This window comes from Rhea americana, unplaced genomic scaffold (genome assembly GCF_003343005.1).
Source record: "Rhea americana isolate MKP2758 unplaced genomic scaffold, rheAme1 scaffold_34, whole genome shotgun sequence".
Lineage (NCBI taxonomy): Eukaryota > Metazoa > Chordata > Aves > Rheiformes > Rheidae > Rhea > Rhea americana.
The window spans coordinates 1,705,503-1,758,198 of NW_028186468.1; the positions used below are offsets into that span (position 1 = coordinate 1,705,503).

The 52,696-nt window shown below is 42.0% G+C and overlaps 1 protein-coding gene across 2 annotated transcripts; it reads left to right on the forward strand.

The window, feature by feature from the left end:
* The first annotated feature begins 14,913 nt into the window (after positions 1–14,913).
* Positions 14,914–45,229, forward strand: IRF2 (interferon regulatory factor 2). 2 transcript variants are annotated; one of them, XM_085311378.1, is made up of 10 exons: positions 14,914–15,144; positions 18,408–18,533; positions 19,480–19,587; positions 25,356–25,455; positions 26,073–26,249; positions 28,819–28,865; positions 32,983–33,094; positions 37,326–37,490; positions 42,680–42,726; positions 44,538–45,229. In XM_085311378.1, the coding sequence occupies exons 3-10, from the start codon at positions 19,501–19,503 to the stop codon at positions 44,847–44,849; spliced, it is 1,047 nt and encodes a 348-aa protein (XP_085167504.1). In that variant the 5' UTR covers positions 14,914–15,144; positions 18,408–18,533; positions 19,480–19,500; the 3' UTR covers positions 44,850–45,229. The 2 variants fall into 2 exon arrangements, with proteins under 2 accessions (XP_085167504.1, XP_085167503.1); XM_085311377.1 differs by lacking the exon at positions 14,914–15,144 and having other exon boundaries at positions 17,927–18,533.
* Positions 45,230–52,696: the final 7,467 nt, after the last annotated feature.

Genomic DNA, 52,696 nt, shown 5'->3' on the forward strand with positions numbered 1-52,696 from the left:
AAAATATTGTCACATTCTGAGTAATTTTGACTCTTTATGCTTTGCTAATACTGCTCAGCTCGGAGGGAAGGGCGAAATCCTGGACATCTTTCTCAAATGAAATTTATGAACAGGAGGTTTGTTTGTGTGTAGTGTGGTGGGTCAAATTCCAAGCATCTTATTCTGTCTGGGCAAGTGTCTGGGATTAGAGTTGCAAGTACGTCAGGAATTGGAATCTCCGTCCAGATTGCTAGAAATATATGGACCTTTAACTCCCATTTGAGTTAATGGGAGGGAGTTAGGCACCTAAACAGTTGAGTATTTAAGGCTCATTTGTTTATACATAGCATTCAAGATAAAGGAATCATATTGATTTCCATGTCAGAGTCCAGAACTTTGCTCCCAGTTAGTGTATGGTTATAATTTATAGCCCAGCTTACTGTGCCAAGTTGTTTTACAGTGCAGTGTCTGGATGCAGGAGCAGTTGTAAACTAGAACCTCAGTTTGTTGAGATGAAACACTGTGTGTAAATTTATAAAGGTACTTTATAGGAGTCTTAATAGATTTGCCTATAATACTCTTCACAGAATGCCTGTGTTAGTACCATGAAGAGAGGTAAATTTGGCAGCAACATTTAAATTCACCCTAACAGGGAAATGGTGACATAATTAAAGTAGCAGAATTGATCTGCAAGGTGGATGCTTTCTGTCTGAATYGGAGTCTTTCTGTGCCATCAGCCCCTCCTGAGGCTTTGCTGTTCCTCTGTGTCCCCTATCAGTAACGCCCCACTGTCAATTATCTCATGTGGCCCTTGCATGCAGTGGTTCCCATTTGCTACCAGTAAAACATGGTGGAAGGTATGGGAGCACTGAATCCTCTGACATGATATTGTGATCGTCTTCCACATTGCAATTCTTAAGCTGGTTACAGACACAGCAAGGTAAGTCTCCTGATGCTGATGATATCCATTTGAGGCTGGGGATCGCAGGTGATGCGGAAAGATAGCTGGAGTGATTAGCCATTGTATTCAGCTTACATATCTTTGCAGTGCCACACAGTCAGCCAGTTGCTTACTGACTGCAAAAGTGGCCARCTTCAGAAGATGTCCAGCTAGTCTGTTGGGAAAAGCGGTTCATCACAGACCGTGTTACATAGAGAGGGGTATGTAAGAGATTTGGGAAGTAAAATATAGGCTGCTATATATGGAGTTAAAGACCCAAATCTAATTGTATGGAGATCTTCACTATGGTATGTGGGACCAGATGCAGTTAGAGAGGTAGAGTCTTAATGCATGGTTGGAAAAATGCAAGAAAAGGAGCTAAGATTCAAGAGGAACTGGAAACATTTTTTTCAGTAGAAAGAACATACATAAGAAAAACAGGCTTTATCTAAATAAATTTGCAGCCAGGCTGTGGACTTAAGTTAAACTTACACACACACACACACACACACACACACACACACATGTGTATATGTATATATGTGTGTTTAAAATAGTGGGAGAAAGCTGACAGATAAAGAAGACTGTAGAGTTTGTCATTGCACATCCTCTTCTGGAGAGAATCATCATACCCATAATATTAAAAAGACAATAAAACATCCCCATAATATAATACTTGGAGTATCACAAAGTTCATGGAAGGTCAGATACTGTAAGAGCAGATATACTACAGATAGCATAGAAAGGACACAGTCCTTTCTGCATGTATTAGGTAGGATGCTTTTCGTTAAAGAGTAAACAACTGTTTTAGCAAATCATGCAGCATCTCATGAACTGATGTTCAGGCTTAAATAGGAAGAGTATAGACTAGGGCTGTCTGCCCAACCAAGGTTTGAACAGTGACTGTCACATACTAAAGGAGACTAGAAAAGCTATAAAAATAGGAAATACAATGATAGTGAGAGGTTTCAGTTGCCTCCATGTGGATTATGTCATGCTCTGTGTTGAAATTTTCCCAGGAACTAAATTTTCAGATGCTGTGAAGGACTGCTTTCTAGGCAAAATTTGTAAGGGAACCCACAGAGGAAAAAGCAACTCTGGGCTTGGTCTTGGTCAGCAAGAATTTAGTTCAGAATGTTACATTCAAAATGCCAGCAAGCTGCTACGTGACAGTGATCATAATGTACTCAGATTCAACATTGTTTCAGGAGCAATAAAAGCCAAGGGCCATTGCAACAGTGTTTAATTTTCCAAAGAAAATCTTCATAAAAATGAGAGAAAAAAACCTGAATAAAATGGTAAGAGGCAGCCAAAAGTATAAAATAGTTGCAGGTGACATGTAATTCTTTAAAGACACTGTAGTAAAGACTCAGAGCAGTTGCATGGCATCAGTCAGAAATACACAAAAGAACCAAGCAGGCTAAAAAGCAAAGTGAAGAAGTCCAGTAAAGGTAAAAAGACATCTTTCATAAAGTTAAAGCTTTGTCTCCAAATGAGGAAGGTGGAAAAGAACATAAAATCTGTGTAACATACAGTAAGATAGGCCAAAAAAAAGTCATGGAACAAGTTGTTAAAAGTGCTAAAACAAATAATAAATCCTCTTTGAAAAGCGTCAAAAGCAGGAAGCCTGCTGATAGGTGATCCATGCATAAAAGGAGTGCCTAAAGATGATAAACTCAGAACAGAACAGTGAGATGAATTCTTTGAGTCTTGCTTCACCGAGGAAGAAGAGTTAAAGGAGATTCCCTTGCTTGAGCACCCCCCCCCCCAAGGATATCACCCAAGTTGAAGTAGGAGATGAATGAATAACAAATAGATGAGATGAGGTGATATGTTTTTCAGGAGCTCTGAAGGAACTTAAATGTGAGATTGCTAATACGTTATTACCTATTACCTGTGTTCTCTGTTGCTTAAAATGCCCTGGTGTTGTGACAACATTGGTACTCCGGGAGTAGAAGGTGTCAAATGAGATACCATTTTTTCAAGGTTTCTGGGGTAGCTGGATACTTGATGTGACTTAATGTGACTTTTGTTGAGGAGAAGTTGTACATCACAAGTCTGGTGGAATTCTGTAAAGGCATCTTTAAGCATGTACGTTGGCCAGTGTGGTCTGGTTGGTACAGTCCTGGGTTTTCCTTGGGCCTCTGGAGATGATCTGGCACAGCCCAGGGTCAGAGCAGGGCCAATTTCAAAGCTGGATCCGATTGCTCTAGGTCATAGAGTCATGGTCAATTTGCTGAGTGAAAGGATGTTACCAGTAGTCCCCTTAGGATCCATGCTGCTCAAGGTATCTAGAAGGGGATAAACTGTGATGTGACAAGTTTGCTGGTTGTGCTAACTTGTTCAGAGTAGTAAAACTGAAAAAGCTGACTGCAATGATGTCAGAAGGAACTCATTACATTGAAAGTCCAGAGGTAAGATTGCATGTRCAAATCAGTACAGACTAAAGAAAAGTAATGCACAGGGAAGGGAATGCAACCCTAACTTCACATACGCAAAGATGAAGTTGGAACCAACTATTCTCACTCAGAAAAAAGAGCATAAATAAACTTAAGAAAAGCATAAGCTGTGTGCCTTGTAGCTGCTAAAAAAGCAGAGGGCATGCTAGGAATGTTTAGGAAAGAATAAAAAATGAAATAGAGAACATCATCATGCCATTATAAATCCCCCTCACTCCCCTGTCTTGAACTGTGTTAACAACTTTTCTTCTCCCATTTCGAGAAAGGATGTAGTAAAACTTGATGAGAAACAGAGAAGGGCACCAAGAATGATCAAGGGTATAATGTTGACAACCCTCACATGGTTGTCATCAGTGGCGCAGAGTCTAGTTGGAGGCCTGTAACTAGCTGTGTCCCCCAGGGTTCAGTACTGCATCCCATCCTGTTCAACTTACTCACCAATGACTTGGATGAAGGGACAGAGTCCTTCCTCAGCAAGTTGCTGGTGATACCAAGCTGGGAGGAGCAGCTGATACACCTGAGGGCTGTGCTGCCATTCAGAGAGACCTGGACAGGCTGGAGAGCTGGGTGGAGAGGAACCTGATGAGGTTCAACAAGGGCAAGTGCAGGGTTCTGCACCTAGGGAGGAATAACCCTAGGCACCAGTACAAGCTGGGGGCTGACCTGCTGGAGAGCAGCTCTGCAGAGAAGGACCTGGGAGTACTGGTGGATGAGAAGTTAACTATGAGCCAGCAATGTGCCCTTGTGACCAAGAAGGCCAATGATATCCTGAGTTGCATTAGGAAGACTATTACCAGCAGGTCGAGGGAGGTGATCCTGCCCCTCTACTCAGCCCTGGGGAGGCCTCATCTGGAGTACTGTGTCCAGTTCTGGGCTCCCCAGTACCAGAGAGACATGGAGACATGGAGAGAGTCCAGTGTAGAGCTGCAAAGATAATCAGAGGGCTGGAGCACCTGCTCTATGAGGAASGGCTGYGAGAGCTGGGCCTCTTCAGCCTGGGGAAGAGAAGACTGAGGGGGGGTCTTATCAATGTGGATAAGTACCTGAAGGGAGGGTGTCAAGGAGATGGGGCCAAACTCTCTTCAGTTGCCCCATGTGACAGGACAAGAGGCGATGGGCACAAACCGAACCACAGGCAGTTCTGCCTGACCGTGAGGGGGAATTTCTTCCCTGTGAGAGTGACGGAGCACTGGACCAGGTTGCCCAGAGAGGTTGTGGAGTCTCCTTCTCTGGAGATCTTCAAGGCCTGTCTGGATGTAACCCTGTCTAACATGCTCTAGGTGACCCTGCTTGACAGGGTCAGGGGGTTGGACTAGATGATCTCCAGAAGTCTCTTCTAACCTCAACCATCCTGTGATTCTGTGAAAAAACAGGTTTGTGAAAGAAGTGCTAGACAGACTAAGACTAGCTTGGAAAAGAGGTGACTGAAGAGGATGTGAGGTGGTTCTGTAAAAACATTAGTGTCATGAGGAAAGTGAATAGAGAACAAGGAGTAATACAGATGAACACAACCCAGATGAAATGGTTGGGAGGTAGCTTCAAAACAAAAGGAGTTTGTCATGCAATACATAGCTAAACTGTGGAGCTTGTTGCCGCTCTGTGCTATGGATGCCAAGAGTTTGCATCGGTTCACGACTGATTAGACAATCTGTGGAAGAGAAACTTGCTGTGCAACTCAGCAGTCAGAACAGTTCAGTTTCAAATTTTGACCGCTGAATATCCACAAAGAATTACTGCAGACACTGATCAAGAGTTATTTCTGAAAACTGCTTATAGAATTATTCTCTTCACTGCGAACATAAGAAATGATCCATTTGTAAATGATGTAGACAGGCAAGACCATGTATTGCTCTTTGTTATGTGACTCTTGCGGCATAAGCTGTTACGAAACTTCTGAAAAAAATGGTGTTTCTGTGGTGATCCTATTTAATAATCTATGCTTGTTAACTTGACACACTTGAAGGTTAACTTCGTCCTGTGTGCACTTAGCGTTACAGAGCAGTATGGTCCCAACAGAATTCTTCTGATTAGAACCTTGATTTATAATTTGTGTATTGTAAGTCATGTTCCATTTGTGGATAACTCGAACAGAAAAAGAAGCAAAACTAATCATATATTATTCTTTCTGGCATGACTTACTTATCTTTGTGACTAGTTAAGACTGACTCTGTAAAACTCCATTCTTCAAAGGCTTACATGATTGTGATATTGAGGACATAAAACATAAGGTAGTGTTTACAGAGGTTTTATTATAGTTTATGATACTATAAACTGTGATTAGGTTAAAACATTTTCTCTTTAGTTCTGTGAGATCGTAAGTGCAAAAGCAAAACAAAAAATAAGCAAACACAAAACCTCAAACCAGAAAGATTCTGAGTACAGTGAATGAGAAGAGCAGATCTATTAAGCTGTGTATTCCTCCTTTATGAGTGATGTTATGGACCAAATCATTCCAATTATAAAATTAAATTATTTATCCCTCAGTTTCAGAAGGTTTGTTGGATTTTTACTAAGGAACCGGTAAACGCTATTCCTTGACAGACTGTAAAACACTTCTAAAACTTGTTCTTTCAGCAGGGCCGAGTATGCTTTCAGCTTCTTGTAAATTGCTGAAGTATTACTTTTTTTTTGAATGAGCTAGTGAGAAAATAAGTGATGAACTGAAAATTAATAGTTAGTTTCTTACATATAATATACTGGAAGTCCAGGTTTTGTATGTGTTGGGAGTCTTCTGACCCAACTGTTTGCTTGTGGGCAGATTGCGACAAAGGCACAGCACACTTCAGTACAAAGCAGGCATTTTCTCTTGTTACAGCCTGGACACAGGCACTCAGGAGCAAAGCCTCCTGCATGTGATGTGGTGTTTTACCCAAGGTATAGAACTAAACCTTAATTTTAAATGATTTTGACATTCAGTTATTGCTATACAGGTTACTAGCTTTCATGATGAGCTTAGTAGCAATAATTCCCCATATAAACGTGGGTTGGTTCTTGCCCCTTAAAGAATGGAGCAGAGTACAGTTTCATAGTTTTYCAGATAACCTTTACAGGTTTGGTGTGTAGTTACCAGCATGCCCAGTATTAGGAATGGGGAAAGCTGTGGCAAAAGTGTTTAAATTTGTTTCTTAGTTTGAACTACATGCAACAGTGGATGTTGTCTAACCATCTTCCTTTTGTTCTTAGATTATTTTAAGTACTTTTAAAAGAATTGTTACATGCTTAATGTTGGTATAGGATAAATGGAGGCAGGATTACTTAGGATTTGCTTAAGAAAGTCATGAAGTGTGGCTGAGTTCTGCTTTTTGATATGTACAGAGGGATATCTGACTAGAGGAGCTTGATGACTACACAGAAGACAAGATCTGTCCAGTAATATTTGTATTGATATTGGACATCGCTTGATGGCCTTACAGGCAAGCCTCTTGCAAGATAATACCTTACTTCATCAGTAAGTTGAAGTAGCAGCAAGACATTTAGATCTTTACATGCATTTGGTGCACATACATTGCATGTATTTAGAGCACGGTGTGGGCTTTCCAGGCTTTTGGTGTGCTGGCTGCTCTTTTAAGATATCATGTTAAATAGTACAAATGTGTTTTATTTACAGTTGTCAAGGGAATCAACTGGAAAATATTGAGTTTTGAATTAAATCTAATGTAACAAACATAAATTGTAGAATCAGAATGAAACAATCTCCCCACTGAAAACTTCCCAGAATTGTAACAGCATGTTATAAAGTTTATGTACAATAAAATAATACCATAGTAGAAAAAATGGGGGAGTATGGAAGACAAATGTTTTAAAGTTACTGAAAGTTTTCTTGTTGGATCTGAAATCCAAACACTGTTATGTTAAAAACCTGAAAGCAAAACTTGAGGATAAAATTGAAACCAAGTATAAACAAAAGTGAAACTGACTCCATTGGTTTTCGTTTCCCAGCTACCAAAAATGAAAGAATAAACACAGAGAAAATCAGCACGAGAGCTGAACTTTAAAAATAATTTCAATTTTATTAACTCATCAGTTAGTAACTTTGACTTTTAGAYGACAACATTCTTTTAACAGGATAAATGATAAGGAGTAAGAGTTATTCCCCAATTTATACAGGTAACACTTTTCTCATCCAGTGGTCTGTGTGATGACCCTGCAGTATCAAAAGCAGTCTGTTCTTCATTTGTGGAGATTACCTTTTGAAATGCTTTGGCAACTGTATAGACTGAGTAAAATGAAGGCGGTAACATCAATACGATGAAAGGGAATCATTCAGCTGGTAGATGTACTTGAAATTTATTCATGTGAAAATTTGACAACGTTCATAACGATAACGATGTTATCAGGTGTCAGCTTTGCTGGTCACATGAAAATGACTGTGAATGGTTTCACCCAGTTTTCATGCGTAAGTCTCCAGTTAGATCTTTTTTTGACATTGACAACTAGTTGGCGTGTTAATCAAAAGATGGCCAAACACTGGCTGGCCATAGAAGCCTGAATGATCTTCTYGTACGTAGAACGCACATGCTTGGTTTAGACTGATTTGGGTCCTCAGATTTTGGTGAGAAGCTTGGACAATCACTGCTAGAGCTGTAGTACAGTAGAATGAAAGATTTTAATTCCAGAGATTTTATTCTGACACATTTGACAAGAATTATAATCAAGCGTATCAGAACTAAATTCTTTGGATGCCAAAAGTATTCAGAAGATTTGAGATTCATGAGGGAAGCTGGTTGAAAACTAACTTTGTTTAGTTTAATAATATTTATCTTGCTGAGGTCAGAAATAAAGATGAGTTCAGTGGTCTTACTTTAGCTCAGTGGTATTTTAAGAAACTACTAGGATAGAAATAGCGGCTGCAGRTCAGAAATGGAGACTGTCGTAGTGCTCTTAGTCTTTGAACAACACAAAGCTTTAAATTAAGAGCACATTTTATAACCAGTCTCATCTATTCGTATCTCAACATGGATGAATTAAGAAGTCCCTGTATGTCCTGTGGCAGTGGAAGGAGCAACATTCTTATGAAAAGGAGGATTACATCATATTTTTTCAGCAAGTGCCAGTATTAAGGATTTAATATTTAGTACTTCTTCAGATGCAAGCCTTCATTTACATTTTGTATATACAGTGTACGTACAAAAGGAAGAAGTCTCTGTGTTAAGTTCTTCAGTATCAACTGTATCTCTGTAATAATTAATTCAATTTAAGTAATTTTTTTGTGCTCACACATCTGCTTCTTTCATGGTGCTATTTTTGTAACCACAAATAAGTGCATGTGACAGACATGTTTCCAGCTTGCAGTTTGGATGATTCAAAATATTCCAGCCCCCAAGTCTGTGCATTCTGTGGTCAGTCTTTAAAGCAAGCATTCTAAGTAAGCAGGAGAGGGGCTTTTTTTTTTCCTTTTTTTTTCCAGATGCCAAAGAATGTGCATTTTTCTTTGATAACTTAACTGTTATAGCCGGGTATTAGTGAAGGGAAGAACACTGATTTCTTGGTGCTTGCTGCGAGGCTAAGCCGGGGTAGCTTATGCCTTTTGCTCTCCGATCTGGATGCTGTGCTAGTGATTAGAAGTTACAGTAGCAAAAGTATGGGTGTGGGTTACCTATTAACTTCAGTGGTAGAAACCGCCTTTGCCCAGACAATAAAACGAAAGCTTTAAGCAAATATTAAATTGTACTTTAGTGTAGTGTGCAAATAGTTTTTGCTGTGTGTTGCAGAACAGTATGTTATACAAACAAAGCTAGCTGTGAGAAACAAGTCAAATCTGAGCAAGGTGGATTACATCAGGTTGAGGTCATGGTCAGCAAATGTGAAAACTCTTCCTTAAACACGCTTTGCAATGTTCACTGTCTGAAATAATTTTTCTGTCTCTTTGAGTGCCTTTAAAACCATCTTCTCTGTAATATTGCCTGAGCCTCACAAGCCACCAGCGAGGAAACGCTGGGATTAAGGGCTTTTGTTTTACAGTGCCTGTTCTTCCTATGTGTAGTATCATCCTACAGAGCATTTGTTCATGCATTTGGTCAGAGAAGTGGTAGACAGGACATGGAGATAAAGACCAGCCAGGCTTCAAAAAGTGTTTTTACAAGTTAAGATCCTGATCTTGCAGATACTTGCACATACATTTTTTTCAGAGAGACCAAGTTTCATGTAAGAAATTAGSTATGCTTGTTAAATGTTTTAGCCATGTCTCCAGTAAATCTAGTCACGGAGCAGTTAGAGTGCAGTGGACTTAACAGAGCTATAAAGAGACTTAAAAATGCTGTTGAGTTGCATTGCTATGACAAAATAAGTAATTCTTGATAATTGTTTGACCCTTAGCAGTCCTCTCTTTTTCACCAGCCTGGAAAATTCCTTATGAATCAGCTGTCAAATGCAGAGTTTTCCTAACAGCTTTTAAGAATGTACAAGGTTTGGCTTCAGTGGATACTGACTGACATGGCTGAGCAACATCAGCTATTATATATGGGTATTCAGGAGTGAATTCTTGTGTAAGCACTTAATTCCAGAATAAAATTGATTTATTTTGGGGTAACTGCTCCCATTGCAAGGAATTAATTATTCCTTGACAACCATGCCAGCAAATGTCTTATGTAAACAAGTCCTTCCCTAACTTGTCTGAAGGAAGTACAGACATACTGCTGAAAAATTACCACTYTTTCTTGTAGGCAACTTTTGGGGAAAAATAGTTAACCATCCCAGATACTGAAAACAAATCTTGAGCAATCATCAGAGGTAAAACAAAGCTTAAAAAGCAAATAAATTAGGTCGAATTTATGGCTGTATTGCGCTTTCCTGGAGGAGGTGGCAGCAGAAGAGTTTTCTGTAATCATATACTGTTGACTCTCAGTTGCGTAAACCCATTGTCGTGCTGATGCCATCAGAATCTGGCATCTCCATCTTCAGTCAAGATAAGACATGGGAAACAAACAAAAGAAMCCCCTGGGAAACAGAGTATCCTTTTAAAGTTAAAAGTAAAACAATCATTTTGTATTCTCACCAGATTTGCAGACATCCGTGTGTGCCCAGATGGTCATTGTGGCACAAATACTGCAGAGATGATCTTTAACAGGCTATTTCATATGAGTCTGGGCCAGATTCCCAGGTGATGCAAATCACTGTGATGCCAAAGAAATGAAGGGGCTGAAGAAYTGACATCAGGTATTATTTAGTGTTATGATAATGTTCAGCGTAGGAGCCAGTGCAAAGGTAATCCTATAGTAGCTGTTGAGAAGCTGAAGCATCGTTTTGCAATGGCTAAGTCCAGAAACAATAATCAACCTAATAGTTCTGGTGCATTAAAATAATACAGCTTTTCTTCAGTGCAGTTCTAGGCTGCAAATCCAATGTTTACCTTTAACAATGCCTGAGATCACTGCAAACTAACAACTCAAGTCTTTGCTGCYGAGGGAAAATAAGCTTTGCATGGAAACCAAAAGAAAGAGTCTGTTTTGATGTGTAATGTCTGTAYCCCAGCCAGGGCACGTTAACACCCTTTGGGTGGAACAGAAATGCTACAGGGCTGATGAAACATACTGTATATAAAGTATGAATTCCCATTGTACATTTTCCTGGGCATATTTATCATGCAGTCTGTAATGGTGTTTCAGTACATGTTTGAGGTATTTGCTGCCTTTGTTTGTTTCTTGAAAGGTATGTTGGGTTGGTTGAATTTTTTTTCCCTCCAGCCCTTGAGGATGCAAAGATTTTTCTTCTTTCCACTTTTGTGTATCTTTCCTGTGCATGAGAGAGGCCGTGCTGAATGGGGCATCCTCTCTCCGCATCTACATCGCATCTCCCTGCAGCCCTAGACAGGCACCTTAGGGTTAGGCTCAGCCCACCCTTACTAAGAAGGGGCTTTGGCAGTTGGGTAGCTAACATACCTTGAATCTATCACAGCACGGTGGGTTCCCAGTCATGTTGCTGACCCACAGAGCATTCCTCGCACCAGCACTGATCCTATTGTAGCTGTGCTGTGTTTGGTTTGGGAGCAGGTGAAGTATTTCTTGCTGGCTGCCTGTGCAGGTTATTTCTAATGGGGCCAGGTCGTGCTTACCGTAGGGACCTGCTCCTTCCCACCCTGCCTGCTTTCAAATTTTTGTCTTTCCAGCATTTACAGAGTGTCCTTCTTCCTGCAGACACCAGAGCAAATACCATACAACTTTTCCTGCCTGTAATGAAGTGTTTTTCTTGTTGATGGACAGGAAGGATRTAGCATGCTCATGCCATTTTTCTTTGCTGGTGCTGCCAAAGTGTTACTAAAAGTAAAGAGTAGGAAAAACACTGGCAATGCTACCATGAGGATCAGGAATTCTGGCCAAGCCCAGGAGGTGGGTCTGTGGAGCAGTCAATCATGGGATATGTTTTTAAATGGAAGAGAGCTCTGGGCAAGAGCTGCTTAGCAATATGAAAATYGGCCAGCAGAGTCGTGACATTTCCCCAGTCTCTGTTTAGTAATGTATCACTGATACAGTATTCCAAAGGAGCAAGAGAGGCACCATTCATACTTTCAGATTAAAAGATGAGAGAGGGTAGGTCTTGCCACCTAGCTACRAACGTCTAGAAAGTCTTGTAAAGAGTTTATGTACTTTCTTGCCTCTTATCTCTATTTGACAGCTCTGAGAGCTTCAGAGTTTTATTTAGAATACTTCCTTAACCCTTGCAGCTGTGAGAATGGATAGGCCCAGTTTTCCTCATTTGCTAGTGCTACCCTAATTAGTGTGTTGCTTTTGGTTCCAAAAAAGATATGTATGTTTGTGTAATTTGACGTTATCAGAAGGCATGTTAATTCTGCTTCTGCAGTGTCAGTGGCAAGTTTGCCTCTCTCCTTTTGGCAGATGTGAAATATACCTGGGCAGAGGTCTGTCTGGAAACTGGGGACAGAAAGATTTTGTGTGTGTGAAATCAGAGCAGCTGAGTTAAGTGCAGTTCAGTTGCATGTGTTTCAGTTAAAATATTGGTTATGTTTTTGAAGTATTACTGACCAGATCATGTTAGCAGATCTTCTTACCTAGGAAGAGTCTGAATTTCCTGAACCTTGGCAGGTGTTAGAAGTATCTCAAATACAATGTCTGAATATAACAATATATGAAGGGGTAGAAAGTAAATTGGTACCGTAAGCCCGTGGCTTCATCCTGAAAGATCTTGTTRATGCTCACTCTGAGGAGCTTGACTTCCAAGCAGGGCTCTGCACATAAAGTTAAACATGCACTTCTTTTTCAAATGGGCCCCCGCAGTGGAATATTTGAAAAGACCCAGGGTGATCATATACGCAAAATCCTGTATGWCCAAGGGACAGAATTTTGCTCTAAGTATTGCTCTGTAAAGTAAGATCATGTTTCTTTATATCCTGGAACAGTCCTGGCACAGGGACAAATACAGAACCCAGTTCTCTGAATCCTAAAATTAGAGTATGGTCTCATTCAGCRTATCTGTTTGGTCACACAGAGTGATTGATGCTTTTCTGAAGTGCATGAGCATTAGCAAACACAGACAACTCTTTAAAAGATTATCACCAAGCATGAATACAAGAGAACGTGCTTCTCTAATGTTGTCAGTTCTGTATTTATAGAGAAAAGAGAAATAGTTACCCTGCAAAATTCTGTGCAAGTCCTTTGGGAAACATTTTTTTTGCAACTGTGCGGAAGGACTGTGACCTACTTCACATATACACCTCGGAGCATCTCATCACACCTTCCCTTCTCAGAACCATTAACAGTGTTTCCATACACTAGCAAATCTTTTAACCAGGTACTTTGTGATGGGTGAGTTTTTTTTTCCTGTTYTTTTTTTCTTTTTTAATTAGATAGAAATATATATTTAAAAAAACGGTGATATTGGAGTGGAATAATTTATGTCTTTTGGGGATAACCTTTTTGTCTTTCCAGTTATCCGGATGCTGACAGAGTGAAACTGAAGGGAACAGAACATCTTGTATTGCTCAGATTTAATACATACCATGCCATTGCTTTCACTTTCTTTCTGTGGCTGCTGTAGTTCTAGCAAAGAGCTCTTCACTCTCAAAGGTTATACTTTCTGTATGAYAGTAGTGTTATCTGCTGTCATGGAAAAAAAAAAAGTCTAATGGCCAGCAGAACGTTTTAGCAGAGAGGGATTACAAGCTCTACTGAACATTACTGAATGAAACCGTATGAAACTATGTATATACATAGATTGTAACCCAAACATGATTTACATTTTTTGTAGTATCTCTTTAAAGATAAATATCTCTTTAAAACAACTAATATTATTTCTAATATCGCCTTAAAAAAAAACAGTGATGTGAATTTCCTTCTGAAGAGACTTACATAAAACCTTCTATCTTAGCAAAATATATTTTGCAGAGAAGTATAGAGCTGAAATTCAGTACGACTTGTCACATCTTAAGGACGCTTTAGTGACAGCTATCTGCTTAATGACTACTCAGGAAAAACATTGTTGTATCTTTATGCCTGTCTCTTATACTATTGTGACTTTTTTCTTTCAGTTATATCTCTCTTAGGAAGTTGAATCTTTGTACACTTAACCATAACCAGCTGTTGTCATGGTTTTAGTATAGAAAGTTCATTTTTAAATGCAACATATGGTAGCAGAAGCTATGTTCCTGACTGGCCTCCACCAGGCTTCTGAGTGTACAACTGGGTTATGCTGGCCTGCCTTCAGGAAATCTTGGGCTGTCTTTCTTCCACAACACTTTTCCTCTGAGTCACGTCTGCAGGATTAAGACAGTTTATAGCTTGTCAGGGAGTAGATTCCACCACGTTTTTCTGGTATCTGGTTGCAACAAAAGAACTGAGCCGATTGCAGAGCTAACATGACTAGTATGATAAATAAACCTTCAAAAATGGGCAAAATAATCAGTTCACAAACTGTGGTGCCATAGCATCCCCTAGACCACCCTTGTTGCATGGACTTGGCCTCCTTGCCAATGCCCTTGTGGCCCTTGAAAGCATCCATTTCAGGGAGGCCCTGCAAGCCCCTGTGTCTCCCTGGCCTGGGGTCCTCACTGCCTCCCACCCCACAGCCCCATGCCAGCGGTGCAGCCCAACAAGGCTGGATGCCTCTCTCCCTCTGTCTTCTTCTTGCAAGCAGATGCCACTGAGCTGAGGTTAATGTCTTGCATGCTCAACCGCTTCTTTGGGAATCATTTTATTAATATCTTAGTTTAAGCCATCATCACAGAGAAGACAACAGCCCCTGACTCCAGCCCCCTTTAAGAAAGAGATGGATGACAGCAATGAGCAAGAAAGAGGAAATTATATCCTCAGAGCTATCAGCCTTAATATATTTCCAAGGCATATAGTCAAAAATTGTGGGTTTTTGATTGGATGTCTTGTTAAGAATGGCAAGTGTTCATAAAATTAATTCCCAGTAGATAACCCTACTTTCACATCTGAATGAGTCCTTCTTTTGTTGTAGGATAGAAAAATGCTTTCTTAGTCCCATCTGCATTAGCAGTTGCTTGTATTTCTTGGTGATTATTATTCCCCTCCCCTCACCATGGGATAATTATAAACCAGAAGAAAAAACAAATGAAAAGTATTTTCAGCATAATGCCAGAAAGTTTGATTTCATCATGTGTCTCTGGGAGTGATAAGTGTTTTCTTGTGCTCTCTCCAAAGATATGCTAGAGGTCAATACAGTCCAAGTTTGAAGCTGTGAATTAAAGACAGGGAGACTTCATTAGTAGTTTTGGATTAAGGAGTTCCTGCCTTTTCCCTCCAGCTGCTCATTCCTGCTTCCATACTCCTCTCTCACAAGGCTTTGAACCAGGTGAGAGAACTGATCTGGATTCAAAAAAAAAAAAAAAAAAGGAAAAAAAAAGAAAAAGAAACCACAACACAACAACACAACACTTACAGAAGGATGTGTAGTTGCTGAGCCTGATGAGTTCCCTGACTTGTGCACAAAGCTTCCTGTGCAAAGAGTAGTGTTAACATGCTGCAAAATTGGGATAGGCCCAAAGGGTGGAGGGGGAGTGGAGGAAGAGGAGCTGCTTCACTGCTAGCGCAGCTGGAGCTCTGCTGTCCATGTGCAGCCCCAGATAGCCTGGTCTCCCCGTCCAGCCCAGGCATCTCCGGGCACGGTCTCAACTTTACCAGTGCTCTCCTGAGACAGAGGAAGACCGTTCCAAGTAGGTTGTTTTTCTTCATTAACCTGGGTGCTAAGGTTCAGGTTAACAGAGGTGGCTACTGCAAAGGCTTCTGGTGAGGTCTGCTTAGGCCAAAGGATGGGTACCTAGGGCCAGTTAGTTTGAAGAGGAAGCCAGTGGGAACTGGATGCCTTGGCAGCTCTGAAAATATGAGTAGGAGCCTGTTTTCTCTATACAAAATACACAGGCACCTAAACATATCTTTGGGCCCTTGGCTGTAGATCTGAGTGGGAAGTACAAAGTTAATGTTGAACAGAAATAAGAGATAGGTGTATGGGTGCTCTCTGCTTTATAGGCCTGCTTAAGGTTATAAATGTTAATGTTTCATTCTGGAAAGGGTCAGCTATTTTTGCTTTTCACCTTTCTGCTGGGTAAACACTAGCAAGAAGCTGAAGTGAAGGAACTTGGCATGCCTAGTGTTTTGTATGGCTTACCTTGGTTTCTGGCTTTGTATGTGTGTTTTACAATTCATGCGTTCTGGTGTAGGGTGAAGCTAACTTGGTGTTAAGTGCTGGCCAGTGGTACTTTGCATGCCTTTGCTGTCTCTTTTGGAGGATTTCAGAGGTCTTTACAAACTCTTTACAAACTACTTTTAATGGCACAAAGTGGTTGTCCCATTACTCACTGATGACTGTAGATTCTGCCATATGAAGCTAACAGAAAAAGTTAAAACAACAAAGCAGCATGGAAAGGAACTACCAGAATAAGACTCTCAAGTGCATCCATTAGCCCCTATTGATCTAGGAAAGCCTCAGAGGAAAGAGGGGAATTCAAATCTGAGACATTAGGAGTCTGCTTGCCCCGTGCATTTTGGCCAGGGATACTCCTCAGAGGTTTCCCTCCTCCCTTCCCTTAAGCCACAGGGTTTTACTGTGCAAGCCCTCCCCGGGGTGATATGTTGAAAGAGGAGAACTGTTTTATGGCCCTGTTTGAGACTATAAATCTTAATACTGTGTTTGTTAACTGTGTTGCACATCCTGAATAATTTATATAACAGCATCACACTGGCCCTAACTCAGAGAGGAACCAGTGGAAATTTAACTCTTACACACTTTTTCTTCCATGTAATTGTTTTTAATGAGGTACATTAACTCTCCTAATTCTATGTTGTACTTACTGGAAGACAATGTTGAGATACAGACTGACAGACGCTACTTTCAAGGCAGTGCAGAACTTGGTGCATCTTACTATACAATAAAACATGCATTTGACAGATCTGAAGGGGAGATGTGGCACCTTCATTTCACTCAGGCAATTACTAGCTACAATTGACTCAGTATTTTTGGTTGCAAAGGAGCCGTGGACATGCAGCTGTCAAAAAACGTAGTATGTTTTAGTGCCTGTGTGGTCAGTACTGTCCTGCAGAGGAAGGGTCTGAGAGTGTCTTCTGAAGACACTAGGCGTTGTTTGCTGCAGCACGTGGGCTTAGAGGAGCACAGGGTRCCTTCTAACTGGACAGGAGTGTGCTATGTTCACTCCTCTGTGAAAAATGTTTCTCCAGAAGATGCCCACAGTTCCCTCCAGCTGGACATTGTTAAGGGTTATTTTTAGTTGAGTTTGGTTTTACTTTCAAATAAACAGGTCTTTAGAGCCGCACTCTTCCTCTCTCACAAACCAGACCTCTTGGCTGATTGCTTCTGATTGGTTTGATTTGGTGTGGGTGATGGATGCGAAGGGGTATGCCGATAGCAGCAGGCTAATCCAAGAAGACTTGGATGCTGCTGAGAAGGAGGTGAGCATGGCAGCATCTGCAGGGAACAGCTGGCGTAGCCCTGGGGACATGGTGGGAAGAGGCAGCTCTGCCTCTCGCCATTTCTGTTTCCTTGCAATAGCGATGCTGGCAGCTTTCTCACCTCACAACACAGTGTTTTTTCACAGAGGCAGCTTTTACTTCTTCCCCTAGTTGACTGCCCCAAGCGGGATTTGTCGCTACTACTTTAAAGATTACTTTTTCGCCTCTTGGCTAAGTAGTTCATTCAAGTAGGCTTGAAATTGTGTCTTAGAGGCTCATTAGCCAGAAAACAAGACATGTCCCATTGCGAAGTAGGAGCACTCACATGTTGAATTCTAATGATTATACATGGTGTTTCCAGGAGCTGTGTCAAAGTGCACATGTGTTTAAAGAAATTATAGGAAGAAACGAATCTAAAATGATAGTTGCTTGTACGTGCCTCTTCCTTGACAGATGAATAGAAATTTACTTTTGTTTTGAGTACATTGCCATTTGCATTTTCCAGCTTTGACCTGCTTCTAGGAGGAGGTGATGGTACTGAGTGATTGAGAAAAGGCAGCCAGCACTTACAGGGTTTCTAGGGAAGAGCGGAGCCTGCTTCGCCGTGACTCAGAGAACAGCTTTGCTCGTGGGGCTCACATGCACTGGGGCTTTGCACAAGGGTTCAGCTATTGTCAGGTTTACTTTCTCGTATCTGAACCTCATCTGAAAGGGACCCGCGAAGTCACAACTGTTTTCTAAGCTATTATAGAAATTCTTAGTCATTGGAGGGGGTAACCATGGAAAAGGTTGAGGCTGAAACTCTAGCGACCAGCTTCACACAGTGATAAGGAAAATGCCAATGTGCTTGCTGAGAAATTGAGCGCAATTGCTGTTAAATTCTCTGAATATACCAAAGAGCGTTATTGTTGTACTCAGGTTTTAATTCCCTATTAGTTTCAGGAAATACTTATCCTCAGAGCAATGAGAGGAAACTTCGAACACTTTTCTTCCTCTGGCGCTGGGTGTGGGCTTGGTACTGCCTAGTTGTTAGTCTGTCTGAAGCCTCTGCTCCCATAGGAAGAAAGAACGAACCCATTTACATTTGTGTCATTGCTGTGTGCTCTCAAATATGTGCCTAGTCTGTTTTTTTCTTTCTCTTTTTTTTTTAAGATCAAAGGTGACAAGAATAGCAGAGCAGAGAAGTGCAGAATGATGCAGAGAGCGCAGATGTAAAGAACAAAGGAGAGAGGAAGGAGCCGAACCTGGTGTAGTGGGGAGAGAAGAAGAAGCCTAAATGCAAGTACTTGAATGTGGAAGTGACTCATTGCAGGCTGCCTAACAGGAGTTTAATGTGTGCTTTGATCTGCACATAGTAGTGGTTGGCACTTTCAAAGAGGTGCCTGGGATAGAAAATTTTAAAAACATTAACCTATCTCAGGTTCAAGACTTTGGACTCTAATGTCAATAATTTACAGGTCTACACAGGGAAATGGCATCAGGGTCACGTGTCTGTGTGTGAGAGAGAGAGACAGAAGTTAGTCTGAGTCGTAACTGAATAATATAACGTGTCCTGGTGCAGCTGAGGTGGCTGTAGACCACTTACTTCCTAACTAAGCAGTATCGAAATGTAAAACAGTAGCTAAAAAACCCAGTGATTGGATTGATCAGAGAAGGCTGAGGAGGGCACTCCTACTCAGCCAGAACCAAAGTTGTCTCATAAATTACTGTAACGTAAAATATACTTTTCATAATCTTAGTCAAGTTCATGAGACAGAAACAGCCATTTGAAGACACTGTAGTTAGTAGGTACAGTATTTTAGCAGGTATTGTGATGTCTCTTGCATGTTTTTTTTTAACCATTTTTTTTACTTGGCAAAAAACCCCCTCCTGTGCAAATGCAAGTGCATGGGCCAAAAGAGGTCTCCTTAGGAGCTAAGTTGATTTCCTTTGTGCCTCTGGTAAGCTGCCTCTGTCAGCAGAAGAACTTTTGCCATTTTGGTGAGTCTTCAGTTAAAAGGGTTTACCAATAGAAGTATACCAGAAGACCATTTTCTATGATAGCACTTCATTATCTCAGTTGCTCTTGTGGGAGGCTCCCCGCAAAGTCAAAGTCAGTATTATGTGTGTGGTTATTACACAGCTGCAAATCTTCAATAGGTACGTCTGTCTGTCTTCTGGGCTGAGGTGGGGGAACTGCAGTTGTGCCTAGAAAACAAGTAATGTTGTCTCCTGTTATCTTCAGCTCCTTCTAACGCAGGTAACGATGCCTGTCGAAAGAATGCGGATGCGCCCATGGCTGGAAGAACAAATAAATTCTAACACAATACCAGGGCTGAAATGGCTAAATAAGGTAAGGTCCGCACACCGACGTGTGAGCATGTGTTTGTAACGGGGATACTCTGTAGTAGGGTCTGAGTTTGGGTTAAGTAAATCAGTGTTTCTGATTTTCAAAGGGGCAATGTGGGAAAGAAGGACAAAGCTGCATGCTTCCTGCTGAACCTGTTCTTCTGGCCTTACCTTCCAGATTTGAAGCTCTTTATATTTGCCTGTTAGATTTGTGGCTTATTTGAAAGCATTTTTCCTCCTCCAGCTCTTTGTTTGTTAGAACAACTGTTCTGAAGACTCCGTTAGGATTTTAAGCTGGGAACAAATTGATCACCAAGTAGTGTCAGAAGGATTTGAACGAATGCCCTTCTGAGGTATAATAGTATATTTTTCATTAACCTCTGAGTCAAAAGAGATGTTCTCCTCTTTCAGTCACCTGTGAATTTTCTGATACGTCTCAAAGCAGTTGAGCTTGGAGAAAACAGGATAACTTTCCTTTTTCCAAACCTAATAGTCCTTGTCTGGAACTCTTACTGAGAGTGTTAGACACACAGAGAGCATAAGCGTTGRCTCAAAATGTCAGCATTAATTAGATCTTTTTTTTTTTTAATTGGCTCAATAAAACAGAGTGTATTTGAGACTTTGAACAGTAATAAACCCAAGAAATCTTGTGTGTACTCTACAGTATACAAGAGATGAATTCACCGCACTAAAAAGAATGAATCAGTTTTAGCTACAAAACACTATTATTGAAATGGAAGAAATGTACAAAAGTAAGTGCAGAACCATAGGAATAACCAGTCTGGATAAGACACTAGTCCAGTTAGTCTAGTATCTTCTCTCCTCTAGTATTTGTGATGCTCAGGTGATCATTTTCAGATCTGAGGAATGACGTTAAGATGTCTTCCATTTCAGCTTTCCAAGCTAGAATATTTARTGGCTATAAAATTATCAGGAGCCCTTTAAATTTCAGCTACGCATTTTGTTTCTCAGGAACTCCCTGCATCAGTGACTCTCACATGCTGTGACTGGGTAAATAAATATTGCTTTATCCATTCCCAAGTTAGCTGCCCTGTGAATTTGAGTAGGTCTTTGTTCTTGCATAACAGGGTCACAGTTAAAAAGGAGGAAGAGCCTGGTTTTAACTGTTGTCTTTGTAATTTGAATACCACATTTGGGTCCCTTCGGATTCTTCTTCTTTGCTATCTCTACCTCTGTGTCAGTTCTCTCCTGCTGACAGCCCATCGCTGGTGTCCTTCCCTGGGCATTTCTGTTTGATTCTGAAAGAGTCTCTCTGTGCCTGACAGGACACAGTATCTTAATAACAGTAAGATTTAGTCTTACTGTTAAATTAATTGTCCTTTTTTGTAGATTACTCTCACTTAACCTTTTTCAGTACACTGCAGAAACGTACTTGCTTCCTTTGCTCTGCAGTGTGAAAAGGTTGCCACTATGCTAAGGGATTCATTCTTCAAGTTCAGCCCACCAGCATGTAAAGGCTTTTTGCAAGGCATACCATGTCATGTAATGTTTACCACTATCTTGATCATGTTGATACAGCAGTTTCTGCCTGGTCCTTCTGGCATGAACTTCTTGCATGCAAGAGCTTAGTTTTGTCCTTAGTTAGCCTACTTTATATTGACCAATACTTGTCTTACAAATACTGTATTTTGAAATTGGATTTGCTGAAACAAAGACCCGGCTCCTACCAGAGGGASGATGCCAGGACAAATGGCCTGCATTGAGGTTAATTAAACCGATTCCCTACTCTCATCCTCAGATTTGACAACCCGTCTGAGCTGCCTTTGTGCTCAGCTAGCTAATTTCATTTCTGAGTGCTTCTGYTTAAAAATGTTTAAAGATTTGTTCCAGTAATGAATCATTAAACCAAAAATATTTCTATTTTTACTGTAAGTCCTGATTATAAACAAGGCCATGCATGGAATCTATGAGAAAGTATCATGTGCATCATAGCTTTGTGTACATGCAGAACTAACTGTGAAAGTAGGAGGATTTCAGGACTTGTATTTTTAAATCAGAGCTTGGCATAAATCAGTTCACAGTAAAAAGAAATGTGTGTCAGCTTAGAAAGAGAATGTCATTTTTGTACATGACTTTTGAAGAAATAAATACTTCAGGAAGTAATATTCTGGGTTGCTCATGGGCTGTCTTTTCTTGGGGATTTTTTTTCTTGGGGATTTTYCTATACAGGAGGGAGGAATTAAACCTCTCAGTTAAAATGACGAGTCAGGTAACAGCTGACTTACCTAATCTTGTCCTCTACTTTCAGTTGATCTCATTGGACTATTACCATCAAGACGATGTCACTGCTTAAAATTTGTCCTATGACTTTATTGCTAGTGTGTCTCGCTCACTCTCCTACTTGGAAGATTTTGCAGTGTTAGAATTGCAAGTGTTCAATATTGTTTTCCTCTTCCTGCTTGCTTCTAAGAATGTGACACCTTTTCCTTTTGATGTCCCCACTGGAATCTGGTAGCAATTCCTGTTTTGCTGCACTAGTTTTGTGGGTTGTGCTTTTTGACTTTAAGTGAGTATGATTCTTCAAAGAAATACAGACTTCTGCACAAATGCCTGGTGATAAAGTGCTATACAAGGCAGCATATGGTTGAACAGGTCTACTGCTGTTCTATATCTTGCAGTATTCTTAAAACAAATGGGAAATCATCACTTCCAGTATGGACAGCTGCACAGAACTTAATGGAAAATCTTAAACTTCAGGGTTTGAAAGGAGCCAGGCATTCTGGAAAATGCAGGGAAAGCTTTACTCGGTAGCAGACAAAACAACAGCCAGAGCCAGGATGTAGGAGGAATAGTTTAGAAAACAACAGTGGCAAAATGCAGCCTGCACATAAATTGAGGTTCCTCAGTTTGTTCTGTTGGGATCAAGAAAGTTGACATAGGGGGTTCACAGCCGGTTACGGAAGGCTGCTGAGGCATGGAGATGCTTCTACAAGGCCAGAGAGGGAAGAGACTCCTCGTGTTGTAGGAGGTTGTTGATTAAAGGATTCAGTGATGTATTGAAAATACAGCGGTGGTAAGGACAGGAAGCGCTTTCTGATAGTAGGACAGCAAGGAGACTCTTCCCAGGCTATTCTATTAGTTTGACCTGGGGCAGATCCTGGCTGTCACAAGGTGGCATCAAGTTCAGTGATTCACCAAAACCGCTCTGTGGGTTGCAGCAGTGATTCCTGAGTGAGGATGGAGGAACTGAWATAGGGCTCTGTAGGTGTAGCCGAGTCTAAGGAAGAGCAGTGACAAGCCTTTTCCTATTAATGCCATTATTAGTAAGCACAGACCCAAGAAGGATATGGGTAAATGTTTGATAATGTGTGTTTTTTGTTTTAGTACAGATAAGTGAAGTCACTTGCCGAGAAGAGCTTTTGGTGAAATTCAGAAGTAATTTGTTAAATAAAAAGAATCTAGGTAAACTAGAACAGAACACATATTTAGGCTGTGGAGTTCATGGMCATATGGTGATATTGCAGTCAGCGGTCTTGTGGGATTTTGGAGAGATTCGATATTTGTATAGCTGATGACAAAATCTGTAGYTTTTATGTATATGCAATTATTTATATATTATAGGCAGATACTACAATTTTTATTTATATTATAATTTGCTATAAATCCTTGTGCTTCAAGACGTTTGGAATTAGGGAGAACTCTGTAATAAAAAGACATTTAAACTGCTATTGAAAAGGTCCTGGCACTTTCCTTTGAAGCATTGAGTACTGTTGACCATGACAGAGTGCTAAACCTGATATATCTGTAAGTCTTATTCAGTTTGGAAGTTCCTATAGGACTTTTTGAACTATCATGCAGAATACAAAACAATAGTATAGCCTCTGTAGCATTGTGTAGGATGGTTCAAGCCTATGAGAAGACTTTTTAATCTGTTCAGCTCTTGAAGTTCTGGTTGATAGAAATTGTTTTCTATGGAGCTCTGTTCCACCCTCATAGGCTTTAGGAGAGTAGAGGCAATTAAGTTTATCCTAGCTCTAATGAATATAGTAGTACTGTGGACTACAGAACAGCTTTTCCTTTACACAACTTCTGCTTGGGGAAAGAGGAGAGATCTCTGTAGGATGATCAAGTGTATAGAGGAGGAAGATTGAAGAGGCAGAAGGGACATGAAAGAAGTGATGGGAATAGAGTAAGGAAGAATGAAGGTGAGAGTGTGGGAGGGAATGGGGAGGAACACATTAAATCTATGCTTTTACCAAATTAAAGAAAAGAGGAGGGGAAGTGAGAAGTGAATAATGCAGTTCTAAATAAGTGAATGTAAATGACAGAAAAGATTGAAGAAAAGAGCTGAAGGATGACGCAAAATGCAGGCCCAAGAAAGAAAAGATCACAGAGAAAGGAAGGGAAATAAAACCAACCTTGGCATTTAGTGAAATATTAACCAGACAGACAAGGAAGAACAGCGGTTGTTGAAGGAAGGTGAAAGAGCACAGGATTTATCTCACGTGACCTTAGACATCTACAGTACAGATGCTGAAATGAGAGCTGCCTAACTGGAGTCCTTTGTAGTCAATGGAGAGAAATAGGCATTTTTGGGATGTGGTTCAGTTGACAGYGTTCAGGTGGCTGCCTCAGAAAGGAATGTGTTGTATCCTTAAAGTGCTTTTCTCTTGCTGTCAGTAAAAGAAATCTAGACAAATTATGGTAATATTTACAGAGCAAGTTGCTTGCATTTGAAGTCAGATAAGATATATCCCCTTCTCAAGAAGGAAGAAAAACCAAGGCTGCAGAACAAATGCATTTTACATGGCTTTGTAGAAATTAATACAATGTGTTCTTAGGTAACCCTTTAGGTCCGTACATAGGAATTAATTCCTGTGTTGTATGATGTAAAACACATCTGACCCAGGATCTATCTGGTCCAGTAGCCCATCTTTCATGATGGCCTGTGCAAAATGCTTATGGAAGGAGTATAAGAAATACAACAGGTGTACTAGGATTTTTTCCCCTCCTGTACTGTTTGAGCTCTGGAAACCACTGGGCTCCCTGAGCTGGAGTTGCATCTCAAAACTGTCATCTTTAATAGTCACCAGCGGATTATATTCCATGAGTTTCTGATCACCTTCTGAACCAGTTTATACTTCCACCACATATAGCATGCCTTGATTTAACTACCTGTTGTGTGGAAAAAATCTTCCTTTGAGTTGTTTTAAATCCACTTTTCAGTAATTTCAGAGCTTGTCCCGAAGTTTCTAAGCTAAGTTCATCTACCTTTAAACCCATCCCTGCAGAGGGAGTTCTGTGCCTTTTATCTTCACTCAAAAGATATCTGTATTTGATTCGTTCAGGTGAGCTAGTTACTTGGCTTTTTAATTTCAGAGATCCTTTTCCTTCACTATGCTAGTATTTTACTGGCTGAATTCTAAATCCCTTGAATTAGCTCTGTTCCTATGGTTGTTTATTTTCATATTTGATTTTTCTAATCATAGAAGTGTCTGTGCTGCCAAAACCAGCTTTCATTTGAATGTTGAGAAATGTGTAGCACTTCATGTTTTGTCCATGTGTCAGTTTGGAAAGCTGCCAGCCGCATAGTCCATGAAGGGGCATCTGATGTTTCATATGCTTAGAGTTGTATTCTGCCTTGGATGCCAGTGGATGTTTTCCTATTGAGTTCAGTGACAGCAGCACTGTTAGAAGGAAGCAAAACACTTGCAGATGCGGGAAGTGTGTTTTTAAATAAGTGACTTAAAGTCATCAGAAAATCCCTCAAGTCAGTCAGTGTTGGCATTTCCTGTTTGTTTTCCCTTCTAGGAGAAGAAGATTTTTCAGATTCCCTGGATGCATGCTGCAAGACATGGGTGGGATGTTGAAAAAGATGCTCCTTTATTTAGAAACTGGGCAATTCACACAGGTATTGGAACTCTCTGTTTTCAGGACAGACTTCACTTTGTTTTTCCCTTCTAAAGATACTTTTTCTTTCTTTCTTTCATATCCTTGCTTTTAGTAACACAGAGAGTGAATTTAAGTTTCCAAATCTGTGGGAGGTTAAGTGCTTCTTTCAAGGTCTGTACTCTCCAGCTTTATTGAGGGACCATAACTCATTTGCATTGAGGAACACAGTAAAACATAATTGATTTAAACGTTAACAAGATTGGATTCAAAATTGCCAAGAGTAGAGCATGCTCAGTGCTTTGTAGACTTGGACCCTTAGGCTCTTTATGTGTTTCTATGGATTTGAACCAGACATAATAAAAGTAAATGCTGTGCAAGCTTTTCCGTGCTGTTGTAGAGTTGCAGCTGATCTGCAGTGCCCTAGGTCTTTCTTGAGCAGAAGCTGTTAATCATGTTCTAAAAATGTGCAGGAGAATGAAATCACAGCATTCATTTTCTCTTGCAACCTAAACTATTGTTTGAATGCTTGTCTTAAGAACTGAAGACTAATACCTTGAAGTTAACTCATGTAGTTATTAATTTGCCTTAGGTTTTCAATTATACATCATATGTATTTAACTTTCTTTTCTTGCTTAGGAAARTACCAGTCAGGAGTAGATAAACCTGATCCAAAAACATGGAAGGCAAATTTCCGATGTGCTATGAACTCTTTGCCTGATATAGAAGAAGTGAAGGACAAAAGTATAAAGAAAGGAAACAATGCCTTCAGGGTGTACCGGATGTTGCCGTTATCTGAAAGACCGTCCAAAAAAGGTAGACAAGAGAGCTTGTGAATATCCAAATGGTTTTGGGTACATTGTTAATGATTTTGTCGGCAAAAACTACYGAGGATACTGAGGTTTGCAAAATGTGCCAGTTTTCCTTCAGCTGCTGCAATGTCAGATGGTTTTATCCAGACATTTACCCGAGGTTCAAAACTTCTTTGTGAAAAACAGAGTATGTTCCATTAACAGAACAAGATACTTCAAGAGATGATCAACAAGATATGATCTCCCCAAATTGATGGTCTCGTGTAAATTGTCTTAGTTCTATTAAAGCCAGTGGTGGTGCAGTTAGATCTCATTTCCAGGTACATAGCTTGTTTCAGTTCTGGGGCTCCAAGCAAATGCTGCAAAATGGCCAGGGTTTAATATGTGACAGCAGTACAGTGTAAACAGATGAAAAATTATTGTGGGACAAACACCCTTAACCTGAATCAGGAGAATTTTTTTTCTGAAAGAGGTGTTAATGTGAGTACTGAATTAAAGCACGTGTTCAGGAAGCTGAGAATACCATGGAGAAGAGCTTCTTTACATTTGAGTGTGGTAGCACTTCCAAAATCACAGTCCCCATGAGGTATCCTAATGAACAAGGACAACGTAGAGCCATATCTGCCTATTCCTTAGCTCTCATGGGAGAAGTGGGTCTCATTTACTACTGCACCCCTTCAGTCAAGGACACAGATTAGGGGGGCTTAGAACTCACTGTATTTTATTTTAACAAGGTAAAGCTCATTCAGAATCTGGAGGCAGGCATACTGCCGTCTGTTTTCAGACAAGGGTGGAAATAAACTCGTGTTTTTGAACTGATTGGGAGCAATGCACATTTAAGCATGGCTTTGGCAGATACTGATGTAGCTGAACAGCAAATGTGGAAAACCTGATTCTGTAGAAGAATATAGGGATGAAGCTGTCATGTGGAGTTGGGAGCACAAATTCAGCACCCTGGTTTTCTGTACAAGTAACAAACTCCCCAGTTTGACATTTTGGGGCTATATCTCTGTTCAGAAGATTAAACCATGAAACCATTTCTTGAGTTAAAGAAATAAACTAGACCACGAAGAATGAGCGAAAAGGACTGTTGTGTTTGCTCAATACTTGGTAAAGCAGGAAAGATTTGTGTTTAAATCCCCAACTTCAGTTTAGTGATTAAGTCTCCCACGTGCCAGGAGAGGACCCAACCACTAGGTGAATCCTGTGAATATTTGGTTGCTTATGAGTTAGAAACATTGACTTACTCCTGTAGACCGCAGTGCCTAGGGGTTTTGGATGAAAAGACAATTTGCAGTCCAAATGCATGATTTGCTGTAAAATCTGATTCATTTCACCCATAGCTCAATTTGTTGTTTTCTTAAACTCAGATCTGAAAGGAATATCTTAAGTAAATGTGCTTGGAAATGAAGATAAGGAACTCTAGCATTTATGGGGCAGAACTAGGCTATGAAAGGAAGAGCAATCTGGAAAAAAGAGAAAAATTTTGCTTTAAAACTGTTTCTGATTTCTATCTATGGTGTGTTTTGTAGATTCAGACRTATTTCCCTAAACCATATTCTATTTCATTGTGGTCAATCCCTCTCATAGCTGTAAGAACTAGAAAAGTTGAGAATGAAAGCTGGGATTCTGGAGTTGTAGAGGGAGAGGATTCTGCAGCAAGTCTAGTTGCTGTTTATCTGTGGCATATTTGGGGCCTTGTATATATTCTCCCTCATCCTTTCTGCATGCCGCMTGCCTAAGTTTATGTATGAGTGAGAGCAAAAGAATTTGACTGCAAATATTTCTAATTCATGGTGCTACCTTGTAGTAGGGATGGGGAAAATGCGTGGAGCGTATCTGCACAGTGGGAAGAGCTCAGCTTGCATCAGCTGGTCTCAGCTTCCATGGCAGGACCTGCTCAGGTCGGAGCAGGGGCAGCAATGTCGAGGCCTGCCAAGAAGCACAAGGTTTTGTGAGGGCCATATGTGTGTGGGGGGTTTGTTGTTTTTTGKTTTTTTTTTCCCCTGAATTCTCAAATCCAGCCTGGTTGCATAAGCCATTTTGCATGAATTATAATATGTACTCCCCCCCTCCACCCCAGGTCACAACTATTTAAAAAAAATTGTTGAAAATAACTGTGATCTCTTTTTACATGTTAAATCAAAGATCTCCCTTTTCCTTTAATTACAATGAGAGCATCTCTCAAATGTGATGAGACATATATTTTGATTTTTTTCATTAGGAGTATTTTTTCCCCCTTCCTTCTCCTTTTCAGGTTTCATCTCTTAGTTTGTCACTCTGAGGTCCARTTTCTTCATCTTATTTTCTGACTGAAACTGCTTCCACCAGTCCTATCAGTGCTCCTTTTTTGTAGCCCTTTTAAAATGACACACAAAGCCAAAATATTCAAGATGAATTTTTGACTGCCCAGGCCTTAAAGTAGGTTTAAAATTAAGCAAAATGACTTCTCCTTTTCCTATGAGATGCTGCCATGTTAAGGTACATTGTGCTATTTCTTAGTGCATATAGAAGAAGTGAAGGATATCTCATTGTACAGAAGACTGTAAGAAATCTTCTTTCTGTTGTTGCAGGAAAAAAAACAAAGTCCGAGAAGGATGACAAATTCAAACAAATTAAGGTAAGAACTGATGGTTTAATCATGTGAGAGCTTGTGAAAACAATCCGTTGCAAAATTTTTTAATAGACTCAACAATATTTTATGGTGGATATTTGCAAATCTCCCATGCTTGTGGTTTCCTTAAGTAGCTTACATTGGATGTTCGATTTTTAAAAAAAAAAAAAAAACGTGAAGCCTATTGCAGCCGTGACTGACGTCATCAGCTGACACAGCCCTTGTGTTGCAATGCCTGGAGGTTGGAAAACTGGCAGCCTTGGCAATACATTTGCCGTTTGTTTGTCTGTGTAAGTAGAAATGAAGTAATTACGGAAGGAATGCTTCTGAACAATGGAACTACCTTTTGGAGCAATTAATTTGTGTTCGTAGTGCATTGGAAATTCATTTTCGTTTAGGCAAAGGGGAAAGTTCTGTCAGAGCTGCATGTTCTTCTTGTATTTTGTCAGTTAGAATAACTTGGTCGTAAATCTCGTCAGTCAGTATTTGAGATTTCTGCCTATTCAGAGCATGGACCCAAACTCACATTCGCACATCCTACAAAGCATGGCATTTCCTAGCTGTGGCAGTTCTGCTGAGGGCCTCTTGCAGATGGTCATATTTAATAGTGGCAGGACTGGGACTTACTTCAGCTTTTTCAAAGAGTAAATTGTAAAACTTTCAGACTTTCAAGCTTCAATAAAGTTTGTGTACTTGGGTCTGTCACTAAAATCCGGGATTTGGTTGCTGAATCCGCAGTACRTGCTATACATGGTAGCATGTAGCAGTGTATGTAACAGAACAAAAGCTCAGTCCTCTGCTATTTGCTTGTCAAGGACTGTGGTTCCCAAGTCTGTGTGATGCAGCCCGCAAAGCATTGCGTGCTGTGGCTAGCAGGTAGTCTGGGCCAGATGACCGCTGAGGCCATTTTTGGAAAAAATACTTTATTAAAGTTGGATTTGGAAGGAAGAAACTCTTCTGGTAATCGTGACTTGTATAATTGTATATCAGAATACTGCTTTATTTGTCTGTAATTTTAAATTGACTTTAAGGAACCACTTTAACCATCATATCTTGATTTTGTCGCCACAGTTGTTTGTTATAATCTGACTCTGATCATAACCTGCACTCTGAGGGAGCTAGTAAATTCTGATTGTCAGAGCAGGGCAGCTGATGATGCTTTTCAAAGCTGGGAGCAGCACGTTGCTGTTCCCTCTTTCATAATTCTTTCTTTAGTCAAAGTATTAAATACCTGAAAAGCCATAGAGGTGCTTGAACAATCTTATCCTCTTCATTAAGATTAGTCTCGCAAATACTTGTTACTGAGGGAGTTCCAATGATGTCTGGAGATTATTACTCTTGGCATTATGCCTGGGAATAGGGTGTCTGCAGGGAGATGCTCACAAGTTTTGGAAGCACCTTCCTGCAGCTCAGTTGCCCTGAACAGCACACAAGTGTTACAGGAGCAGTAAGCTGACCTGACTGTGCTTCTAGTACATAAATATTTTCATACATATATGTATAATATATATGTGTATATGTATACATATATATATATACACACACACACACACCTGTGCGTGGTACCTAGGGGTGTATGCCAACCACTAATTATCTTATGGCCAGTTAGCTCTTGTAGGTTTTGAGCCAGGGCCTGGTAGTATTCCCAACTATTTTCCATTATTTGAAAAAATGTGTACCTGCGCTGACCTCCAAATATGCATGAATTTTAAATTTTAAAACAGATACACTATTGAATATTGAAGGCAATAGTGAGGAAAGGTTGTGGTTGAGTTAATCCAAATATCCGTTTTTGAACATTGAAACGTACTTACAATTTCTTTGCTTGATGATGTGGATTCCTGCGATCTGAATCTCTGTTTTTTATTGAAAGCCTTGTACTTATCTTGAAAAGCTCTATGCAGTGAAGATAAGTGGGAGGCTGTTCCATGACCTACCTGTTAAATTCCRTGGGGTAACATAAACAGAGGGAGAAGCTAAGGATCAAAGGACAGATCTACAAAAGGACTAACATACCTGTGTAGCTGCTGCTAGATCCTGAGGGCACCCAAGGCCCTAAGGTGACCACTGTTGGGGTGAACAACACTGCCAGACCTCACTGAGCAGAGTGGTGGTGCTGGGTTTGAGCAGGATGCTCAGCACTTCCTGCCCATCCCCTCTGTGGAGGTGAGAGCTGAACTGTACCAAATTCCTCTTCCACATTAGACAAGGGCAACCCCCCTTGCAGATAAGTGTCCCCCACCTTGCAGATACGCTTCCTAGCCACTGGGCTTTTGGTCAGATGGGGCCTTTCTGTTGTAACATGAACACTTATCAATGAGAAGAGGCCATAAGTATTTGAGTAGCTGAAATAAAAATAGGTGCTTTCCTTTGAAACAAATTTAAGAGCTGAGCTGCCTACCTGAGGCTTAAGTTCCACCTTATCCAAGACGTTGCCTGTTGACTGTGTGTGCAGCTTCCCATTCAGACTTAGATTTTAAGTGGCACCTTTCCCCACACATTTAGCTTAGGCTTCCATCAGGCATTTGAACAYGGCAGAGTTAGGTGATTTCACACTGTAGCACTGACCAAGTCCCTTTGTGGGTCTGGCACCATCACCTGAGTTCTAAGACATATTTTTGTTTCTGMAGCTCTAAAGGGGCTACCAAATAGTTTTATAAGTAAGCCTTAGTAAAGCTGAGCAAGTTGCTCTACCTGCAGCATTGCCATGGGGGCTGCTGTGTTGGCCAAGGGTTTTCAGGTGCTTTGCACAACGCTGGAGGCTCAGGGCCCCTGTGTACAGTCCTAACCTCTTTCTGCAGTCTGTGATCCTTGATGGATCARTAGGAGCTAATTTTATCTTTTCCAGCTTTGTATTGGATACTCCAGTTCTTTGACCTGTGGGTCCACACAGCTAGTGTGGCTTATCAGAGACCTAGCAGCCATTCTTCTAAAGCTGCAAGGGGCCTTGCAAAGGGGCCTGGGAACAGGGTATGTGTATTTTGGCCTCGCTTAATGGCTAGAGAGGCAGAGACTTGTGTCAAAGGGACAGCTCTTCTTGAATTGATTGCAATTGCAGCACGTGGCATCCAAAAAAGAACTGTCACACTGTCGTCACCCCATTTGTCCCCATGAGGAAAGTTTATAGGATTAGTACAGTGAAGGGCTGACACCACAGCGCTTGAGACTTTCCTTTGCCCTACRCTTGCTGAAGTGCCCAATAAAAATGGGCACAGCACGCCATCAGATCAGACCGGCAGTTCTGGCCCTCTCTGCAGATGTCTCTAGGTCAACAGCAACGCAGGACTTAACTTCCAATGTTGCCATTCTTGGTCCAGAATAAGAGCAGAAGACTTCACGCTTTGTACCYGATAGTTCTTGTCAGGGAACTAGTAAAGGGGAGAAGGTTGGTTTTGTAGTTAGTCCTTTAAAAGTGTTCATAGCTTTTTAAAGAAATCCTGAAATTATGGAGTTAGAACTTTTGCAGTCTATTCTGAAGGGAGTTTCTTAGATCCCCATCTGACTGTAACAGATGTATAGAAATGTATTTTGTGGGCAGCTTAGTGTATGTAGAACAGATGGTGTTTTCTCAACACTGTTGCCCTGTGGAAATGTTTATGATATGATCTAAAAGGCTGTATTTAGTGTAAACACTTTGGTTTGCTTTCAAACTTGCTGCAGAGAAAAATTAAGGCTAGAATTCGGTAATTACTACACAGAAGCTAAGACTTCCTTTCAGGGAGTGCTGGAAGATGCATCAGGTTTGGAAGGGAAAGAGGATGAATATTAAATAACTGTTTCTGTAACTGCARTGTAACTGCACTATTTCTTCCTTGTTGTTCCAAATGTTAATCTCTTGTAGTAAATAGCACACTAATTTCTTGCTCTCTGAAGGCTCACTCTAAATCTGAAAATTAAAAATAACTTTAGTTTCAGAGGGGAAGATTTGGAAATGGAATAAACTTCAGCTTCTTCTCAGAGAACCAGAATGTTCATCTTAGTAAACTTTGTTTAACAGGGAGCAGGGGGTACGTGTCAGGCAGAAGTGATTTGAATTGGTTATCATCTCAACACAGAGAGATGAATTGAGTCCAGGCTCCTAAAATAAATCAAACCTGACCCAACTGTATTGTTTTCATTCTAGCAAGAGCCAGTTGAATCATCTTTTGGGATTAATGGGCTAAATGATGACACTTCTGACTATTTCCTGTCCTCCAGTATAAAAAATGAAGTTGACAGTACAGTGAACATTGTAGGTAAGTACTCCTATGCTTTTCATGTGTGCTAAGCATACAGATGACTTAAAACACCATTTCATGAAATAGGTGATACCAGAATAACACTTTTGGCTGTGCCAAACTGATCTTTCTAGCAGCATTTTGCACTTCAAGGAACAACATGGTAATGATCATGCCCAGGCTTTTTTTGCTAGCCCAGCCCGTACGAGATGTTGGTTGCAGGCCAGCCCCACGGCCTCACAGAGGTGGTGAGCGGCGCTGCTGCGGCACGGCGCTTTTCCTGAGATCACAAGCCTTGCCAGCCTTTTTTTTCAGGTGGCCTTTCCTGGCGTTAACTTGCTCCAAAGAGTGCTGCTTAGCTAGGAGGGGATTTTAGCTAGTGTCACATAGGAGTTACACTGGGGTTGAGTCACTGTTTTCTATTACTCCAAAAAGGGCTGTGTATAGGGTGCCGTTTTATTTGTGACTTTAAATGTATATATGAAATGGAGGAACTTGGTTCTTTTTACTGGTACGTCAGTAGCAGAGTTAGTTCTTAATATCACAGAGCTAACAACAAAGATCAGTGAAGACTATTTAGAAACTCGTACAGTAGGAATTAGCTGTCATCTCAGAGTGTGAATAATTRGTTCTTTGTAGAATAATTGGGTTATTTTTTGACAGCTTTTTTTTTGGCTAAGGCTGTCATTGCAACAAGGGCTCCTAGAAATGTGACCCATATACTGCTTTCTGTAGAATTCCACTTTTCTGCATATAGAGAAATATGTGTTTAAAAAACATATGTTAATCTTGTGTTTGCAGAGATGACAGATACTATGTGCAGTGACTATTTTTGATGTCCRTTTCTTAGGTCACAGGGCTTTGTGTAAAGTCACTCCCTCAAGTATTTTTATGGTTGAGGCATTTATGAGTACTTTTCCTCTCTTTATGGCAATTTATTTAGCCAGACCTTGCTTTTCTAAGAATACTAGGACATAGGTTTTGCTCCTACTATTAAAGAAGGTTTTATAACTTGAAGGAATACTGAAGTATATTTCCTGACTAACTCATAAATAAATCTGAAATAGCCCAAGGCTGATACACAGCCCCAGGGAAGAAGCTTCATGCCCAGATGCTTTGTGTTATTGCCTTAAAGTCAAGCAGGGATCAATTAAAACAGTCTTTAGATTGTATCTGATGTTATCCAAAATCCACTAACATCAGTTAAGAGTCATTGTGCTGCAGGCAGCTTGTTTTTCTGCAGTACAGCGTATCCTGAACTCCTGTTTAATTTTGTGATGAGATGAATGCATGTTACACATTAGAAGATCTCAGTAATTTACAGGACAGGACCCATAATAGCAGCATCAATATACAAGAGTAGTCAAAGGCGTACCATGAAAACCAAGCAACGTGTTCAGAGGAGAACTGAATTTGCATGTTACAGGCTTTTGTTCTTCCATGGACTTACAGGGAAATATCTGGCTAGTGTCTTCTCCCTTTGCCCTGTTGGTAGGCTCTGAATCCACTTTCAGGAGAAGGATGACAAGGYTTGGGTGTGCAACTGTGATCCTCCATTGTGTAATTAATGGCTTATGAAGTGCAGTGCTTATCCAAACTGAAGAGAGAAATCCTTATTTAGCACTCCGAGCAGGTTTTTAATAGAAACAGGGAGGAAAAAAAAAAGGCAAAATAGATTAACTGTGCAGAAATGAGGAAAGTCAGCTGGAGGGAAGAAGAACAGAAACAGCACCTGCAATGTTTTCTGACATAGTACAGCTCAAGGAAAAGCAGTTACATTTTGCCCGAGTGAGCAATATCTTTTGCTGCACTGAAGTTATCTATAGGAGTGGGTAGGAATTCCTCAGGTATTGAGGAGAAAGATAAAAAAGATGGCTTGCTGTTACTGTGATGATGTTGCAGAGGGGTGGGAGGCAGCGTTTCCTCCCTCACTCAATAAAAAGCAGATTCTTTCAGAACTAGGAAAGGGTTGGTTACAGTGGAGATGAAATGTTTARAGCAAAATGGTAGTAATTGTAATGATGAGGCTTCTTAAAAGACTGTTGAGTATCTGTGTAATTTTCTGTTTGTTGGAATTGCCTCATGAAATACACATCCAGGTTTGGGGGATTTTCTAGTAGTTACTCGGCACTACACAAAACAAAATGAAATGTAGCTTTTTCCTGGGAGAAAAAGCTGCTACTTTTCTTCCTCAAGAAGTTTTGTTTTAGCCTAGTCTAAATATAACAAGGCAGGAATGGTTTGTGTACATATGCATGTGTATTTGTGTATACGTATCTTASTTTGTCCAGTAAAAGATTATATCTTTTGCTTTTCTTTAAATCTTTTTATTAATAATCACCATGATTTGGTCACTTAACAGAAGACTTGCAAGAGCTACTGTGTTTCATTGCCTGTATTTTTCTACGTCATGGGTCCAGAAAGAATATTCTGTCTGAATTTCTAATGACTCAGGACTGTATTGCTTGATGAATTATCTATTCTGTCCTTTGAAACATCTAATAACTGACCATTTCGAGAATCRTATTAACATGTGGGATGGACTGTTGGTGCCTGAAAAGTCTAGCAGAATAGATATTAGGTAAAACTTAAAATATGCAACTGCATTCATCATTGTGTAGTGCTTTTAAGACTTAAYGGTTTACAGTGTGCAAATGCATTTGAACCAGTTTCTCTAACATAAAATCTTTACAAATGCTGGTTGAAATTGGTAGGAATTTGCCTGCATGAAGATTGCTACTCTTGATGCTTTATGTTCCAGTGGAACATTATCTATAGMTCTTCCTTTTCTCTTGGATAGCTGTGTATTCTGGTTGGTCATTCTGTGAAATGGCACTATGCCTGTATGCTGTTCCTGTTTAGCTGGTGGCTTTCAGCTCAGCACTGGATTAATGCATGTGTCRTGTTCATATGGCTTGAGTAAAAAATGGAGCTATACTGCACAGAGGAAATTGTCTGTACAAGCAGCTGTAGAGATCGGAGGTTCTGGCTTTCAATGTTGTTTTGGTTTGCCTATTAACCTGCTGGTACCTCAGGTTATTCCACTGTTTCAAAAGGTGTTGTGCAGCACAATTAATGTCTGGAAAGTGTTTTGGCACACGTGCAAAGCACCCATGCTGCCTTCACTTCATTGAAATAAATAATGATAATTTGGCCTTAAACATCATGTGCCTGGGGGAATAGGAAAATCCTCTGTTAATAGCTAACCAGACTGCAACTTTCAGTCACAGGCCATGGGTATTACAGACTACAGGTATGACYGTATTTTTCTACATACCATCACTGACACTGCAAGGATTTGTGACAACAAGCATCTAATTGGAGGAAAATCGTTGGCAGATTCATGCCGTATGTAAATCAGAGTTCCAACGTGTATTACGTGGTTTGCATGCTAGTTCTGACCCGTTTGGTTGTATGGTGCCTAATCCACTTCACAGCACCCAGAGTCCAGGGGATGTTGGCAGCTTCACAGAGTCACAGAATGGTTGAGGTTGGAAGGGACCTCTGGAGATCATCTACTCCAGCCCCCTTGCTCAAGCAGCACATTGTACAGGATTGCATCCCGATGGGTTTTGAATATCTCCCAAGAAGGAGAATCCACAACCTCTCTGGGCAGTCTGTTCCAGTGCTCAGTCACCCTCACAGTAAAGAATTTTTTCCTCATGGGCAGGCAGAACTTACTGTGTTTCAGTTTGTGCTCATTACCTCTTGTCCTTTTGCTGGGCACCACTGAAAACAGTGAAATAGAAAAATAGAAACTTGCTGGGTGGTGACACTCTCTGGAAKAGAGAGGGGAAATTTGCAGCCACTTTTACACTGGTTCAAAACCTCACTGGTCCCAGCAAGTGGTGGTCTGGTCAGCCTGGAGCTTGGCTTGCCAAGCTCTATACGTCCTGGTGAGATTCTGATTCTGGGTGAAGGAGGAGTGTGGCTGTGGGCTTCCATGTAAAAGCATCTTGGCAGCTGGTGTGTCGTGTCAAAGGACACCTTTTCTAGGAAARCCGGGGAGAGTTAGGCTTTTCCAGTGGTCACAAGTGGAAAGGAAATTTCTTTGGAGGTGTTGGAAACTAAATCACACAAGTTTCCTTTAGAAGTCTCACTGAAAGCAGATGGCCATGGAAGAAAGTACTGAGACTGAATTAAAGGCTTCAGGTTGTTTTAATACCAATCAGTCCAAAAGGATAAGCAATCAGAGGTTCAGCAGGGTCAAGGTATTATAAGTAATGAATTTCTTTTTTCTAACCCCAAGTTGTAGGACAGCCGCACCTTGATGGCAGCAGTGAGGAGCAGGTGATAGTTGCCAATCCTCCTGATGTTTGCCAGGTGGTAGAGGTAACAACAGAAAGTGATGAACAACCCCTCAGCATGAGCCAGCTCTACCCYCTGCAGATCTCCCCCGTCTCGTCCTATGCAGGTAAGCATCCTAAATTTTCTTTACAATTTTGGGGGGAAATGTTTGGAAGACACTTGGTTTGATAGGGAGTGTCAAGCCAGGAGGCAGAGTTTACCACTGGGGAAAGGGGGGATATTCTGGGGTAGCTGGCAAAGATTCAGAAATGTCTGTTCTGCTGCCTGTCCTACCTTTAATGATATTTGAAAACTTCTAGTCCTCTTTCTCCATTTTACTCTGGGAAATGATTCAACAGCATAATCTGAAGATGGAAATACATTCTACAGTTTTTAACCTGTGACTAATGGAAGAGGAACCTTTTTTAGATAAAATGCAGAAAGGTCTTTCTGCATCTTTTATTAGAGGGACAATGGTACAAATCATATGCTGCAAATATGTTGTGTTCCCCTTGCACCTTGAATTATTAAAGATGAAAGGTCATCTCTGTTATATGTCCTCTTGGTGCCTAGCATCATGGGTACAGAGTACCAGGGGTTATACTAATGATCCATAATGCAAATGTGGAGCTGAGGGCCCTGGAGGAGTGGATCTGTGTATTACAAATAGTCTGCAGACTAGAACAGCCGTGTTGTGACTGATAACAAGTGGTCTCATGAGCAGCAGAGCTGTGGAAGTCTGGCTTCTAACGTCTGTCTCCCATCTGGATTCTCTGATAACTAAAAAGAGGTGAGATAACAAGCCTTTCCCCAAGTCAGAGTATTAATAGATTTGCTTCTTTATCTGCTCCTTTATTTTCATAGAAATGGTAAGAAGTTAGAGTTTTTGGCACTTAATTGTGCATCATCCAAGTTTAACAATGTGTTCAGAAGCTGTTAGGGGAAAACAGACCCAAATGCACATATGGGCACACCCCATATAGAGCCCCTGCAATTTTATAAGCCTTATTTCCGTAGGAAGCAAGGCAAAACCACATTTGAAAGTAGAAAAAGTTTCAGATCCAACCCGTCCTTCCTTTTTTTTAATATATTGYTAACTTTCAAGCCTCAGAAGACTGAGATAGAAACAGAAATGTCATCTTTTTAGGCAAACTTGAATATCAAATTGTTCCTTGTGAGATTTGTTATTTTACACATGGTTTTGCCTTTGAATCATTAGGCTCAAATTACTTCCAGACACATTTTTATAAAATACATATATAAGAATTTTTATCTTTAGGCCAGGGTGAATAGTATGATGTTCTTTTGAATTGCCTCCAATGTTAGTCTGACACATGTTGATATATGATCATGCTTCCCAATGTGTTTAGTCTGTAATGGCCAGAGCTTTTAGAAGGGTTTGCAGAGTAAGGCAGGGTGGGATAGGGAGTTGGGGATTCTTTAACTTATTAGCAGTGGGAGATGGGGCCTTGGAAACATTTGTTCTTTTTCCAAATGCTTCTTGCAAAACTCTTCCTGTATATGTGAACACAATGATAGTGTTTTAAGCTCAGCTAAAGGATCTAAGTACTTGGAATGCAAACAAAAGTCAATACCTAGATCTGAGAGTTGGGGTAAATGTTTCTTGAACTGTAACATTAAGTGGGGTGATCTGGTGACAGGAGAAACACCCTGACATGCACAAGTCCTGCATGTGCTATTGCCGAGTAGGAAGAAAGTCCCTCTGCTGCAGTCAAACTTGCATAAGGGAAGTTAACATGACCATAGTACTTCTGTTATCCCTTGATGTTGTCTTACTATTTTGCTGGCCTTCAGCTGACCTAACTTATGTCAGGAGCTGCTGTCTCATAACACAGATAGAACAGACATGACTTTATGTCACTGACATGTCTTTAAATGCATTTYGAGGCAGTTCTTGAGGATCCTCGTAGCTCTAGCTGGAGGCCARTAAGAAGTGGAGTACCACTACGGGTCTATCCTGGGGCATATCCTGTTCTTTATTAATGACCAGAAGAGGTGGTGAAGTGCGTGCTTATGAAGTTTGTAGTTGACACCAAGTTGGAGGCACCAGCTGATATCCTCAAGGGCAGGGCTGCTGTCCAGAAGGACCTGGGGAGGCTGCAGGAATGGAACATTGTGAAATTCATCAAGGACAAATRCAAAGGCCTTTTCTGTGGGAAGAGAGAGCACCATGCACTGATAAGGTTGGGGTTGACTGGCTGGTAAGCAGCTCTGCAKAAAAAGTTCTGGGGGTCCTGGTGGGCAGCAGGCTGAATGCAAGCCAGCAATGCACCCTGGTTGCAAAGCCCAACAGCCTCCTGGGCTGTATGAGCATGAGCAGTGGATGGAGGGAAGCTATTATCCGCTTCTACTCAACACTTRTTAGACCACATCTGGAATATTGCATCCAGTTTTGGGCCYCCCAGTACAAGGAAGACATCAACAAACTGGAGCAGGTTAAGGAGAGGGCCATCACGATGGTTGGGCTGAAACATTCGCCCTGTGAGAAGAGGCTGAGGGACCTGGAATTGCTCAGCCTGTAGAAGTGAGGGCTTCTGGGGGACCTAACAGCAGCCTGTCCAAACCTATGGGAAAGTTATCAAGAAGATAATCAGGCTCTTCACACCTGTTGTTTCTCATACTCTCACTGTGCACCACTGTGAATTGAAACAAGAGAAGGTCCAACAGGGTGGAAGGAAAAACTTTTTCATCAGGAGGACAGTCAGGCAGTGGAACAAATTGCCCAGAGAGTCTCCATTCTCGGAGCTTTGCAAGATTCAACCTGCATAAGGTCCTGAGCAACCTGGTCTGATCTCACAGGTGGCCCTGCTTTGAGACCTCCAGAGATCCCTTCCCACATGAATTGGTCTATGAACTTCCTTTTTAAAGCATGCATTGACTTTCAGGGCAGGAGTGAGGATAGGGGTCTGCACAGTTTGATAGAAGCCGGAAATTTGTAACACGCTTGTGACTGTTTCTGGMTTTATCTTGCTCCATGCAAATCCAATAGGAGAACCAGAGGAGCCCTGGCTCTGTGCTCATGCATTTTCTGGGTAGAAGTGCTTACTATGTCAGGTGCTATTGCTGAATAGGAAGAAAGAGTTTGACCRCAACAGCTGTGCAGGAACAGTTAGTTTAGCTCTTCTGAAACAACAAAAAAAGTAGCGTGAGGTATCAGCTGTCCTACATAAATCTGTTTTGTTTCAAAAACACCTCTTGTTCCTTTCTGAGGTTGTTCGGGCAAATCATATGAATGGCCTTTATGAATTTTCTCATATTTCCACTGATGTCTATGAAGTCCAATGTTTTTTAGTGCCAAGGTTGTTGTCAACTTCATCTTATATCTGACAGTGATTCAAATAACCTCTCTAACTTTCCATACCCGAGTGGCCAGCTTCCCGGTCTTTGCTAACTATAGAGCTATCTCTTGCTCAGCATTTTGTTATGTATAAACATCAAGGATGGATTCCTTTTCATCTGCATCACCCTTTTTTTGTTGCCACATATTTCTTCATGTCAAAAAACGTCTGCTTCTTGTCTCTCTATGGATTCCTTCTATTGATTCTATCTCCAGGGCCATTTCTCCTTTCATACAGATTACTTTCTGCCTTTTCCCTCCCTCCCCATAGTTTTGCTTATTTAGCCAACTTTATCACCTTGTCACATCTCTCTTTATCTGGGCCAATGAATGAGAAGCCCTGCAGAGTGTTAACTTTATAGGGCTTCACAGTTAGATTTAATGTTTCAGGCAGCAGCTCTGCTTACTGCATGGTATATCTGAGACTATGAATAGTGGAGGTGCTAGGTTCAGAAGCAGTAGTCCTTAGTGGTTGAGCTAGTGGATAAGTTGACCATGAGCCAGCAATTTGCCTTGCAGCAAAGGACGATGGCATCCTGGGCTACATTAGGAAAAGCATTGCCAGCRTGTTGAGGGAGGTGGTCCTTCCCGTGTACTCAACCCTGATGGGGCCACATCTGGAGTCCTGGGTCCAGTACTGGACTGCCCAGTACAAGAAAGTCATGAACATACTGGAGCGAGGTCAACTAAGGGCTAAAAGGGTGATTAAAGGGCTGGAGTGTCCCTCATATGAGGAGAGGCTGAGAGAGCTGTGGCTGTTTAACCTGGGGAAGAGAAGGCTCAGGACGGATCTTAGCAATGTGTATAACAGTCTGAAGGGAGAGTGTAAAGAAGATGGAACCAGGCTCTTCTCATGGTGCCCAGTGACAGGACAGGAGGCAATGGGCACAAACTGAAACACAGRAAATTCCATCTGAATATACAAAAAAAACTGTTTTACTGTGAGAGTCACTGAGCCCTGGAACAGGCTGCCCACAGAGGTTGTGAAGYCTCCATTCTTGGAGGTACTTAAAAGCTRTCTGGACACAGTCCTGGGCAGCCTGCTSTAAAGACTCTGTGAGCRGGAGGGTTGGACTAGRTGATCTCCAGAGATCCCTTCCAAGCTCAGCCATCCTGTGAGTCTGTGAGGGTAGGAATGAGGTGCGTTGGGCAGAAGCGTGGGGTGGGAAGTGTTGCTGGGAGGCTGTTGGASACAGTGAGCGCTAGCTGTGGATGGCCTCTTATTTGGGGAAAAGAGGAGTGAGCGTGTTTGTGTGTGTGTGTGTGTGTGGTTGTGCTCTGGTGGATATGGTGAGCAGCATGCACAGAGGTGGGTGATGGGGCCATGGTTACTCAGGAGGTAACAGCATCTATGTGTGCTTGAATGTGGTGGAGGGTTGAGAAATATGCTGAGGGGCTGAGCAAGGGTGGCGGAAAACAAAATGAGAGCAAGGTATAGCAACAGTAATAAAATGCAAGAAGTGACAACAAGCCCTTGAGGTGGCAGGCTGAGATAACAGTTTATGACACAAAAACACACTTATCTCCTCTGAGGTGGAGTTGTTGCTCACTTTTCAGGGAGATAAAAATATGGATTTGGAAAGGACTTTACTTCTAGCCAAGCCTCAAGCTGCCAAGAATGCGTAAGGGAGAGAGGGCATTCCCTGCTTGTGGGACTGATCCCTTCTGCCCAGAAATACAAGCTGTAATACAGATCCACTTCTCTCTCTTCACACTGCTGTCTTTTCCAGTGTGTATCCCTATTGACTGTGCTAGCCGGGGAGACTTACCCAAACTGTTAAATGAAGCTGTGTTGCCTAGCCCTTAGACTGCTGAGGCAGAGGATCCGTGCTTTCATGTTGTTTTCTGATTTTTTTGGCTTGATTCTGATTGTACTTCTTTGAAGTGGATCAGGCCTCTTTAGCTGGATTTTGCTACTGTAGATAGGATAACATTTTTACTTCTGTTTTGCTTGACAGAAAGTGAAACGACCGACAGCGTTCCAAGCGATGAAGAAAATGCAGAGGTAAGTGCTTTTTGGATTRTTAGCACTTCTGAGCAAATTCTCAAAAGCATTGTCCTGAGCTGTTATTTACACTTCTCTGCTTGCAAACGTGGCTACCARTGCAGTATTCATTTTAGTAATAGCTGGGGGAGAAAAACAAACTAGGAAGGTTCAAAGGAGACAAATGTTTGGATGATTGTCTAGTGGAATTTATGTCTATATGACTTCCTCCTGATCTGTCAAAACTACAAGCAGATTAATTTACATGAGAAAATACATCGCATTATGGAGAACCAGAACTATCAGCARTGCCAGCTAGTTTGTTAATATGGAGCAAACCAGTGGGCTTGTCCTGTGCATGTGTGCGTGTATACCTGTGTGCCCACTGTGCATTGACCTTGTTGGGTAGTATTTTGTTTTTGTTGCAAGCTTGCTGCTTTTGTTTTCCTTAAATGGCATGTGGACTCGCACAATGGGAGGAAATGGCTACGCATGTGATAGAAAAGCAACTTCAATGAGATATGTGAGGCAAAAAGCTTTCCTGAGAACTCAGTTGGGTATTGCTGAATGAAAGTACTCACTCACCCTGTGGATGTCTTTGCAAAAACAGCAGCCACTACTACTTTTTTTTTCTTTTTTTTTTTTTTTTTTTTTGGCTGCCATCAGGTGGCTGGACCTGTCAATCTGCATGAGTATTTAGAGGTTAGGGGAGGCTCACTGAAGACTGGACTTCAGCACTCAGGCTTCCTGTGCTTCAGCTGCATGTCTGCAAATCTCTCTCTTGCTGTGTCCCCTAAAMCCCCCCCTGAATCCTCCTTCCTGGAGAACTGCAGATTGCGTGGTTGTGTAAATGCATGGCTAACCCTCTTGGGTTTGTCAGTGTGTCTTGGTTAGGGTGGAGCCTGCATGCAGACTGCCAATAATGGCTTTTTCAATGACTGTCACGTCACTAAAATTCTGCAAAGGACAGAAAAACAGGTCTTTGCAGGATAGAGATTAGGTTAGCACTTGATGTCTGCTACTGGTGCAGTTTTGACAGCATTTCTTCCCCTGCCCTGTACCGGAGGCCTGTATGGGCTGTAACTTTTCCCCACTTCCATTGGCAAATGAAAAACAAGCTCAGTGAGACTCCTCAGGAGGTTTTGTATAGACAGGAAACGAGAGGGGGAGCGGGAATCTTCTAGTTTGCTTGGCCAGTCGTGGCTAACGCAACGAGTCCCCTGGCTCCAAACGTGCAGCAAGGACCATCCTTCGACAGAACGTGCCATTGTGGTACGTGTGCTGGGGGAGAGAGCAGGTGCCTTCCTTTGCTTGGCAAACCTCGCCCTGTTACAGTGGATACGCTATCAGGTGACACTGGTTTTCCCAGCAGGCTTACCTGCTGCTGTTGGGCTTTGTGCTGACAGCATAAAGTTTTAGGCAGTGCTGTATGACAGATGTGCAGGCTCTGTGGGCTGCTCATTGGCAGGAGGCTGTCCTCTCTGGTAATGGAGGAAACCTTTCTATTTGAAGCTCTGAGCTTTTTGGCATCTGTGTCCATTTTTGTCCTCAGCATACTGAGAATAAGGCCTTCATTTTCTACCAGGAGAGTAGGCAGAGTCTCTTCAGTCCTGGAGAGCCAGCAAAAGTAAGACACAGGACTTCAGAAAGAGAGAAGGGTCTAAGAGCAAAGACATGCAAAGCCAGCAGTTAGAGGCTCATGCTGTAGTGACAGGGTAACTCCTCTGCAGTTTGTGGATGTTCCTGTCTTAATCTTGTTCCTTGGAGCACTTCACCAAGTCACACTCACTCATGTAATCTTTCTTCCTTTTCTTTTTCTCCCCCTTTTTTAGGGACGACTTCATTGGCAGAAGAGAAACATTGAAGGCAAACAATATCTGAGCAATCTGGGAATGAGGAACACTTCTCATATGCTTCCCAGCATGGCTACTTTTGTAGCCAACAAGCCTGACCTCCAGGTCACCATCAAAGAAGAAAGCTGCCCACTGCCTTACAACAGCTCCTGGCCCCCCTTCCCAGACCTCCCTCTGCAACAAGTAGTGTCCACAGCCTCCACTAGCAGCAGCCGACCAGACCGCGAGACACGGGCTAGCGTCATCAAGAAAACGTCAGACATCACCCAGTCAAGAGTCAAGAGCTGCTAAGCCTTTGACAGTTTGTTTTTTAGCTTTGTTTTGTTTGGTTTTGTATTTTATGTTTCTCTAGGAGAGGTTCATCACGCACATTAGACAAATCTAAGGTAAAGCCTTGGCAATATAAAACATTGCTGTGTCCGACTCCGATGCCGGAGTGTTTTTAACTCAGGACTCCAGCCGTCAGTATGTACATCTGAATCCAGACGGACTTCCAAGGTTACTACGTAGGAAAAAAACAAGAACTTTGGCCCACTCGCAGGTTCCAGTGCTTCATAAGAGGACCAACTGACCACAAGGGAAGTGGTGCTGCTGCGCTTCTTGCTGTCAAGGCTGTGATGGAACTGAAAGCCTCAGAATGGAAGAGAAAATGTGAACTAGCTGGAATATTTTTAAATAAGACAAAAATCTATTGTGAATATTGTACATAGTGCAGTACTAGCAACGTTGCAGTCTGCTTCTGCACCTTATTAAGAAAGCACTTATGAAAAGCCTTTTATTACCTTGCTCTAATTAATGGCACATTGAAGGTCCCTCCCCACCTATRTTCTTTTCCAAGGCTATTCTTGCTAAAGTGTCTTTAAAGAATAGAGGAAAGGAAAGGAAGGTAGAACTTCCCATGTGGATTTCATACATTTTAAGACTGCTTTTCTCATGTTTGTTTCTAATCTGCTATGCTTGAATGCCGCGTGGTACAATAGGAAGAAAAAAAAACTATTACAGAGATATTATGCAAATTCCCAGATTTAAAAAAGAAGAAGAAAAATACTCTAATTCTAACCAGAGCAAGCTTTTTTATTTTTTATACAGGGGAATATTTTATTCAAAGTAAAATTCTAAAGTGAATATAATTTTTTTTAATCTTTTCTACAGCAAATTTATAATTTTAAGATTCAGTCCTTGGTTGTCAGCAGTTATTACATCCTTGTGGCACATTTTTTTTTAATTTTGTAAAGGTGAAATAGCTTTTATGAGCTCATGTAGCAATCAGATTATCCTGTGGATTGATAATAAATATGGTATATAGTTAAATTTTTAATAATCCTCTTGTTTGTCTCTCTTTTTTAATCTTACAGAAGCCCCAGCTGGCATGGGTTTGATAGATGAATATGTGACCTCTCGGAGTGGATAATTAGCATGAGCCTTCTTTACAATTTCTACAGTACCCATCTAACAAAATAGGAAGTACTGTTCTTGAGGCAGCTTACCAGAGAGGGAAAGAGGAACTAGAGCTTAAAGGCAACATACTCAAGTTTGGCCTTGAATGCGGCAGGCTGGGAGTCGGGGAACCTCTTCTGCTGTTACTCTATGGTTAGGTCTTTGGCAAGTCACATCATGGGAAAGGATCTCAGGAAACCATTTAGTCCATCCTCAGCCCAAAGCAGATTCAGCTGTGCTTGCCTCATTGCTGATAGGTATGTTCAGCTTGCTCTCAATTTCCTTGTCTGTAAGATTCTCTTTTTACAGAGTTTCAAGTAATAACTCATTAATGGAATGAATCAGAAGTCAAGTAAACATGCTTCAAATAAGCATCCCCCGAGGCTTTCAACATCTGGCATGTGAYGGCAAGTTCTGATTCCTATGGTCTTTGAGAAAAGCTGTTGAGTATCCAAAAAAGCGGTGTGTAGTGGCTTGTGGTGGTGGGCAGGCCATGCCATTGGCCCTGGCATTAGTAGAAGCTGAGGCCACTTAGCATCTGGTAGTTTTTCAAACTCTTGGTAGTTAAAAGGATTGATTGAGGTACACAAAATACTTAGACTTGAAGTATTCTTCAGATGTGATTATCATTCTAATAATAACTAGACTGATAGGCGAGCTGCATATTGAGTGACACATATGTTTGRCTGGTAAGCTGTAACAGGCACAAAAACGTCTGTATCGAGGGGAGACGTTATAATGGGCTATTGAAAAGTGAAACGCAACAGTGAGGTTCTGGCCACTAGGATTTTTCTGTGTCCTTAACCTTCTGTCGTATCACAACTCCGAATTTTCACATGTTCATCTGAAATTTGCAATTTTGTGTTACAAAGCCACTACTCGGTGGCCTAGGAACACAGARGCTCAGTTTTGCCTATGAGGAATATTTTGTCTCTGGGTAGAGCAGGGTCCCTTGGCCTTTGGCTCACTGTAGGTTAGATTTTTGGCTCTACTTGGGAGGAAGAGAAAGCTCATAGCAATATTTGACGTGAGCCTGAAAAGGAGCTGCTGAAGTGTTGCACACAAAATACTGTTGTAGACAAAAGGGAACACAACGTATGTGGAGCTAAGAATTTACTGTTAATCTATTTAATTTTTAAGTCTASTTACGTTATCTAATAATACAAGAAAAACTCATATCAGTTAAAGCTGTTGGGCATAAATTTTATAGTCTGCTCATTTTCTTTGGTTGTGTGCTCACCCTTCCAATGGGTCCAAAGGCCAAAAGGTCCAGTCTTCCTCAAGAGCACTGTGTGTATGCATTTGTGYGTGAGTATATTTGTGTGTGTGAGGGTCTTAAAATGAATCTCCAGCATCCTGAGTCCTTTGCCATCGGGAGTATGATGTTCATGGTAGGTCTTGTCTTCCTTGGTCCTGATGTTCTCTTGGGGTTAATTTTTATACTTTCTTAAAACAGTCTCTTCTTTTTTCTGACTTTCCAGCTGAAGCTTAAAAGTTGCTCTAAAGGCTCTCCCAGCCCCTTTTCGCATAAGAAGCTATTGTTTGTTAGGCAATGACTTCACAGGATCACAGAATCACAGAAAAAATSAGGTTGGAAAGGACCTCTGGAGCTCATTGGGTCCAACCTGTTGAAAATGGCCTCAGGTTATGCTGATTTTTGAGTATTTCCAGCAAGGCAGATCCCCACCACTTCTCTGGGCAACCTATTCCAATGTTTAGTTGTTTTCACAGCTGAAGAATTATTTCTTTATATTGAGACAGAATTTCCCCTGAAGCAACTTGTGCCCGTTGCCTCTTGTTCCTGTCCTCATTCGCCCAGGAATGAGAGAGCAGCTATCTTCTCTGTAACCATGGTTCAGGTACTGGGAGACTCACCACCTACCTCCTGAGCCTTCTCTTCTCTAGGCTTGCACTAACCYCTTTCCTTCAACCTTCCCTCAAGTGTCACGTTCTTCAGCTCTCAAATTATCTTGGTAGCCCTTCATTGGACTCTCTCCAGTTGTTCAGCTTTCTGTTGAACTGGAGGGACCAAAACTAGTTTCTAGCGTTGCCAAGTCTTTTGCCTATACGGCTGCACTTGACAACTCAACTCTGGTTATCACAGCTGGAAAAAGCTAAACCCATCTCAGGTGGAAAAAAAAGCCAGGTGCAAGTCTAGAGAACCTGTTCCACCAGGTCTATTCAAYGCCTACAGGCTTTTACTAGAAAAAGCAAAAAACATTTACTATCTACAGGAGTACACTGAGGGCTGATGTTAGAGTTCTCTTTTGAAGAATATTAAGTCTTTGGACAGAGTGGGATTCCTGGACTGCAGCTCTCTCTCAGGTGGGATTGCAGTTAGGGTTTGGCTTGGGAGTTGCAACTGGAGTGTGGCTGGAAAGCATCTGTTAAGGGAAAAACGGGCCTGGAAGAAGAATAACCTCAAAGGAATCTTTATTGTGGGGAAGGAAGAGTGGGGGTGTCTTATCCAAGGTTCACCCTAGGGTTAAGGTTAAGGAGAGGAGAAAGKCCAGAGCTACAATCATATTGTGACTGGGAAGGGTCCCTTGGGAAGGGAAGGGGGTGCCAAAGTAAACAGAGGGCTGACACCCAAATTCTCTTCTTGGGAAAGTTTCTTGTGAGAAAAGAAGGACCTGGAGTGGGACTGAGCCTAGGCTTAGGGTTAGGGCTAAGAGAAAGCCCAGTTGCATGGGGCTGGAAAGTATCATGTAATGTAAGCAAAGAGCTGACATTTGAATTCTCCTCTGAGGAATATCTGGTCTTTGGGTGGAGTGGGCTCTCTTGCTTCTGGCTCAGTCTGGATTTAGTGTTAAGATTCCAGTGGGGGCTGGAAAACATCCTCCAAAGTAAACAAAGAGCTGACTCTAGATCTCTGCTCTTCTGAAAGCAGGGTTTCTGTTTACCTCAGTGGTGGCCTGCTCTCTTCTCACCATTAAGCCTGTCTGTGTAAAATGTTGGCACATCTCTGCAGAACTTCAAGCAAATTAGATGATGGTATTCTGTGGATTATACATTGAAAAGTGGTGTGGGCTGTCCTCATTTGTAGCAGTGATCCAAGCTCCCTGCCCCTCACCTGCATCACTTGTACTTTAGGGCAAAACGTTGCAGCTTTCCCAGTCTCCCGGGGTCACTGAGGTGCCCAGCAGGAGCTCATGGGGCTGGAGCATGGCTGACGTTCCAGCAGGACTGGYGTCCAGTGTGGCTGCAGGAGGAGAGGAGTGGAAACAGAGCTGTGTGTCCCGCGTGACTGTGGGTGAGACTTGGGACCTCTTTGCTTCAGCAAGCTCTGCTCATTGCTTGGGTACAGAGCGGGGGGCCAGCAGTGTTGTCTGTGTTTCTCTAGGTGTATAAATGTTTGTCTCTAAAGTAAACTGTCTCTAGCCAGGGAAAGGATTTGCTGCTCTTAACTTCAGTCATCTGAAAGTAAGTAGTCGTCGGAGAACGGGAGCTCCAGTTTAAACGATCCGTTAGCCTTTATGTAGCTAAAACAAGTTACGTGGTCACATCTCGCYGCTGGGCATTATGTGCAGGAGCCAGTACCAGCTGCTGGTGGTCGGACAGCTTGGCTAGGTCTGCCCTTGTTTCTGCAGGCAAGGCAACTCGACTGACCTACTGCAAAAGCACCAACGCACAGGCTGTGCAGCAGGAGGCACATGCATACTGCTGGGAATGGCGTACATACTTGGGAAAGTCTCTTCCCAGGGCTCCTGTGTTTGAAGCTCTTCCAAGTGCTACTCAAGCACGGGAGTTACAGTAGGTATCCGTAATGCTGATCCATCAGAGAGGACATTCGTGGTGGCTCGGAAGGCGGCAACGTGGTTGTGACTTGCCCAGACTAAAAGCGGCCGGCCGACTGCCGCGATGTAAGTGCAAAGGAGGTTTTCTCAGGGACTGGAAAATCAGATGCTCATTCTGAAATACGATGTTTGACTCCGTTTGTCATCCACGCTTGCAAAGCTATGCAGGGTCAAAAAAGTTCTCCAGTCTTTCATAAAGCAGCCACCCCCAGTTTGATTCTAAAAACATGACAGTTTGTTGGTGATTAATACCAATTTAATCCTTGTGTGCGATTTTTGTGACGTGGTCAGCAGATGGGCCTGAAGAAATCYGTGTGAGCAGAGGCAGGGAGGGCGTTAAGGGACAGATTTTGCCTGTGGAGCGCCCAAGCAGCTTGGCAGCCAGCGGGCTGAGCCCGRGGCCACGCTGCCCTGTGCAAAGGGCACCAACTGGAGAAGACTGATTTGCTTGGGATTTGGGTTGTGTCTGGTGGTATTTCCTGGGGTGGGGGATGACCCTGAAGTTTTCCTTATGGCTCAGGCATTCCTGTTAGGGTCTCTGGGCCCCTATTCCAGTGCTTGAAGGTTTCAAAGTGACAAGGGAGCAGGGGGACACAGGCAGACACGGTCATGGTACCGTCTGATGACACCGGTGGCATTTCCATAAGAGGAATATATACTTGTATATGGGAGAAGAATTGGAGACTAACCAAGTGAAGGAAGCTAGATCCACTCTGGTTGGTTGGTGRCTGCTCTTTTGTTCAGGAAAGCTAAGCCCAGGCACATCCATTTCTCAGGCAATTTTGCAAGTGAGTTAAAGGATGTGAACGGATTTTTCTTGGTTTTGGAATGGCAGAGAGAGCTGCTTTAAGCCTGCCATCAAGGCAGAATCATCCTTTCTGTAAACTCAGCTGAAATAATGGAAAAAATGAATGAGTGCATGAAAAAATGAAATAGTTGCCCCAAGCGTAACATTATATGACTCATAAAGACACTTGGATAAATTTGTAAACTGGATTCTTCCTGAGGTTTGGGACTGCTACTACTGACTTCCTCCTGGAGCATGGCAAGATCCTTGTGTACAAACATATTCAAATCCCCTTCAAAATGATGGTAGGTGAGTCAGCTCAAAGCCTCCTGGGACTGGATCTTTATTTTATTCCAGCGCGTAGCAATGGCCTTGGTTCCCRCTTATTCGTAGCTAGCTGGCCGTCGTCCTCCCTCCCCGGGGCGCGCACGCGCTGGGTAGCAGCGCGCCTCCTGGGATGCCTCTTTCTCTTTCGTTCTCCTCGCAGCTCYGGCTTTCTCCGGCGAGAGCGTCATAACCACGGGCTGGTGGTCGAGGCTTTCGTCTGCTCTTGCTGGAGTTTCTCCTGCCGGAGCAGGAGGTAGCGGCGTGCTTCACTTTTTCCTTGCTGATCTTTGCGAAGACGAAACGGCCCGATGACCTTTTCAGCGCCAGCCCGAGGGAGGGTTTCCTCCCTTGGGGTGATACGAGCAGGTGCAGGATTTTTCTGTCAACAATAATGAAAATAGTTCTTGAGAGGAAGGAAACCACGAGGGCCAACAGCTTCTTCTACTACGGGCAGCGTGTTGTCCCGGTGCCCTGTTATTTTCTAAGGCGACGGAGACAGTTGCAGCAATGCTGCATCTGGGCTTCCTAAGGCTCAGCGCGGGGCCGTTGCAGAGGGCTGTCCGCGCTTTGCTGCGCAGRAGCACAGCAGACGGCAGAGGAAGGCCCGTTCAGGACTGTTCAGTTCACTGATGATAGGTAGATCCTTTGGGCYGGTTCTGCTCTCGGTGACACGACCGTCGTCTGAATAATTCAGCAGCAGYTGAAGGGCGCGCGGCCGAGCTGCGCGCCGCTGCGGCTCGGGGCACYGCCTGGCCCCCGAGCTATGTTCCTAACTTGACACTAGCGTGAGGAGGTAAAGCACTGATGGGAAGCAGTCGGTCTAGGGATGGCGGAGAGGAGGGGGATTTACTGTTTTTACTCAAATTTTGTAGCGACTAACGTCTTTCAGACGCTACGGTTTCCTTCTGGAGGATACCTGCTAGCGTTGCGTTCAGTTCCGCTGCTCGTGTGATGTATGGTTTCTCGGCTGATTTACACRCATCATTATGCCCTTTAAAACAGCGGTGGGTTTTGAAAACTTGGTGCCTTTGCATACGCTGCTTCTGACTCTTCCTTTGGAGAATATCACTTTTAACGTGTTCAAAGCCAGAGCGCGCGCTGTGGCTTTGCTGGGGTGCTGCGTTATTAACCCCTTGATGGTTTTGCTGGTGAAGCTTAGCAGAGCGGCAGGAAACCCGCTGGGTGCTGCGAGTGTTTGCTGCAGCACATGCTTTTGCATGTGCCCCATTAAAGATGTTATCTCTCTCAGTCGATGTTCAAGTTTCAGTTTTCGGTAGTATTTTTGCTCTCAGGCAAATTTGTTTTTTTTTTTTCAAAGAACTAAAAAAAAAAAATCCCACCGAACCCACTGTAATATTTTAAAGTCTATTTTTCGTTCTTGTCACATGTGACAAGGCGAGTGCCTGGCAGATGCAGCAGTCTGGATACCTTTCTGAACACAGTTCTCTTAAGGGCAGGAAAATATTGACACGTAAATATTGATGCAGATTTGTTTCTGATGCAAGCCCCAGAGGCCTAATAATCGTTAAAATATATTTGCTATAAAGTCTGTGGCGGACAAGCCGTCCTCACCGCACAGGGCTGCGCTGAACTCACCTCTCGGCGTCTTTGCTTAACCTTAAAAACAAACTGGCGGAGGAGTGCACGGGAGGTCGTAACATTCATATTCTGCCTCCTCAACATCATCTTGAAATCCTTAGATACAAGCACAGGAAGTATGTAAATAAAACAGTCATCTGGCTACTGTGTTAATCATCTTAATTTTTGCGTGGTTTTTTTTTTTTTTTTTT